The following is a 72089-nucleotide window of genomic DNA, read 5'->3' as shown; positions in this document are numbered from 1 at the left end:
TTCAGGCACTTCGTTTATATATTAGTACTTCATAGTGACTCTTTGGGATTTAAAACTCAGTTTAAGTGATGCCCCTCTCAGAATGCTCCCTCCTATCATTTTTGCCCTTCACTTTTGCTACATTATCTGCATTTTAAGTACTAAATTATAAGTAGGTTCATATTTATCTGTTATCTTAATCTAACTAGATGTGGTTATTTATCATTTGAAGTACTCTATTCAGGAAAGCACATTCAAGGTGTGGGAGGTTAGCATTTAAAACTCTATTCAGAAATCCACTTTCCAGAGGCTGCTACTACCAGCTATTTATCTCAGATGAATATCAGGGTTGGGGTTGTAAATTTGCTTAATGTAAATTTGCTTAATGGTCATATATGTCATCATTTTCAAGCAATTCTTTGCTCAAACAGACCTAGGTTAACTGAATCCCACGATTAGAATGTTGTTGAGTGATTCTTTCACATAAAGGTGCTTGTCAGAGAAACTGAAAGGATGGAGCACTGAGACTTCATAGAGCTTGTGGAATATCTGGATGACCTATTTTTTTGTGCCAGCTTTCTAATAAATGTTCAAATGTTTAATAGCATAAGGTCTCAGGCTTGCTGTCTTTTAAACACATCACTTGATAATAAGATTGTAGGCAAAAAAAACCTATAGCCTTCACCTACTCTGACTGTTGAAGGCTATAAACACTTACCAAAAAGAACTTCATAATTGTGAATAACTCGACAGATTTGGGTCAGTTTATAACTAAACCTTTCTTTGATTCAAATATGCCTTCTCTGTGCTCTCATATCTCCTGTACAAACACTTCTAACACTTCACTGTAATTATAGGTTAACTCATCTGTCTCTTCCCCTTGGCAGTGAGTCTCCTGCTTTAGCAAAATGATCTAGTTGATTTCCTATGTGCATATATTTTAGGTGCTTTTTGATAAATAAAAGTGGATACCTAAACTTCTGAAATGGGTGAGATTTAGCTATACCAGCTTTCTCCATCTTAACCCACAAAATTGTAATGGACAGATACTTATTAATTATACATCTATTGATAAATAAGCAGTCACAAAAACAGTTCATATAAACTGATCTAAAAACTCAATCAAATCCCATCTTTTTGTCTTTCAGGTGTTCTAACCTTCTCTTTACATGGGAAAGACTCAATTGAGGACACCCTGTTCATGAACAAAGGCAGAGTGCTATTCTTTCAGCAGGCATTTAGCAGATGGAACCCTCCAATTTTACAAAACCATTTAGAGATTATCTCTTGGCATCATCCCTCCAGGAAAAGACCACAGACTTCACTGTATTTCTAAGCCTTGTTCATGCAAGACTGGACAATAGCTCTAAATTCTTAGCCAATACTTAGAGTTCACCAATGCAAAACTGTTTCTAACATTCATCATGCCATCAAGATATTAGTTGCACAAGCAAAATAGAATTGCTGATATTCACCATGCTGATTTACAAATCTTTGGTGTTGGTTGAGATAAGAATAGCAGGTGTGCTTCTGGAGAACAGGCTACACTGCTAGCTAAGCAAACCAGGAGTAAGCATCTCTGAGTAGCACGTTATTTGCATCTGGGTTGTAGCTTACCCAACCAGCATTCAGAGAATATCACTCTTGCTATGCTAAAAATATTTTAAAGAAAGTTACACATACCTTGAACCTGGCTACAGGGACCTTGATTAATTGGACTTTGTAGCCCCAGGACTTTGTACAGTGGCACTTCGTGAGGGCCCATTTCCTATTTGTTAAATTAACTAATAAAAAACTGCACGAGTAAACAAATGAATCATAGTGACACCTTTTAATTCTCAACCCTGTGTGATATATCACCAGTTTATAGATTAGAAAAATGACACCTAGAGAGACTAAGCAAATTTCTCAAGACCTGTTCACTTAGAGACAGAGAACTGGTGTTCTGACCTAAATCAGACTGCTGCCAATTACAATCTAACCTGTTGGGAAGTTTATACATTTCCCCCAGCATAGGTTTATCTCACATGCGCACAGAGGTATGGAAATTCCTGGTATATTTGAGAAACATAAATTTGATTTGATATAATGGTAGACCATAATAATGATAAATAGAAGATAATGTGAAGATAGATGGAATTTATTTGAGAGTCACAGGCTTTTATAGGTAGTTGGTGATGCATCAAGGACTTTTAGTAGAATAATGTCCTAATTCCTGCTATGTTTTGATGGATCTAGGAACAGTTATTGAAATAATTTGAAGCGAAAAGAGGTAGAATGGAGTCCCAACAGAAAGCCAATGGCTAGGAGAATGCAAAAGGCATAGATTGGAGAAAAACAAACCTAAAAGAACAGAGTGCAGTGACTTGTAAAATGTGGGAAAATAGGGAGGGGGAAGAGAGAAAGATACTGCAAGTTGAATATCTGAGTTACTGCAAAAATTAAAAATATAGATAGTACACTACAGGAGCAGCCTGCTATCTTTTAGGGAAATGTTTCCCAAATTCCATGCCAAGATGACATTTTCTTTAGTTTATGTCATTCTGCTCAGACAAAGACATCTATCCTGTGTTGAGTGATCAAGGACCCAATTTTCACAGCTCTGTGTTGAGTAGTTTCTGTTGTAGACTCTCAAAAGTTTAATTTTCAAAATGTTGTTAAAAACCTCACACAATTATACTAACAGTAAGCATAAGCTAAACTTTTATTTTAGCTCATTAATGAGAACCAGCAGGATGATAAAACTAGTTCAAAGGTAGATAAGATGAAATGAATGTGAGCTCATATATTACTTCAAAAGAAAAAATAAATGTATGTCATTGAATGACAAAACACAAAATGATCAAGTAATATTTATAAGTTAAAGCAAAACCAATTAATGTTCCACAGTATAACAAAACATAGCCTCTGTGGTTATTTTCTTTAATAGACCAGAGTAATTTGCATTACTATCAGGAAAAAACTTTTTGCGTATCTATGAGATAGAAATAATTTACATCCATTTTCTTAAATGAATATATTACAGAATTGTAACTTTACCATCATATATATATGTCATATATATATGTCATATATATGTCATATATATATGTCATATATATGTCATATATATATGTCATATATATATGTTCTAATTAACAGTAATAGTAATCTACACTCCTCTGGAGAATCATGTCATCCTTAGGCAATCTTGATGCAACAGCATTACATCAAAGATCAAAATAAGCTTTTTGTTTTGCTTCCAAACTTTAGATAATTTTCTTCATGGGACATTCATTTTGCCTGCCTACCAGTCACAATTTTCTGGAAACTATATCTTTCCCTTGACTCCATCCATGTGCCTTCTGGACAGATCACTTTGTCAGTGAAATGTAGTCCTACCTCTAGGGTGGTCCTTATCCCAAGGCTGAGAAAATGGCTCAGAAGAGGGCTAGAGGATTGGGGGTTGCTGTTTTTCAACTTCTCTCACTTCACTCAGAATTTGCCAAATGGAGTGAAATCGTGTGAGGTGTGTTATATTCCAATTTCACAAATTATAATTTGTGAAATTGGAATTTTTGGTAGTTGATTGTAGTAAAAATAAATTACCTGAACAAATTGGATAGTCAAACTATTTTGCACTGTCAAATATGCACATAGGGATTGACAACTTTGTATCCAAAAAGGATTCTATATAATGCCATATCAGACAATAAATTTTTACGTTAAAATTTTTGTCTTCACTTTTTATTAACGTATCTTTTATATGCCAAGGTGTAACCAATAATATTTCTTTTTGAACGAGACTCTATGTTATTCCAAGATTATATCCTACCTTTTTATGTTAAAATGCTTTGTGTGTGCGTGTGTGTGTGTGTGTGTGCGTGCAGATGTGCAATGGTGATCAAGATGATAGATGTTTTTGTTGGTTTTATTTCATTCTTCATTCTTTCAAAATTCTTTTTGTTATTATTCTAATTACTTTTTGCTATCTTCTAACAGAAGGAAGGTTTTATTTCATTCTTAATGTTCTTACCAAGACAAATAAAAGTGGATAACCAAATGTCTGTTCCTTACTTTCTTATTTGTTTCTTTGCTTGGTTACAGGTAGCTTTCTCAAGAAAGACAAGTCTGAAAATTATTCTAGAAAATCGCAGAGAACCAAGACTTGTTAATGATTCCCATTGTTCGTAGTTCATCTCCAAATCTTGCAATTTTAGAAAGTTGAATTGTTTTTCATGTAGATTAGTTTATTAAGGGACCACTCACATTAACCAAGGTGAACATATAAAACCAAATTTAGGATGTAGAACAAAAATCCTGATTGATTAAATTAAATTTTAATTTAAACTGAGGAGGGGACAGTATAATTAAGTTCAATACTTCTTCCTGCTCCACCCCGCCCCACCCCAGCTGCGAAATAACAATCAGAATAGCTGGTTAGCACGTAATCAGAACACAAGGGACATTGGTTCTCAGATTTAAGGACTTGATTTGTTAATAGCTTAAGGCTTGCCACTGGGACTTAGAGTGCTGTGCCAGGGAATCTTCTCTCTTGGATGATGATTGGGTGGACATTGCAAACTTCTGTATCTGTGTGCCTTTTATTGGCTCTCAGGGTAAGGAAACCTCTTTTTCAATAACACATCTTTCTTTTCCCAGAGGTGTAATACTTTCCAGCAGGGGCTGATTTCTAGAAGCCATATATCCTGCTAAATGAAAGGGGCTTGATTACTAATGAAGAAGTAAGGAATGGATATTGGAAGAAAACCAGTGCTATTTGACACACTTAGACAATTATAATTGTAGTATTTATATTTAGAGACAGAGTCTCACTCTGTTGCTCAGGCTTCAGTGTAGTGGCATGAGTGATGATAGCTCACTGCAGCATGAACTCCTGGGCTCAAGCAATCATTGTGTCTCAGCCTCACAAGTAGCTTTGCCCACCTATAATTGTTAGAGTTCCACAGTTAATAGTATTGAATGCCTTTACTTATCAGGGATTCCACCAAATCTTCCATGTATTTTTTTCACAGTTATTCCTTCAGAAAATCTGTGAGTTAGGTATTATCATTATTGTGTTTTTGACAGATGAGAAAATTAGAGGCTAAAATGAATAAAATTAATTATACTATATTGCACAGCTATGAGATGGAGCTAGGATTTGAACTCAGATTGAGCTGCTTCATTATGTTCATGAAATTAATCACTTCTATATGCTTCCCCTACAGCGTGTTGTAAGGGATGATTTTTAGTAAGCTTTTTTCTGCCCATGGACCAAAATCCTAAACATAATAATCACATGAGGTCAACCACAGGGTTGCTATAGATTTCTGGAACAGTTAAATCTCATGTGACTATAATGGCTCCTCAGCGAATATGTGCATATCTATATCAAATCTACATACACAAAAAAATTATTCTTTTTTTCCTGATAAAAGGAAGTATAGAGCACAATTTTCAAATAATAACTATACAATATTGTCCATTCTACATGTTCAATTTATTCTTATAGGATGCTTTATTTGATATTTTGCCAAACTCTTGTATTAACAGCCAACCTACATTTGTAACTGACAAACAGTTATAGTTCTGACCTGAATGCTGGTTGATATCTTCATTTACGTTAACCAAAGGGATGGGAGTGAAGCAACAAGGATGATAGGAACTTCACTTATTTACCAATAATGTGAGAGACTTTTTGTTGAATTACATAACAGTTTTCAAACACTGGAAGAATATTTACTCAGTCTTTGTGTTATGAACAATCTAACAGCTACAAACATGACATACTTTTAAGTTTAGTCTGTATTATTAACATTTTCTTAAGTCTGAACAGAGGTTCAAAACCATGATCCTTTGGTCAAATCTGTCCTTCTTCCTACTTTTGTAAATAAAGTTTTATTGGAATGCAATCATGCCAATTCAGTTATATCAATGCCTGCTTTTGAATTACAGTGTCAGTATTAAGTAGTTATGACTGAGGACATAAGGTCAATAAAGCTGAAAATATAGTTATTGACTATATTGCTGTGTACAGAAAAAGTTCATCAACCTCTGGCCTAAAAAGACAGACATAGAGGAATAAATAAATGAAAGACTGGTCCATATTTGTAGTTATAGAAAACAAGAATTTCACAAAGATAAGGAATTGTTTAGAGAGAGAATATCTTAGAAGACTTTAGAATAACTGTGTAAGTAAAACACCTTGGGTTGGTCTATGCATGGATCCTGAAATTTCAGGCAATGTAAAAGACCATCTAGCCTGGCAGAAGATATTCATTGTACTCCCCCTTGCTGCTGATTAAAAAGAAATTATTAATGGAAACAGATATTGAAGAGGAACCAAGCCAGCCCTGGATAGGTATAAATGGTTTGTGTGCCTATAATTTCATTATATCAGCTTTTGAGTTTTATAGTATTCAAATAACTGGGCAACTGCTAGAAACAGCAGCATGAAACAATTGTCAGATAAATTCCCATCTAAAAAGTCACCTTCTCTCTTCTGCAGCACAAAGACCTTAGGTTTCAAGGATAGCTTCAAGTCTATTTCGATGTTCCCAGTTCTTTTTAGGTGTTTATAGTGTTCAGAAAAGAAGTAGATAAATAAAAGAAGATTGTAAGGGCAAATGAGGGCAAGTGTGAGTTGTAGAAATAATAGATGTCTTAAAAGATAAATGATATTATAAGCAAAAGTTGACAATATACTCAAAATGCAAGTTGTTTGTTACTTACTTCTTCTCTGGGTATACAGCAAAATTACTGCTGGAATCAGGAACAGAACGTTCTTCAAGGTATATTTAATACTTATCAAAAATTCACAAATACATGGAATATTTAATATTAGCATAGCAGTGTTTCCACTGCTAAAGAACTAGTAAGAGGTGGTACACTAAAGTGAAAAGGTCCTACCAAATCTTCTCCTACAGTGATCATTGTACACTTTGCTACAAGGCAGGTTCTTCTGAGGTCAGCATCATCTACTGCTATATGTCTTATGATATCTCAGCTCTCTGGTTTCCTCTTTTGGAAATGATGCCAAAATTTAATTTGTTTTGATGCCAGAGTAGGCCTGAATTAATAAACACAAATGGGAAAACTGACACTGATATTTTGTGAAAAAGTTTCATTATAAGAAGTCATATGCATAATATGGAAAATGTTTGTGAATTTTTGATAATTATTAGATAAAAACATAAAGTTAGAAAGTTCTTATCGAGAACTCTCCAAGCTCTAAAATTAGAGTTCTCTATAATCCTTATGTCTAAGGATTCTGAGGAATCCATTTGAAAAGATGGACAATTTTTTTTTCAAATGCATTTGACTTTAACACAGTATATTTGTAAAGAATGCACTGGAAAGAAAATTTGGGAAATATAGGATTAATGGAAGAGACAAATTCTGTAATAGACCAGCCAATGGGAGAAAACAACCTAGGTTTGTTTTCTCAAGGTACTGGGGAAAAATATCAAGTTGAACCATCACCTTCACACAGCTCAAAACATTTTTAAGTTTAAGAAATAAGAAATAGATCACTGCACTTTCAGAGTCTTGAGGGGACCAAAAGCTAAAGTGCCAACTATTGTAAAAGGAGCTCTTCTGGTGTTTTCTGACACGATTGGAAATTGACAGTTGCGAATGTTCTCAGGAGAGGGCCTCTTCTTAAGAAACCTTGAGACCAATTTTGCAGTCTTGGTAAGTGTGGATAAAGTCAAGTCCTTTTCAGATTCTTTAGGGGCTTTATCATGATTATATCTTTACACTTACGGAGCATCTTTTCTCAAAAGGTCATCCGGCATTCTGTCAACTATGGGAGGGTGGTGATGAGGAGTGGTGGGGTGGGGTGGGTTGGGGGGAGAGAGAGAGACAGAGAGAGAGAGAGAGAGAGAGAAATAATGAATGCATTAGCTTGCCCAGGCTGCCATACCAAAGTTCCATAGACTAGGTAGCTTAACCAAGAGGAATTTATTTTCTCACAGTTCTGGAGTCTGGAAGTCCAAGAAAAAGATGTCAACAGATTTGGTTTCTCCCGAGGCCTCTCTCCTTGGCTTGCAGAGGGTCATCTTCTCTCTGTGTCCTCACATGGCCTTTCTTTTCTTAGCGTGCTCTCCTGGTGTCTTTTTCTCTTCTTATAAGGATGTCAGTCCTATTGGGTTAGGCCCCCTCTTTTATGACCTCATTTACCTTAATTACTTCTTTAAAAGCCTTATTTCCAAATAGAGACATTGGAGATTAGTGCTCTGGTATGTGAATTTTGGAGGACGGGAGGCACAATTCAGTCTATAGTAATTCATAATCATTATAGAGCATTTTAACAGAATATCAAAGTATTTAAAAGAGAGTAAATTTAAAATATTATCTTTCTACCAGTTAGAATAACTTTAGCTTGAGTTGAATGTCATTACATTTCTCCATTTGGATGAGTCAGTAGCTTGAAAGAGAACAAGATGAATAGTTTTCAGTCTATAAAAAATTGAACCATAGTATATAATTTACTTTTTAATTAAATAATTTGACATTTTACTGATGTGCTATTTTACCTTAGTTTAGTTGTTTTTAAAACCAGTGCACAAAAGCATTATTTTTCTAAAGATTTAAAAACCATCCAGTTGATGTTTTTAAAACAGTAGAGTACACTTGTTTTCATGTATAAATGCTGTTCACTAATTGTTATGGACACTAGGGACCCTCTTAGCTAGAGCAAGGAAAAAAAAAACTTGTGTATGTCAAATCATTTAAACCATTCAATAAGTATAAAAGAAAGTGATCCTAGTTGCTTATAAGATCTGTTTAAAATATTCTTTTATAGGACAGTTTAGTGTTTTGATTATTGAACAAAATAAGACATATGACAGCACCTAGCATAGACCTTTAATAGCTGTTTATAGTATGTGTTCAACAAATATTTGTTGAGTTAGAATGTAAATCTTGCTTGATCAGAGATACAGGTATTCTGCTGCTTGAAAAATTATAGAAAAGAATGGCAAATTTGGCATTTTGTTTTGAAGTCCTGTTGAATAACTGTCACTCTCCTACCTGTAGGCATTGATCTAATGGAGGTGAATTTTACAAAGATATGTTCTATGGCAATGTATAAGTCAGATGATGTAATTCTATTGTACTTAATGTAGCAGAAAAAAACTTACATTGTAATAAAATGCATTTAAAACCTAGGATCAATGTTTTTTTATCCCCAATACATATTACTTCCTAAAAGATTTCTTAAACTTTATAGAAAAAGGTTATTAAAATAATTAAGATCTTGGAATTACTTTTATATTTTAATATTGTGAGTTTTTAGATTACTTGCTATAGGAGACAATAAAACTAGGCTTTATAAATTCCTTCTGGTTCCTCTTCTTGGCAGTTAATTTTTGTTATGCATATGGATGCACATGTGTATGTGTGTGTAAGAGTTACATTTGTACTCCATCCTGTAATCATAATTCCCACTGTTGGTTCATTTTAACATAAATTTAATGGTCACCAATGGTCTTTGTATTTTCATCTCTTGCATTTCTAAGTTTATTTAAAAAATCTCTTAGTTATCAGGAAAGTTGTACTGCAACTTGCTCTGGAGCAGCACAGAAAGAGTTTAATAACCAAGTACCTTTATGCCATAAAGAATCCATGAGTATGTATAGCTACAGCTCTCACATGTTTAAAAATGTCTATGATTTTTATGCTGGGATGACAACTGGATTGGGCATAGTGTTCGTGGATCACAATTTTTTCTCTCAGAATTTTATAGACTTTGCTCTTGAATTCTAGCCTTAAATGCCAATGAGGAAAAGCTTAAAGCCAGACTAGCATCTCCCCCTTTTGCTGTCTGAATGCTTGAAAAAAATTTTTTTTCAGTATATTTTAAAATCTTAGCTAGGATATGTCTGAGTGTCAATCACTCTGGATCTATTTTTTCTTCTAAAATAAATTGAGGTTTTTCCCAACTTGTAGATCAAGTTCTCCTCACTCTTCCAGGCATTTCTTTGAATGCCTGTTTCATTTATAATATTTCTTACCTTAGCAGAACACTCAGGAGTAGAATTTTCCAGATGTTGAATTAGTTTCTCCATTTTGCACAGTATTTCCATTCCAGATTGTTTTCATCATTCTGTCATTTTCCTTTCTTATTAACTCAAGACGTTTCTTATGTTGGTAATTTTATTGCCAACCATGTTTATTGTGTTTCCTGTTAGGTTTAATTAATTTATTCTGTCTATGATGGAATCATTTTTCTTCTCAATTTACTGGCTCTATTTTCCAGTCTCCACTTCTGTTTTATTTCATTGTTTTGTCATCTAGATTTTTGTTGAATTCATGTTCTTATTCTTCTAAAGCATAAGACATTAATGAAAAATATACTTCTGTTGTTTGGATTTATTTTTAGAATAGTTTCTCCATCCATTGATTTCTTCTAGGTTGGTTAACACATCCACATGCCAGCAGAGTGGTGCACCCTAATTGTTATGGACACTAGGGACCCTCTTAGCTAGACCAAGGGAAAAAAAAAAACTTGTGTATGTCAAATCATTTAAACCATTCAATAAGTATAAAAGAAAGTGATCCTAGTTGCTTATAAGATCTGTTTTAAAATATTCTTTTATAGGACAGTTTAGTGTTTTGATTATTGAACAAAATGAGACATATGACAGCAGAACAGAAGGTCTTGCACTCAGGACTCTTCTGGACTTGGCCCTATATACTTCTTCAACTGGCCATTCATTTGCATTTTTGTAATATATTTTATGATAAATCAGTAAACATAAAGTATTTCCCTGAGTTCTGTGAGCTATTATAGCAAAATATCTAAAACTGAGGAAGAGTTTTTGGGGAATTCCCAATATGTATTAAAGTCAGACAGAAGTGTGGGTAATCTGGGGACACACTATTTGCAACCATGTCCGAAGTGGGGAGCAGTCTTGTAACCATAAGTTCATTCCCCAATGCAGAGTGATTCAATATCCTGAGACACTAGGGTTTGCCACACAGAAAGAGTTTAATAATCACAGAGCAGCTGAAGGAAGAGACAAGAAGAAACCTCAAATGTGCCTCCCTGAGACATCTGGTGATGGATTTTTTAAGGGGTCTGGATGGGTGATGGGCTAAAGTGTGGGGATCGCTGATTGAAAAGTAAAGGGTGAAGTCATGAGACAGAGAGATGAAGAAACTGCATTCTTCTGCTGAATTGGTTCCTTGGTGGGGGTCCTCAGACCACTTGATGACAGCTGTTCCACTGAGATTCAGGATCTAAAAAACACTTTAAGCAATTCCTGGGTTAAAAGTTTCAGTGTTAGAGATTCTATCTATAGGAACAATAGGGGAGCAGGTGGTCAAAGTGCTATGTGACTCTTGGTTAGCTGGCAGCTGCAGGCAAGTGAGTTGAAGCACACCGGCATACCCTGGTCAGCTTACCCACTATAATTCTGCCTAAAGTCTGGCTTGTATTTCTCCTTAACCCTGTGAGGGCAGTTTCAGTCTTGTGAGACTTAGCCCTTAATCTATGGAGTCTGTGCTAACGTCAGATAGTGTCAGAACTGAAATGAAATTGTAGGACACCCACTTGGTTCCACAGGGAGTTGGAGAACTGGTTATTGGCAGAAAAAAATCACACACATTTCATTTTAGAAGTGTTATGAGTAAAGGAACAGTTTTCTTGCCAAAAACTTTTGGTATTTGTGATACTGGGTTGTGACTTCTTATTGATCACTTTTCGTTTTTTGTTTTTATTTTATTTATTTATTTATTTATTTATTTTTTATTATTATACTTTAGGTTTTAGGGTACATGTGCACAACGTGCAGGTTTGTTACATATGTATCCATGTGCCATGTTGTTTTGCTGCATGTTTTTTGTTTTTAAATTCATTTCATCTGATAAATTTTTGGGGAAGTGGGAATCTCTGATCTGACCTCAGTCTGACATAATTACTTACACATCCTCATCAATTAAGTTTTAATTCCTCCAGTGTGGCTCAGATTTGTCTTTGTCAGCTTCATCACATTTTTAGGGGTACTGGGTTTCACCAGGTAAAAACTATAAAAGCCAACTGTTTGTTGATATTTGTTGTTATAACACCAAACACAGAAATTTGGGACTCTAACATGATTTTATTTATTGCTATAATAACAAATATTATTAAGAATTTAAGTCTAAGTGTATCAAAAAGCTCCAAAAAGTGGTAAGTAGACATTGCCCTTTTTTTCCAAATAGGAAGAAGATAGGCAATTGCAATATTTTGCTCAAGATCAAATAGCTATAAGGGCCACATTTCAACTCCTGTCAGGACCTAGACTGTGTTCCTTGGACAAAAAATGAACTATAGCTTCACTTGCTTCCCGAATGTGCAGCTGAAGAATGCACTGAGTTGAAGAATGATGTGGTGAGGCATTGCAAAGGCCCTCTGCTGAGCCAGGCTGGACATTGCCAATATTCAGTAATTGTGTTCCATCAATGATCAAACACTAGTGTACACAGAGGTGTGGAGATTTTTTTTCTATTTCTCTAGGTTAATATGTCTCCTTCATTCATTGTGGAATTATAGTAGTTTAGAAACTGCCAACTTTGAATCTATTAAAAAATCCAGCACATCCTTTTGGTCATAAAAGAAGAAACCCAACTGATTCCTGCCCAAATGCATTTTAAGAGCAGACTGAAAATATCCAGAAAATAAGCTCTAAATGCTCAGCTTTATTACATGGAGATGAAGACAAGAGGGTATGTCAGAGGCTCTCTGAAGTGGGAGGAAGATAGAGGAATCTCTTCCCTTATTCATTCTAAGCTAAGAAAACCCATAATAGAATTAAACCTCTAGACCCCCTTCTGCTATACCATCTCCTCAAAATCATGACCCCAAACCAACTACCGATGATATTAAATACCACAAGAAAAAAATTTAATCACATGGATTGTTTTATTAATGATAATTTAGATAATCTTGGACCAGTATCCCTTTCCAAAACAGTAGGCACTTAAAAATAATATATTTTATGGAGTTTCCATCCTAGTCCCCAGGACCTGTGAATGTGTTAGCTACTGCGGCAAAAAGAGACCTTGCAGATGTTATTAAATTAAGGATCTTGAGATGAGAAGATTATCCTGGAGTATCGTGATGGGCCCAATGTAATCACAATAAAAGTTCTAAGGAGGGCAATAGGAGAGCCAGTAAGAGAAAAGACGTGATGACAGAAGCAGAGGTCAGAGAGAGAGTTTAAGATGCCACACTGCTGGCTTTAAAAACACAGGAAGAAGCCATGAACCAAGGCGTGCGGATGGCCCTGAGAAACTGAAAATAACAAAGAAATGAATTCTTTCCTAGAGCCTCTAGAAGGAATACAGCCCTGCTGAACCATTTTATAATTCTGACCTCCTGAAATGTAAGATAATAAATTTGTGTTATTTTAAGCCATTATGTTTGTGGTAATTTGTTACATACGACAACAATAAGAAACTAATACAAATGCCTACATTCATAGTTAACTAATTGGCATGCTGATTTCAGAGTAATAAAACATGGCTACTGCAGGAACTCTGACATAAATAGTATATTTGGTAAATATACTATAATATATTATAATAGTATATCTGGTAAAATACAAAAATCCAGGGTGCTTAGAAGTCCCAGGAAGGAAATCCTCACCTATTGTTAATTATAAAAGAAGAAACAAAAACTTATTTTACTTAAGCCGTTATTTTTCAGGAGCTGGTAGAAGACAATTTTGAGGGACACAGGAATTATTAATAACCATTTCCTGCTGGACTGTACTGAATGGACATGCTTCATCTTAAACCACTGCTGTTCCCATTTCTGCATGAGCAAGCGCCCACTGAGCTTTTAAAGCTTTTGACTGAAGCACGACCTCAACAGAATGCTTCTGTTTAGGCTTGTGTTTTTACCCTCTCCAAGGAAAATTTTTTTTTCAAGTGCAGAGTTACAATCCATAAGCTAGAGAAAGCATGATTTTATCAGGCCATAGAGAAATAAAGTTCTTTTGTTTACTCAAAGAGACCTTTAATGGTCTTTTTGAAGAATCCTAGGAAATTTCATTGCGTTAATTTTCCTCCTTCTCTTAAAAAAAGCAGCAAGATTCACAGTCGCTGCTTAGGTGTTGATGATTCTGATGTCAGCTTCTTCCTCCGGTTAAGTTTTCATGGCCCTGTCCTTCCAACTGGCCCATATCATTGCTCTCATTCTGCCACTTCCATCATCTGATGCTTCCAGTGGCTTCTCTTCCCTTCTGCATCAGACACCTCTGCCTGGCCTAGAAGATCCTTCATAAATGATTCCTTTTTGGCAACCTCATCTCCTATGACAGATAATTCCTTACTGAAGGAATTGTGGTTCAGCTAATAGGCAAATCAGATTGCATTTTCTCATAGAAAGAATATTTTACAGGGTTCTAAGATGCCAGAACCAGCCTTCAAGATGCCAACTAACCTACAATGTATTTGCAGTATTCATACTATTTTCACACATAATCCCCTGCCCCTGCCCTCACCATGAGTAAATGTCAGCAAGAGTGCTCACTTGGGTTACTAAATTAATTTTTTAATCACTAGGATTACTTCTTGGGGATGGGGATAAAATTAAAAGCAATGCTATGATTCAATTCAGAATCTTCTAACTAAAACGGAAATTGCAAATACATCCCTCCTGCCTCAATAGCACTATCTAGGTGGCCACCATGCTCCTCTAACCGTAAACTGTAGAGAGGGTTCGACTGGAGTTTAGTTTGGGTTAGGCAAGGGCCTCATTTAGGCAAGGGTAACTTATTATCACACAAAAACACTATTCTATAACTTTATGGTTGCATAGAAGAAGGTGTCACTTAATTCTAATAATTTACTGCATGATTAAGAAATAAACAACTGTTGATTTGAACTCCCTCCCACACTGCGTCAGTGAGTCTGTGTGGTTATTCTTACATAAAGGAGTTAGTAACAACTGGTACTTCTCTATGGGAACTGTCTTCCTCCCTCAGGCCTCTCTCCACAGATTCTATTCTTCTTTTCCCTTTGGTTAAAATTTGTTCCTCTTCTAGGTCACAGAGCATGTGATTTTGGAGTTGCCAGACAGTCCCTTTTTGGTATGTGTCCAAATTCCATGCCTCCTTCAAAGCCTGTCTCAGTCTTCCCCAAGGCATTCCCTCTCTTATCTAGCTGTGGTAGACAATTACTCTTTTATAAACCCAACACACTCCTCTTTTGATGGGAAAAGCACTCTCCTCCTTTTTGGGAACTTCTTTTCCAACTTTCTACCTTCTGTCACTATTATCAATGGGATCTAGTAGATTCCATCCTTATAACCACAGTGCATGATACCTGTTTCAGCTGGAAACCTGGAGCCTTCCTACTCACTTAGCACATTGATCAGACTACAGAACAATTTTTCTTATGCTAGCTAGGTCAAGTGTCACTCACAAACAATAGTTCTGACATCCTTCCACCCCTCTTCACAAAATTACTGGATTTTTAATTACCTACACCATCAGTTAGCATATGTCTCTGCCCCACCTTATTGTAGAGGAATGAGTCCTTTTGCATAGGCTTTGTTCTCTAATTGAATAGTGTCACTTGAGAGAAGGTAGCCCAGTCTGAATTTAGCAAAATGCTTATCATCATGAGAAAAACCTCAGGAAATACTTGGTTACTAATTAATGGAAGAACTTCCTGCACAGATGAATTATGAGTTTATCATACATTATCAGATATTGTCAGCTCACTTGAGTACATGTAAAAATAACACAAGAGTCAGTAAATTAAAGTCTTGTCTTTCTCTTTGTGGCATTTTTTAAATTACCTTTCTGACTTCCAGTTTATTTTTTATTTAATGTTCTATATAGGGAATAATAATGTATTATTCATGATACTTTGGGTTGCAAGACATAGAAATCCAATTTAGTTTAAGCAGAAAATTACTTTTTAGTTTTATTTAATTTAAAGAATAGAGCAGAATAGACTTTCAGGTAGTGTTGGATATGGGTAAGCAAATGACTTCAACCTCCCCAACCTGGCTTTAATTTTCCCCTGTGATGCCTTATTTTAAGGCAGGGGACTCCTACCTATCAACAAACATAGCCACCAAAAGCTTCAGGCTTTCATTTAATTTATTATACAACCCAAGTGGAAATCAATTTCCTTCTCTTCCAATAGTTCTGATATAAGTTTCATTAGATCAAGTTAGAGTGTGTGGATCAAGCTGATCTAACCACTGTAGTTGGTTAGAGGTAAGTGGATTTCTTTGATTGGCCAAGCCTGAGTTGCATCCCATCCTTTCACCAGTGGATGGGTCCCTCTGTTAGAACCACATACACTGTGAATAAGATACAGTGGTAGACTGATTAATGACTCTCCAGAATGCCCATATCCTGATCCCTGAAATCCAAAAATATTATGATATAAAGCAAAAGTGACTTTACAGTTGTGATTAAGGTAAGAATTTTGAGAGATGGAGATTTTACTATTATATTACTTAAGTGGATCCAATATATTCACAAGGGTCCTCATAAGAGGAAGGAAGGAAAACAGATAGAAGAAGGCAATATAATTATAGATACAGAGATCAGTGTGATGTGCTTTGTAGAAGAAGAAAATAAATTTTCTTTACTTTCTTATGTTCTGTATTTGAATTAAACTAACAAAAGACAGATTAACAGGAAAATAGATATGGGGGCTTTAAAGTATACTTTTAATTTTAAAGTACTTTAAATTTGAAATTATAAGTTTTATAATTTTAAAATTAAAATTTAATTTTAATTAATTTAAAGTTTAAACTTTAAAATACTTTTAATTTTAAAATTAAAAAGTACTTGAATAAAAAATACTTTCAATTTTACATGCACAGGGGCTTCACAGGAAAGAAGTGAAAAATCCAAAGAGGCAATTAGCCTCAGGGGCTTGTATACCATTTTAACAAAGGGTGATGATTATGGAGAAGTGACTAGACAAAAGAATAGGGTTTTGGGCTTCTAGGTCTTGCCAGTTCCAATTTACTGTGTGAATAACTGAAGGGCAGCAAGATGAAGATTCTTAGATAGTGGCACACAAGCAATTGGAGCTAGGGCAGGACAAGAATGACGGCGTGCCTGTTCCTTTCTTCCTCTGAAATGCCGCTATTCCTAACACTGTGATACATTTACCTCCAGAAACTTTGTGAAACTTTTTACTTCTCATCCAGATTTCTGGAACTCCAAAATGTCAAAAATTTCCCCCTCTTAGTTGCCTCTGGGAGCCAGAATCCAGCCAGTTCTCAGAGATTTCTACCTGGTTGAAGAACTCGCATAAGTCACCTTATACAATGGCTAACAAAAAAATTCTTCTGTTGATGTGAATTTGAAAAATTCTTACAAATATCTGTGATAAATAAAATGCTTCATTCGAAATTTTCAACATTAAGAAATCATGGCTAGTGCAATACCAAAAGCTATGAGGTTTTCCCAGGCCACTCCTTATCACATCCATCTTACTCTTACTTGTTATAATGGGCATACAAATGCACAATGACATTAATAGCACCATTGAAAATAATCCCGGCCATTAAGCACGCATCTGCCTTCTTAACCTTGCCCTTAACAATAGATATCAATATCACTGTCAGTAACAGTGCCTTCTCACACAAAGAACCACCACCACAAGCATTTATCTCTGTCATTTATGTTATGCATTTCAATTCTTCCATTAGTGTCTTTTGTCAGGCTAATTATAAAGATCCTTTTCCATATTTGCCCCAGATCTAGGATTGATCTCTGAATCTGCAGATAATTCTGTCTTACTAATTGTAACCTTCCCTGTTGGAGACATTGGCCAGATGACGCCTAAATCTGGCAGGGAGTGACTATTGCCGGCATGAGGAGACAGGAACTCTGTCCAAGTTTGCCCTGGCTCAGTACTTTGGTGACAGTCACATGTCCACAAACTTAAATGGACTCAGAGTAGGATACTAACTTTTCTCTGATGCAGTGTCTCTTGTCCCTGGTGGCATATTGTAATCACTTTGAAGTCTAAAACCAAACAAGCCAACAACCAACAATAACAATAATAACAACAAAATCTACCTAGGTGACACACGCATCATTTATGTCAGAGTCTTGGAGGCTGAATTCGAGACTGAAAACTACTGTTCTGGAGTTTTAATAGGTCACAATGCACAGGACTCACTGCATTTTTTAATGCCACATTATCTATTAAGACTAACAGGTAGATACAATCTATAAAATTCCAGCATGACATACTGAAGCAGTGGACTTCCACCAGGGATGACTATGTCCCAGACATTTGGGAATGTCTGAAGACATTTTTGTTGATCACAACAGGGAAAGGGGATGTTACTGGCATATAATGGGTAGAAGGCAGAGATGCTAAGCTCCCTACGCTACAAAAGTCAGCTTCTAGTAACAAAGAATTATCCAGCCCAAATTGTCAATTGTCCTGAGGTTGAGAAACCTTGCCTAAAGGAAGGTGACTTTTTCTGTTTGTCAATAACCTATCTGTAAGATCTACTGAACTGAATTGCAAAGCTCCCAAAAGGTAAAAGGAGGTTCAGTACAGTTTTCTGTAAAAAGATTAGTAAGGAACTAGCTGATCGTTAAAAATCATCTTTATATTCTCCTTTACTCTACAAAAAGATGTTCTTAGTGAAGATGTGGATAGTCCAGATTTTATTAAATCTATTCTTCAGTTGGCTGGTGGGAAACTGGTCACTTCTCCAAACACTGGTCAAAAATATCTGAGGGTGTTCACACTTGCAGCAGATTCCAGATCTGCTGCAAATTTACATTTCCCAGCAGTTTCAATGCCATCCTTCTTGACAGCCTTCCCCCAAATAAATATTTCCTATAAAAAAATGAAAAGGGAAATAAACCAAATGAACAAGATACTCAGTCATTCACATATATAAGTCACATAATTTTACACTTGATCCTAGCTAAAAGGCCAAGAAGTGATGGTCACATGACCTTAGAGTAAAAAAATCCCTAATTATCAAACTGTTGTTCAGAGGGGTTGATATTGTCCAAAGTTTTACAGATAATGGGAGTGTTAGGACTGATATTCTCATCTCTTGATTATTTATCCATTGCCTTTTCCACTGGTCGGTATGCTTTTCAAATATGAATATTATGGCTAAAAAGCCAGTTTGGTCATGTCAAATTTAGCCATTGGAAGCTAATGAGTTTTTGGAAATTTTGCCCAAATAGGGTTAAGAATATCATCTGTTTTTTCAAACAGCAGTTATATCTCAATTGTGGAACAGTACATGCACTGGACTCTGATAGCCTGATGGAGCAGGCGATATTTTCCAAAGATGACTGCTGCAAATATTCTCTCCTATATGTTCTTTTTACAACGTGACTGTGAAGCTACTTAAGAGCATGGTGAGGTCTATTTCACCTGCCCTTCAACCTGGGCAGACTCTGTCAATTTCCTTGTCCAGTACAGTACTGTGTAAGTGATGTGCGTGATTTCCAATGTTACTTCAAAAAACTGCCATGCATTTGCACCTTTTTACTACTCTTGGGTGTTCACTCTTAGAACCCAGCCACCATGCTAGGAGAAAGCCAAGCTACCTATAGGTGTCCAAGCCAAAAGCCCCAGCTGCTGTCACAATAGACAGCCAACATCAGCTGTCAGATATGCGAGTGAGTCAACCTTCAGATGATTCCAGCCCCCAGGCATCAAGTCACCTCTTGCATTCAGGCTGTTCCAGCTAATGACATGTGGAACACAGATACAAAGTCTCTGCTTAGTCCTTCCAGAATTGCAGACTTATGAGCAAAATAAATGATTGTTGGTGTTTTAAACTACTAAGCTTCAGGTGCTTCGTTACCTTATAGTAGATCACTGAAACACCTGGCATTATTAAGCTTTTGAATCCTACAACAAACCTAACTTCTTGTGACCATATTTGCTCACAATATATTTTTAATGATTATTTATGCAATAATTAGTTGAATCTATACTGTGCTCACAAAGAAGTTCTAGATTTGGTTTGTCAAATATTACAAACCCTGTAATGATTGTCCATTAATCAATTAGCATTCTGCATCATGCATCAGCTTTCATAAGTATGTTAAAAGTGGAGTCTGCTCCTCAGAGATAGATCTACCATCTATTGCCGAACATACTGAACTTCTAAGCCTAAGAGACCCAGAACCTGAAGGGTGGTAAATTCATCACTATAGGCCGGGCACGTTGGCTCATGCCTGTAATCCCAGCACTATGGAAGGCCGAAGCAGGCAGATCACTTGAGGTCAGGAGTTCAAGACCAGCCTGGCCAACATGGTGAAACCCTGTCTCTACTAAAAATAAAAAATATATAAAAAATAGCCAGGCATGGTGGTGTGTGTCTGTAATCCCAGCCTCTTGGGAGGCGGAGGAAGGAGAATCGCTTGAACCCATGAGGTGGAGGTTGCAGTGAGCCAAGATTGTGCCACTGTACTCCAGGCTGGGTGGCAGAGCAAGACCCCATCTCAAAAAAAGAAGAAAAAATTCATCACCATAGAGGAACCTATCCTTTCAGTACTTGGTGGACAAACAGTCTTTTCTCTGATACATGAACTTTATGGAAAAACTTAAATCTCAACTCCAATGATATCCTTTTCTTCACATCTGAGAATTTTATATTTGATGGATCACTCAGTACAGATGAAGTAAAAAACTAAATAATTTTGACATGCTCTTGGAGACCATGCTTAGATATAGAGTTACAAACACTATTTTCCAAACCCTAGTTACATCTGTAAATCAGCCAAATCTCTTCATAATCAGGCATATGTTTTTGTGAGAAGAAGTACCATTTTTTTATGTTGGCTGTCCTCGATGAAAGCAGAATATGTGTCATATCAGCTCACCAAGGAACTCCAGGCCAAGTGTTTTCGATTTATGGAGTCTTAGATGTGGTCTACAATGGGTTAATTACTCTTAGGAGCAGAACGCATCTCATAGATCAAAGCAATATTTGAGATTTATTTGTGCTAGTAAAATAACTCACAATAATATGAGATAATTTCTTCTAAGGCTATAGTCTCTTACACTTGAAAAATAATCCCTTTTGTTAATATTTTTGTTGGGAGCCAAGGATATAAATTGAGGATGGTTTTCTTGAGAAATAAAGTTTTTTAAAGTAAGAACTATTTTGAAGTATAAAACCAGGATGAAGATAGAAAGGGAGGGGAAAAGAATGTGAGAAGACAAGTCTAACCTGGGCCAAACACTTAATTTAAATTAAGACAGCTTGATAATGGTGCAAGGATTAAAAAATAGACCAAGGAAGCAGACAGCCCCCAATCAACTAATGCATTTAAGTAAACTTAACAGATGACAGAACTACTACTGTGAATCATTGGGAAAAGGATAAAATGTCAATTAAATATATTGGAACAATAGATTATCCAAAGCAAATAAAGAAATTGGGTTCCTATATCGTATGATTATTACTCAAAAATCAATTCCAAATGGTTTAACTACTTAAAAATAAAAGACAAACTTTAAACTTATAGACAAAAATGTAGGTCAGAAAGTTTATGACCTCAGGGCAGAGAAATATTTCTTGAAATAATGCAAAAAGCATAAAGCTTAAAGGAAAAGACTGATAAATTCAACTATCCTAAAATTAAGACATCTTAGGCAAAACACAAGTCACAAGATAGAAGAACATATTTGGAATAAAAGTGATTGACAAAGCTTGATTATTAAAAATATACAAAGAAGCCCTAAAATCAGTAAAAAAAAAAAAAATAAAATAAAATGGGAAAAACATAGAAACCAAATATTTCAAAGGAAAGGTAACACAACCAATAAAAATAAGAAAGCGCTCAACTTTATCTGTAATTAGAAAATGCAAAATTAAAATGAAAACTAAGATCCAAATTAAACCAGTAGCTTGTCAAAGAGTAAAGTCTGATTTTAACAAGTATTGACAAGACAGTGAGTCAATGGGCAAGATTGTACATCGATGTTGGGAATATAAATAAGGAAACTATTTTGGAAAACAATTTAGCATACTCTAATAAATTTGAACATATGCAGAGGCTATAAAACCAGCAATCCTCCCTGTAGAGAAATCCGTGCCACACTTTACAAGGAGATGTACAAACATGCATAAATGCATTGCTTATGATAAAAACCATGGAACCAACCTAAATCTCTATAGACTTTAGTATGAGTAAATATATTGTAGTTTATTCCACAATGGAATATTATAAAGCAGTGGAAATGAAGGCATTGTAGCTATACATATCAATATGAATATGTAGCAATGTATATCAGTACATAATGCCACACAAAAAAGTCATGGGAAAATAGTCACTGTGATTTAATACTTTTAAAAATGTATTATAAAACATGTAAGTATAAAAACATGTCAAATAAAATGAGATATTGTTTACAGGAACTTATATAAATAGAAAACTATGAAGAAAAACAAAAATGATTAATGATATTACAGATATTAATTACCTCCAGAAGGAGGTAGGAGGAAACAGTCAGGTACTGATACCCAGAGAGCTTTAAGACTATGTTTTGTTAAGCTAGGTGATTGGTTCACAATGTTCATTTTTATCAACAGTTTAAAATTTATACAAATGTGCTATATACACTCTTATCTAAATGATATATTTCAAAATTTTAAAAAAGAGAATAGATTTCATGCTATCTAATGACAGGTTTCACATCTAAACTTTCTGATATCATTGTAAGCTAGGAAACTGAACCAGGTTGATTAACTTTCATTTCCGAGTAGCATTCATAATTAACTGTTCTGTGTTAACACAAGATGAGCTTGGTTCCTGTTACCCAAGCTATAAATAGATAAGCAAAGGTTATTGTGAGGGGAAAACAATGCCCAAGACTGGGAATATTTATTTTAAAAGATGTTCTCTTGGCTTTTGCCTTTTCAGCCTAACCCTGTCCTAAATATCCCCAGAGGATAAGGTCCCCATCAAAGCTTTTCCCACATATATCTACGTGCTTGTCAATCTCGACCTTTTACTCTAGAGCGCATGATGAACCAACCTCCTGGTTTCTCATGGCTGACCTTTAGCTTATCCCTGTTGTTATTATTACTACGCTTAATTTATTTTCCTTCATTAGACATAAGCAAAATGGGAAGACGGCTTCACAAATTTTTTTTTCAATTGATAAAGATCTTCTGAAGCTAAATCCATAATTTTACTTTAAATACATTTAGAGGTCAAAAATTACACCAAATCTTTGCTCTTAGGAATCCCATTTGATGAGACTAGAGACATTCATAGTGTTCCACAGGGCAGCTGTTGACCACAATTGAAGCACTGGAGATCTAAAGACACCCACAGTGCATGAAATCCCACTTTAAGTGTATATTCTGCTTGAGGAATTCTAAAAGTATAAACAGCTTTTTCAGTTGCCTTTTTTTCACTCTTCTTAGGTTGTAGTTATTAAATCTGAGACCACAAATTTAGGTTTACAAAAAATATAAATTTATTTTTCTGTGACATTAATATTCTATAGTTGAAATTAATTTCTATTTGAGCTCACATTTCACCTAGTGGCAGAAGCTTAAGTTTAGCCAATTTAGTGTATTTACAGTTAAAATATTTTGTTCCACTCCCCTACACCTTTTTCACTTAGATTTGCATCTACTTTCCATAGGGTATAGGTGTGCACAGAACTGACATTTGTGAGACGTGCAAATCTGGTCTATGGTTTATCTATGCTGATGCTACTGAGATGGGTGTTTTCCACCTGGTCTCCAGCTATCAGCCGATGCAGCTCACGCTATATCTTCTTTATACTATCCATTAGATGCTTTCAGGACCTGAACCATGGAAAAATATTACTTTTTTCTCTTTTCTCTTCTGAGGCTGTCTCAGTATGTCTCAGTAGATCTGCCTCAAACCTATCTGAGATACATCAAGAACATATTTCTAATCTTCTACTTTCATGCTCTATGGGGATATAAGTGGATTGCTGGGATAGTGTTGTTTTCTAGTCTCTCCTCTGCTATTAAGTCCCTCTATTATATGGAAATATTATTCTTTCCTGGGAAAAATCTGAGAAGTGAATTGTTAGGGCTCATGGATTCTTGAGACTTGGAATCATTCTTCTCTGCTGATAAAGTCTGTACACTTGTCATGCAAAGCTCATTCTTCCCTTATTATAAATTCTAAGAAAAACTCATTGGTTAAAATGCCAAAGCTCATGCATTCAGACTTATGTTATACAGCCCTTCTTAGTTTGTCAGCTATACTAAGATACATCCAATTCCAGTGTTGAATTCCTCAAAATATTGCCAGGCAACCTGGTGATATTAATAAAGCAAAATTAAGTTTATTGGAGGTTATTACAGTTGGAGAGAACATCATCTTGAGAGTATCAGAAGCAGCTCAGAAGGGGAAGTCAGAAGTAGAGTATTATAGCACTTTGGGGTTTTGGGCTTAAGCAATCTAAGGTTGGTCTTTCAAAGTGGGTAGCTGACTAAACTGGGCAAAATCCATGCTATAATGGCCATATTAGTTGTCAGTGAAGCATGTGTTCTGAAGTATGTCTGCATAGATGCCTCTGTTTGCTAAGCAAGCGTTTGCCAAGGTGAGAAGGCTGTTGTCTTTCATAAACTGAGTTTTAGAAATTTCTTCAAGCAAACAGTGGAGTTATTTATATTATCTTTCTGGGCAAAGTTTTTCTGGAAGAAATCAGTAAGTCATGTTGACATAGGTGATCAAAAGTCTTATGTGAGTCATATTGACATAGAAGTTCTCCAATTTAACTTGTTTAGACTCAAACTTGTATTCACACTAAATTAAAAAGTTATTCTTTGCAAGCCAGACACTCAAAATACCTCAGGAATTCCAGAAAATATCTTTTATGAAACAGGGCATCGGAAAATGATTTTCAGAGATGATATCTTAAAGTGAGTCTTGAAAAATGAGAAGGGTGTAGAAAAATAGAAAAGAGTAAGAAGAAGAAACAGAAAAGAATAAGAAGACAATTAGGAGAAAGAGTACGAGTTGAAGCCCCAGTGATGGCATTTGTGAAGAACAATGAAGAGAATATTTTGACTGAGAAAACCATCTAACTTTGAGGGAATAAGTTTTTTTTTTTTTAAATTTTTTCTGAGTACATCAAAACCAGATTATGATGGGCCCTACATGCATAATTAAGGGATCACTATATCTCTATTTACATTTATAATTAGGGCTTCCCAAAGATCTTTACATTTTTTGAATCTCATGATGTGTTTGTTTTCAAACATACCCCAGATCACATTGTTTTAGGGGTGGTGGGGACGGGGGAGATGACTTTAGAGGTAGTAATAAATCACCTAACAGTATTCTGCACATAGCAGGCATTCAGTAAGTAGTAGTTGATATTATTATTATATTTTCTTAAGCATTAAGAAAAGATTTTAGTGGCATTGTAATCAGGCATGCAGAAATGGTTGAACCCTATGGACATGAAAAAATAGTGAAACAAGAATTACAATTTGATTAATAGCTGCACACATGCACTCAAGGCTATAGGTTTAAATGTACATTTGGATCATGAAGCTTAGGCCCACTCTTTGAAAAGAAAAATAATAGATGAGCAGTAAGAAAAATTAAGTTTATTTACTCACTTATGTACATGTTACCAGAGAAGAGAATTTGAGTTGGCAAGATTCCTAAGGGAAATCCCTATTGATATTTTTATCTTTTCCTCCCTGAAGGGAAAGAAACCAGGCAAAAGGAGCCTGGAGCCTGTGTTCCTGTGTTTTGTTGTTGTTGTTTGTTTAGAACACAGTGACTCTGCCTGCTGGCAACTATAATCTAATTTATGTCCTGAAACTCTGACCAGCCAGATTAACTACTCCCATGCTTTGGGACAGAGCAGCTAAGAAACAGGTAGACAGAGGTATGAAAAGAAGACAGGGTACTGCTAAGTTTCCTGACCCCTACGTTCTTCTGTTTTGGTCCTCTGTACAAATTCACTTGGGGCGAGGATGTGAATTTAGGATAGATTGATGATGATTTTCAAGAGACCTAGAAATTTCTCATTCTGCCCTGTGTATCACTTTCCTCTCCATGGGATTCCCAAAGGTGCTATATCCACAATGAATAAGACAAGAAAGGGGACCAGGCTTGCTTTATTAATAGCTGTGCAAGAATCTAATACTCACAGTGGAAAACTCCACATTAAAAGCTGAGCTGGCAGATTAGGATGAAGATCCCCGATCGTTTTCTAAATCTACATTTTGAGATTCTGCACTATTTGGATGGTCATACAGAGAAAGGAAATATGGGGAGAACAATATGGCCATGTCTACACTATATATCTGAATTAAAATTCCCTGGATGGCCATCAGCACCAGATGGGCAGAAAGGAGGAGTCTGCATTTGGTTTTCACGACCTATTAAAATATATTTTCCTTTCTCACTAGAAATCATGACCCATTAATATTCCAAGCTCTGAACATTTATGCTAGTAATACTTCTTCCATTAAGCAGAAAAAAAATGAACAGTGGAGCCAGAGAAGGGGTTGAAATCTCTTTCTCCCTACTAGAGTTTCAGGCATTTGCTTTAGAAAGGCAGGAGGAGATCTGTGAGGAAGAGAGTATTGAGAAGCATGCTTCTGATCTTACCATACATACATCATTTTTCCCTGCAGTCTCTTTAGCTGGTCAACTCTAGGCTACTGATTTCATTATACCATCTGGCCATCCAGTTAAAGCCTGGGTGGAAGGACGTTACTAGTGACAGAATTTAATCTCCATAGGAGCAGAATATATCTGTAGTTTTTAGTGTATGACATAGTGCTTGAAAAGTATTTGTTGAGCTGAATGCATGACTGCTAGTTTGCATGTATTGCCCATTCTTTGAGAACTGCTGAATCAGGGTTCACATATACCTGCCCTCATTTGCAGGTACATATGATCTGGGTTATTTTCTTGCCTGGTGGAAAGTGTGGCAGACTTTCTAGCAATTCTCTTTTTCTCATGCCCTTTCACTCAGATGCCATGAAAGCTAAAATCTCACCTTCCCAGGCTACTTTGCTATTTGGGGTAGCCACGAGGCTCACTTGTGGCCAATGAGGAGTAAGCAGAGGTCGGCTATCATGTCTCTGAAAAGTTTTTGCTCTATTAATAAAAAAGAAAGACATAAATGATGCTACCTTGCTCTCTTCTTTCTGCCTCAAAATGGAAATTTGTCTAATATTTGGGCAGCCATCTAATGCCCAAATCTGAAAGTGAGATTGAGAGCGTCATAAATGTCAGCACTGACACCTTTAAGCTGAACAATACAGGCAATTGCCTATATCTAACACTGTTGCCACGTGAGAAAAATAAACCCTTACTAATTTAAGCTAATAGAAGTTTTTCGTGTAGTCATTAACATTCTTGACTGTTGCAGAACTTATCTGGGAAGAAAACAGAAAAAAATCATAAAACTCAATCACCCAAATGGATCACATCTGAGTTGAAATATGAACATCGTTTTCCTTTTTGCAATATAAACATATTCAATCTGCATCTGTGTGATACTTTCCCCAGGTGCACAAGAGGGAAGATGGAAAGTGTGGCTTCTCTGGTTTTTTACTTTTGAGTTCAGGAACAAACATAGAAAAATCATTCTCCATAGAAAAGAAAAAACTGGGATTCAAATTTCAAGTGTCTGACTTTATTCTGTACCCAGGGCCCTGATCCTTGAAGCTTGACTTCCCACTCAGGTTTCACAGGCCTAGATGTCTGAATTTTGAAAAGGTGCTTTGTATTGCAACAATGTGGCTGCACACTGCATTTCTTTTATGTATTTACACTGTTATATATTTCTTCATCAAGAACAGAACAGATATACCAAAAAAGAAATACGTTGGCCAGGCGTGGTGGCTCACGCCTGTAATCCCAGCACTTTGGGAGGCTGAGGTGGGTGGATCACAAGGTCAGGAAATCGAGACCAGCTTGGCCAACATGGTAAAACCCCGTGTCTACTAAAAATACACAAATTAGTCATGCATGGTGGCACATGACTGTAGTCCCAGCTACTCAGGAAGCTGAGGAAGGAGAATCACTTGAACTCGGGTGGCGGAGGTTGTAGTGAGCTGAAATCACACCACTGCGCTCCAGCCTGGACGACAGAGGGAGACTCTGCCTTAGAAACAAACCAACCAAAAAAGCAAAAAAAAAAAAGAAGTTAATGAAATAATACATCTTAAGGAGTTATGGTTTATACTAAGACAGCTGGCTTTAGCATTTTAAAATACCATATTATTCTAGATTATTGTGCTTCCAGGCAATGGCTATACATTTCAGTCAGCTCACCAGCAAAAAACATAGGGAGTTAGACAAATTTGAAATTGGATTCTGGTTCCACCATTTATAGTGATATGAGTCACTTGCAGCTAGTATACTGGTTAGTTCTTAAGACTGTGACTTCAGACAAATAATTAAACCTATCTTAATCTCAGTTTTCACAGCTGCAAAGGAATTACTAAAACCAGTCATTAAAATTGTGGTAAAAAGGAAGGAAATATACTTGATATATACTATCAGCTATCATTGTTATTAATTAGAACTTGACAGACAAATATCCACTCTTTCTGCATTATGGTTTGTCAGAATGTCCACAGGTTCACTCTTTCTAGGATGAGACAGGGGAAGGATAACGACAAACCAAACCACTACTCCAGATCTTCAGTCTACACTCCTCCACATTCCCAGGCAGCTGCTTAAACCATTTCAAACAACAGCAATTTAGGAAACAGGTTAATCTGAGTGACGATGACCTTTGTTAAGCTATCTCCAGGATCCCAGAGGTTGTCAAGGCTGAAAGTCAGAGGTGAGAGGGAGGTCAGAATCAGTCCCTTTTGGAAGTCAAAGGTGCAGATCAGTTGGAGAAAGCGGGAGTTTCCCTGAAGAGGCCCTATACTTGATGACAGAAAGAGGAAAAGCAGATGTTTCCTCACCATCCACCTTCACTGCTACCTCCTCTGCTCCTCTGTAGATTAAAGGCTTAAACAGCTGTACTCTTTGTTAGTTTATTCATCTTGGATAAAGGAATTCTAGAAAAGTTCTTTATGTAGTACAGCTTGTCCAGGAGGTATAGATTGTGTCAAAAAAGTGTGCCTGCCAGATTGTTTTGCTGAATAAGCCAAGCTGATTTTCTGGAACTGACAATCATAGAGTAGCAGTTTCCAACGTTTGTAACCTATCCTATAGAATGTGAAAGGCAAATCAGGCAAATCCCAAAGATAGATTTACTTATTTATTTATTTACAGAATCGAGGAATTGAGATGGGGATTTGTCTGAGTCTGGGAACTTACCTTCAATGAACTCAGGTTCTCCCAAGACAAGGTGGGCTTAGAAGAGACCTCAATTATCATTTGAAATCTACTATTAAATAGCCATGGTTTCTTAGGGATCATACAACATTTGTGGATCTTCTGCTACTCCATCTATAACACGAGCTTGAGTGTTTTCAGTTATGAGCAAGGATACTACCAGATCTAATGCTATAAATCTTTGATTAAAAATGGAAGCATTGCAAATTTAGCTGATGAATGATGATATGTAAATAGATACAACACCTTTCCTTGTCTTCATCATTACAAGAATGGCATCATGCTATATGTTTCTGGACTGGAATATGCCTTTCAGTGTACCTAAAATTGCCCCTTTCAAGATACACAAGCAACTATGTGTCAAGATTTTCGGGTGATAAATTTCTACCACTGTCAGATTTATTTGCAAGCAGATAATAGATTATTAATCCCTGGGGCTTATACTTAGTACAGGGTAGGTTATTTCACTAGACCCTGTTATTTTGGGTTGAAGAAATACAGAGATGTATGTATTCTACTGCTATAAAAAAACACAGACGTCAAAGGACTGTAAACTAGCACAGGCCTGCAGCGCCACCTGTTGGCTGTTGTGTTAATATAATAATCACAGAGGTCTAAGCTTTCAGAAAAGAAATCTTCTTATCTCCAAAGTTAAAAAGAGGCAGGGTATGCGCAGGCCAAGTTTAAGTTAAACTCACTTTTATTTGAAAAGAAAAAAAAATGTGTCCCTAGAAAATGGGTGAGGCTACTTAATTCTGGATGGCAGTGAGATGACCACTGATTTTCATTTACTTTATTTTTAAATGAAGCACTAGAGGAAAATGGAAAGATGGGATAATAAAATTTCAAAACTGGATAAGTTTTTAAGTAATGATATAACCTCCTCACTGTGTAGATGAAAAAAACAGAATGGAATGTATCCCATAACAAGAAGCTGTGTATCCCAGAGCTACAGAGCTTGGTAGTGAGGCTGCCGGAATGAAAACTAACTTCAGATTTAGTTCACAGTTCCGTCTGGGTAGCTTTCTTTAAAAAGGTGCATTTTAAGAGATCTTCATGTTCTTTATTTTTACCAGAATTATAATGAGTATCGGGGCAGTTCTTGCAATATCCTTATTTAAATTTACAGAATTGTGGAAGTAATAATTAGTTATTAACCCTCCGTTCTATCTGCCTGTTAAAAACTTTCAACAACTGTTAACATGCTTATGGAATCTAAACTTGCCAAAAACAACTTTTTTTTTTTCCTCCTTCCTTATGTTTCTCAGCCATTCATTCCCTTCCTCCCACTAGGAGAGAAGGATTTTTTGCGGTATGCGGATGAGGGGCTGTGGTTCAATTGAGACATATGTGGTTCCAGTTCCTAGGTTGTGGTTCCCTGAAAATGCAAATTGCTCACTTGAGACAACCAAGAGCCAACAACAACAACAACAAAACTTCCAACTTGCTCTCCTATCCTAATCACATCTCCAGGCCTATCTGAAAGGGATGGAAACTCAATTGAGAAATGGGTCATAGCACATGCAAGATCTGACACAGGGTAAAAAGTTAGCAAATACCACCCTCAGTAATAAAAGACCAAAGGAGTCCAGTAGGGCTCAGAAGCACCATTTTGGACAGAAGTCAGAAACATCTACCAGGAATAATATTTAGAATTTGTAAGTTTTTCAAAATTAAAATTGCTTATGTTTTTATTTTATTTTACTTTAAGTTCTGGGATACATGTGCAGAACGTGCAGGTTTATTACATAGGTATACATGTGCCATGGTGGTTTGCTGCACCCATCAACCCTTCACCTATGTTTTAAGACTGCATGCATTAGTTATTTGTCCTAATGCTCTCCCTCCCTTTGTCCCCCACCCCCCAACAGGCCCCATTGTGTGATGTTCCCCTCCCTGTGTCCATGTGATCTCATTGTTCAACTCCCACTTATGAGTGAGAACCTGCGGCGTTTGGTTTTCTGTTCCTGTGTTAGTTTGCTGAGGATGATGGTTTCCAGCATCATCCATGTCCCTGCAAAGGACATGAACTCATGCTTTTTTATGGCTGCATAGTATTCCATGGTGTATATGTGCCACATTTTCTTTATCCAGTCTATCGTTGATGCACATTTGGGTTGGTTCCAAGTCTTTGCTATTGTAAATAGTGCTGCAATAAACATATGTGTGCATGTGTCTTTATAGTACAATGATTTATGATCCTTTGGGTACATACCCAGTAATAGGATTACTAGGTCAAATGGCATTTCTGGTTCTAGATCCTTGAGGAATTGCCAAACTGTCTTCCACAATGGTTGAAATAATTTACACTCTCACCAACAGTTTAAAAGCATTCTTATTTCTCCACAGCCTCGTCAGCATCTGTTGTTTCCTGACTTTTTAATCACCATTATAACTGGCATGAGATGGTATCTCACTGTGGTTTTGATCTGCATTTCTCTAATGAACAGTCATGATGAGCTTTTTTGCATATGTCTGTTGGCTGCAGGAATGTCTCCTTTTGAGAAGTGTCTGTTCATACTCAGAAGACTTTTATCTCATTATGCTGCTCTCAGCTTGCCTAGCAAAGCTTGAAAACAAGACTTAAATAGATCAAACTGTTTTTAAGTAACTTATCTACATCTTAGAACAAGATTTGGAATATGTGCAGGAATACAAAAATATCCATCCCCCAAAAAGGTAAAATGTATAATGTCTGGCATCCAGTCAAAATTTATCATTTTGTAAAGAAACAAGATAATACAGCTATAATGAAGACAAAAATCAATCAGTTAAAACTGATCTGGAATGACACAGAGGAGACAGATGATAGTTAATAAGAACACTAAACCAGTTATTGTAACTATAGTTCATATGCGCAAGAAGCTAGAGAAAAGATTTAAGATGTTAAGCAGAATTGTGAGGATATGTATTTTTTTTTAAAAAGACCCAAATCAAACTTCTAAAGATAAAAACTACATAAAGAGAAGAAAAGATTAGTTAACACAAAAACATAGCAATCAAAACTATTAAAAGGGAAACAAACAGGAAAAAAGAAAAACACTGAAAAAGAAGAGTATCAGTGAGCTGTGGGACAATTTTAATGGCCTAATATACATGCAATTGGAGTTTACAATGGGAGTAGGGAAAGAAAAAACTGTCTGGAGACATGAGACAAAAAACTTTCTACTGATAAAAATTAAAGGTCAATGTAACTGAGAAGCTCAATGAACTCAAATGACAAGATACATAAGGAAAATTGCAGCACCACATATTATAATTATTTCCTTAAAACAAGTGGTAAAGAGAAAATGTTTTAAGTAGTCATGGAACAAAGAAACATTTTATGTAGAGGAAAAAAGATAAGGATGAGAGCAGAAGTCTTGTTTGAAACCATGCAATATAAAAGACAATTTTATGTGTTAGTAACATTTTTAGAGTACTGAAAGAAAAAAGGGACAACCTTGAATTCTTGAACTAACAAAAATACCTTTAAAAATGAAAGTAAAAGAAAAGCTTTTTCAGGCATACCAATGCTGAAATAATTCATTTATAACAGTTCTGAACTATAAAAAATGCTAAAGGAAATTCTTCAAGCAAAAGGAAAGTAATACCAGATGGAATTCTGGATCTATACAAAAGAATAAAGAGCACCAAATAAGATAACTATGTGGGTTAATATAAATACATTTTGGTTGTTATTTAAGTCTCTGTAAAAGATAATCAACTGTTGAAAGCAAAACAATAAGAATATATTATAAGATTTATAAGATTTCTAAAAACAAGATGTCTGGAAACAATAGCAAAAAACCAGGAGAATAGAAATGGGTATTTCTATGTTTTGTGAGGTCTTAATACAAAAGGAGGTGCAATAGTACTTAAAGATATACACTGATAAGATTGAATATTATAAGCTCTAAAGCAAACACTAAAATAGCACTAACTAAAACTAATAAGCCACAGATAAGATAGAATCATATGAAATACTCAGTTAATTCAAAAGAAGACAGAAAAAATACCAAAAATATACAAGTCAGGAAAAAGAAGTAAATTTGTCTTTATTTTGCAAGATAGTGTAATCATCTGTGTAGAAAGTTTAATGTAATCTACAAATCACTATGAATATTAGCAAGTGAGTTCAGCAAGGTCAGTGTACAAGATTAACATAAAGAATCAATTGCATTTCTACATACTAGCAACACAATTGGACATTAAAATTTAAAAATGCCATTTACAATATCAAAATATGAAATATATAGAAATAAATCTGACAAAAATGTATAATGCTTGCATACTGAAAACTACAAAAAAATTGCTGAGAGAACTTAAGGAAGTCAAATAAATAGCGAGAGATGGCACCTTCATGATTAGAAGATGACTTATTTTTAAGATATCAATTCTCCAAATTAATCTATGGATCCAACACATTCTAAGTCAAAATCATAATAGGCATTTTTTGGGTAGAAGTTTACAAGCTGATTCTAGAAATCATGTGAGAATGTAAAGGCTCTAGAGTAGCAAAGTAATACTAATAAATAATAACCTTGAAAAATAAAAATAAATTTGAAGAACTTACACTACCTGACTCCAATAGTTATATATTTAGATAGATATAATAATCAAAACCATACTATATTGGTGTCAACATGGACAACTTAACAAATGAAGCATAAGATAGAGTCCATAAATAGAGTTCCTCATGTATGGTTAATTGATTTTCATTAAAATTACAAAGGCAATTCAGTGGAGAAAGGATAGTGTTTCAACAAAGGTTTCTGGAATGATTAGATATCCATTTGCAAAAAAACAAAACAAAAACAAAAAAAAATTATTGATACCTTGTACCATATACAGAAATTAACTTGAAATGGATATAAAAAAGATGTAAAACTTAAAACTACAAAACTTCCAGAAGAAAAATATAGAAGAGATTGTATGACCTTGGGTTAGGCAACTATTTCTTAGACCAACACCAAAGGCATGATCCGTTAAAAAACAAACAAATTGGACTTTATCAAAATTAAGAATTTCTGGCTAGGTGTGGTGGCTTATGCCTATAATCCCAGAACTTTCAAAGGCAAGGCAGGTGTATCACTTGAGGTCAGGAGTTCGAGACCAGCCTGGGCAAGATAGAGAAACCTCATCTTTACAAAAAATAGAGAAATTAGCCTTGTGTGGTGGGATATACCCGTGGTCCCAGCTATCGGGGAGGCTGAGGTGGGAGGATCATTTGAGCCTGGTTGTTGGAGGTTGCAGTGAGCCAGGATCATGCCACTGCACTCCAGCCTGGGCGACAAGCCAGAGACTTTCAGACCCGTTCTCAAAAAAAGAAGAAAAATTCTGCCCTTCAGAAGATACTATTATATGGAAATAAAAGAGAAGATGTATATTGAAAAAATATATTCACAAATCACAGCCAATAATGAACTTGATTCAAGAATATATAAATCACTCTCAAAAATAACCAATGAAAAAATACATAGGTTAAAAGAAAATTGGACAAATAACATGAACAGACAATTCACTAATATATAAACATACAGCACATAAATATAAAAAACATGTTCAACATAATTGGTTATTCAAAAAATGCAAATAAAACCGTATGTGACACTACCACCCATCTATTAGGATGTCTAAAATTTAAAAGAATAATCATGTCAAGTGTTATTGTGGGTGTAAAGAAACAAACTCCTATACTGCTGCTGGGAATGTAAAACGTCCCAATCAGTTTGGAAAACAGTTCGGAAGCTTCTTAAAAAGTTAAACATATGCCTACCATATAACACAGCTATTTCACTTCCAAGTATTTACACATGACAAGTGAAAGGCTACCTCCAAACTTTTACATGCATGTTCATAGCAGTTTTAGTTGTCAGAGATCTAAACTGGAAAATATCCATTTGCCTATCAACAGATGAATGGATAAATGATGATATACCTAAACAATAGATTAGTACTCCTCAAAAAAGGGAACGAACTACTGATACACAAAAACATGGCTAAATCTCTAATTATGCTGAATGAAAATGGCCAGACAGAAAAAGAATACCTACTGAAGGATCCCATTTGTATAAAATTCTAGTCAATGTCAACTAAACTGTAGTAACAGAAAGCAAATCAGTGGTTACCAGAGAATGGGGAAGGGGCAAGGAGGGTCAGAAAAGAAGGATTACAAAGGAGAATGAAGAAACTTGTACCTTGTCTTGATTTTGTTGATGGTTTCATTGGTGTGTACGTACGTCAAATAAGTGTAAAGTTGTACACTTAAATATGCGCTGCTTTTTATGTCAAGTAAATTTCCACAAAGCTGTTACATATTTTTTGAATGAGGTACAAAATAATTTATAAAAGTCATGAAGCAAAGAATTGTCCATTGAAACAATCATAATATTCAAGATTCTGCCTTATGCCAAAAATAAGGATTTGGTTATCATTCGTAACTATCATATGAACTCATAAAACCAACCACTTTGAGGAACCCAAAGATTTCCTTCTCTAGGGATGGTAATCACAAAGGCACTGGATTTCACTTTGCTGTTTCTCACCTTCTCAGATTATAAATAACAGGGTAGGGTAGAATATTTTAGTACACCATGCAAATGCCAGTATATGGTGGAATCAACAGCTAAGATGCATCTCCCATTCTGATGCTCCTTCATGCTTCCAGGACTTATGGCTCCCTCCACATGCATTACATATGCTAGTGTTTGGCTACCTCTCTGGCAAATGTTCATGTCTCTTCCATTTCAGGTTACGAATGCTAGACCTCATGACTTCTGTCTACTTTATTCTATTTTCCTTTTATCATGTTCCCTTTGCTTGGGGAGCAGTTTTGGATTCTTCTCTCTTCTCACTCTGTTTCCTTTAACCTTTTATCTTCGATTCATTGTGGGTCTTTCTTCTTTCCTACATTAATAGCACTTGTGTACCTCACTGGTCTCAACTTACCCACTTCTTTCATTAAAATCTTACTTCCTTCTTCCTGTCATAGTCAAGTGTTTTTTGTTATGCTCCTTTCTTTCTTCAAACTCATTTCAACAGTAGAAATAAAAGTAGTCCCATTATATATATAGAAATATATATTTTATATATTATATGTAGGAATATTATATATGTGTGTATACATATTGCTTTCCTACAATGTAAATATAAAACAAAAAAGAAAAACAAGGTTTTACACAAATATTAACAAATTAGTCTCTAAATTTGATGTAATCCAACAAAAATCCCTATGTGATTTATATCTGTGTAGCCATGCTACATATTATATAACAGTTATTTTTGTACATTTCTGGTGAAAGTGAAAGTTGGTAGAACAATCTTAGAAAAAGGATTTCCAGAATTTAGTGAACTTGATGGTCATGTACACATGGAACAGCATCCAGAATAGATATGATAATTGTGGTCTTTTTACACAACGGACTATACACAGCATTGTATTTCAGCTATGACTATGAACAAGCAGGGATCAATCTTACACAGAATGTTGAGCAAAAGAAGAAAAACACATAAAAGAATACAATGTGATTAAATTCATATAAAGTTCAAAAATAGACAAAATTAAGCTCTCCTCTTCTTGGATACGTGTTAAGTGGTAAATTATCCTGAAAAGCAAGTAAATAATTACTGTGAAATTCAAAATGATATTTTCCTCCAGGAGAAAGTGAGGGGTTGAGTTTGTGGGTGCTGTCATGCAGGTTATATTCTGTGGGGTGACAACACAGACATTCACTTTAGGAATTTTTGTTAAAGTCTTTTTTTTTTAAACTTTTTAGTGTGGGGTTTATATTTCACAAATATCAAAAAAGATCATACTACATATAATAATCTGCTTATTTTTTAGCTTGGCAATTAATAGTGATTATTTTCCCAGACAATTAAATAGGCTTTTAAAGATGAATCTGGCCAGGTGCAGTGGTTCATGCTAGCACTTTAGGAAACAGAGGCGGGAGGATTACTGGAACCCAGCAGTTTGAGGCAAGATAGTAAGACCCCGTCTATACAAAAAACAAAAACAAAAACAAAAACAAAACTAGCCGGGCATGGTGGCGTGTGCCTGTAGTTTCAGCTGCTTAGGAAGCTGAGATGGGAGGATCACTTGAGCCTGGTAGCTGGAGGCTACCGTGAGCCATGATAGGGCCACTGCACTCCAGCCTGGGTGACAGAGTGAGACACTGGCCCAAAAATAAAAATAAAAATAATAAAGACGGATCTTAGGGGGCACAAAGACGCAGTTCTCTCAGATGAATAAATCTAGAAATCTCAAGTACATTATGAGAACTACAGTTAATAATATTGAATTATATACTGGAAATTTGCTGAAAGAGATTTTAATTATTATTCCCCTCCCCCACTCCGCTTACCTCCCTGAAAAGAAGGAAAGTAACTCTGTGACATGATGGATATGCTAATTTACTTGATTGTAGTAATCACTTCACTACACATACATATATCAAAACATCATGTTGTACACCTTAAATGTATATGATAAAGAATAAATAAATACAAATGGATCTCAAAAGATGACCTTCAATCTATGGTACCATAATTGAGTTAAATGCTCACCCAATTTTCTATATTTTGACTTTGCTGTTCTTTTCTCTTATAAAATAGAGCACAATAGATCTACATATGTACAACTCTTTGCTTCATCTCCTATTGTTTCCTTAAGATAACATATTAGACGTGTAATAGTGGAGTCAAATAACATGCATTTAATAATCCATGAATATAAAGTCTATGAATATAAATACTCCTGCCGAGTTTTCCTCAAGAAATTTTCCATCAAGTGACACTTCTAACACCCTTTTATGAGAATGCTCATTTTCATTCACACTCACCAGCATGGCTATTAAAATGTCATTGCTAATTTGATAATTAACTAATTTAAGTTTCATGAGAGTAGAGACCTTTATATTTTTTACCAATATGACATCTTGCCCATACTAGGGTGCTCAATAAATATTTATTAACCAAAATAATTATATCTAACTTATTTTAATTGGCATGTATTGCTGAAAGTTCTCTTCGAGTTATTACTGTAAGTTGATATCTTCACAGATATTTTTCTTTCTTATATATTCTGGCAAATGACAATCATTATTACTTATTATTCAGGGGAATGCTTTTTTAAATATATAATTTAATTTCCATGGGTTTTTTTTATTTTTTATTTTATTATACTTTAAGTTCTAGGGTACGTGTGCACAACGTGCAGTTTTGTTACATATGTATACATGTTCCACGTTGGTGTGCTACACCCATTAACTCATCATTTACATTAGGTATTTTTCCTAATGCTATCACTCCTCCCTCCCCCCACCCCACGACAGGCCCCAGTGTGTGATGTTCCCCACCCTGTGTCCAATGGTTCTCACTGTTCACTTCCCACCTGTGAGTGAGAACATGTGGTGTTTGGTTTTTTGTCCTTGCGATAGTTTGCTGAGAATGATGGTTTCCAGCTTCATCCATGTCCCTAACAAAGGACATGAACTCATCCTTTTTTATGGCTGCATAGTATTCCATGGTGTATATGTGCCACATTTTCTTAATCCAGTCTATCATTGATGGACATTTGGATTGGTTCCAAGTCTTTGCTATTGTGAATAGTGCTGCCATAAATACACGTGTGCATGTGTCGTTATAGCAGCATGATTTATAATCCTTTGGGTATATACCCAGTAATGGGATGGCTGGGTCAAATGGTATTTCTAGTTCTAGATCCCTGAGGAATGGCCACACTGTCTTCCACAATGGTTGAACCAATTTACAGTCCCACCAACATTGTAAAAGTGTTCCTGTTTCTCCACATCCTCTCCAGCACCTGTTGTTTCCTGACTTTTTAATGATGGCCATTCTAACTGGTGTGAGATGGTATCTCATTGTGGTTTTGATTTGCATTTCTCTGATGGCCAGTGATGATGAGCATTTTTTCATGTGTCTGTTGGCTGCATAAATGTCTTCTTTTAAGAAGTGTCTGTTCTTATCCTTCACCCATTTTGTGATGGGGTTGTTTGTTTTTTTTCTTGTAAATTTGTTTGAGTTCTTTGTAGATTCTGGATATTAGCCCTTTGTCAGATAAGTAGATGGCAAAAATTTTCTCCCATTCTGTAGGTTGCCTGTTCACTCTGATGGTGGTTTCTTTTGCTGTGCAGAAGCTCTTTAGTTTAATTAGATCCCATTTGTCAATTTTGGCTTTTGTTGCCATTGCTTTTGGTGTTTTAGACATGAAGTCCTTGCCCACGCCTATGTCCTGAATGGTATTGCCTAGGTTTTCTTCTAGGGTTTTTATGGTTTTAGGTCTAACATGTAAGTCTTTAATCCATCTTGAATTAATTTTTGTATAAAGTGTAAGGATGGGATCCAGTTTCAGCTTTCTACGTATGGCTAGCAGTTTTCTCAGCACCATTTATTAAATGGGGGAATCCTTTCCCCATTTCTTGTTTTTGTCAGGTTTGTCAAAGATCAGATGGTTGTAGATGTGTGGTATTATTTCTGAGGGCTCTGTTCTGTTCCATTGTACTATATGTCTGTTTTGGTACCAGTACCATGCTGTTTGGGTTACTGTAGCCTTGTAGTATAGTTTGAAGTGAAGTAGGGTGATGCCTCCAGCTTTGTTCTTTTGGCTTAGGATTGACTTGGCAATGTGGGCTCTTTTTTGGTTCTATATGAACTTTAAAGTAGTTTTTTCCAATTCTATGAAGAAAGTCATTGGTAGCTTGATGGGGATGGCATTGAATCTATAAATTACCTTGGGCAGTATGGCCATTTTCACAATATTGATTATTCCTATCCATGAGCATGGAATGTTCTTCCATTTGTTTGTATCCTCTTTTATTTCATTGAGCAGTGGTTTGTAGTTCTCCTTGAAGAGGTCCTTCACATCCCTTGTAAGTTGGATTCCTAGGTATTTTATTCTCTTTGAAGCAATTGTGAATGGGAGTTCACTGGTGATTTGGCTCTCTGTTTGTCTGTTATTGGTGTATAAGAATGCTTTTTTGCACATTGATTTTGTATCCTGAGACTTTGCTGAAGTTGCTTATCAGCTTATGGAGATTTGGGGCTGAGTTGATGGGGTTTTCCACATAAACAATCATGTCATCTGCAAACAGGGATAATTTGACTTCCTCTTTTCCTAATTGAATACCCTTTATTTCTTCCTCTTGCCTGATTGCCCTGGCCAGAATTTCCAACACAATGTTGAATAGGAGTGGTGAGAGAGGGCATCCCTGTCTTGTGCCAGTTTTCAAAGGGAATGCTTCCAGTTTTTGCCCATTCAGTGTGATATTGGCTGTGGGTTTGTCATAGATAGCTCTTATTATTTTGAGGTACGTCCCATCAATACATAATTTATTGACAGTTTTTAGCATGAAGGGCTGTTGAATTTTGTCAAAGGCCTTTTCTGCATCTATTGAGATAATCATGTGGTTTTTGCCTTTGGTTCTGTTTATATGCTCGATTATGTTTATTGATTTGTGTATGTTGAACCAGCCTTGCATCCCAGAGATGAAGCCCACTTGATCATGGTGGATAAGCTTTTGGATGTGCTGCTGGATTTGGTTTGCCAGTATTTTACTGAGGATTTTTGCATCAATGTTCATCAGGGATATTGGTCTAAAATTCTCTTTTTTTGTTGTGTCTCTGCCAGCCTTTTGTATCAGGATGATGCTGGCCTTATAAAATGAGTTAGGGAGGATTTCCTCTTTTTCTGTTGATTGGAATAGTTTCAGAAGGAATGGTACCAGCTCCTCCTTGTACCAGTGGTAAAATTTGGCTGTGAATCCATCTGGTCCTGGACTTTGTTTGGTTGGTAGGCTATTAATTATTGCCTCAATTTCAGAGCCTGTTATTGGTCTATTCAGGGATTCAACTTCTTCCTGGTTTAGTCTTTGGGGGGTGTATGTGTCGAGGAATTTATCCATTTCTTCTAGATTTTCTAGTTTATTTGCATAGAGGTGTTTATAGTATTCTCTGGTGGTAGTTTGTATTTCTATGGGATTGGTGGTGATATCCCCTTTATCATTTTTATTGCGTCTATTTGATTTTCTCTCTTTTCTTCTGTATTAGTCTTGCTAGTGGTCTATCAATTTTGCTGATCTTTTCAAAAAGCCAGCTCCTGGATTCATTGATTTTTTGAAGGGTTTTTTGTGCCTCTATCTCCTTCAGTTCTGTCTGATCTTAGTTATTTCTTGCCTTCTGCTAGCTTTTGAATGTGTTTGCTCTTGCTTCTCTAGTTCTTTTAATTGTGATGTTAGGGTGTCAATTTTAGATCTTTCCTGCTTTCTCTTGTGGGCATTTAGTGCTATAAATTTCCCCCTACATACTGCTTTAAATGTGTCCTAGAGATTCTGGTATGTTGTGTCTTTGTTCTCATTGGTTTCAAAGAACATCTTTATTTCTGCCTTCATTTCATTATGTACCCAGTAGTCATTCAGGAGCAGGTTGTTCAGTTTCCATGTAGTTGAGCGGTTTTGAGTGAGTTTTTTAATCCTGAGTTCTAGTTTGATCGCACTGTGGTCTGAGAGACAGTTTGTTATAATTTCTGTTCTTAGGCTGTGCATGGTGGCTCACGCCTGTAATCCCAGGACTTTGGGAGGCTGAGGTGGGTGGATCACAAGGTCAGGAGATCGAGACCATCCTGGCTAACATGGTGAAACCCCGTCTCTACTAAAAATACAAAAAGCTAGCTGGGTGTGGTGGCAGGCGCCTGTGATCCCAGTTACTTGGGAGGCTGAGGCAGGAGAATGGTGTGAACCTGGAAGGCGGAGCTTGCAGTGAGCCATGATCGCGCCACTGCACTCCAGCCTGGGCGACAGAGTGAGACTCTGTCTCAAAAAAAAAGAAAAAAAAATTTCTGTTCTTTTACATTTGCTGAGCAGTGCTTTACTTCCAACTATGTGGCCAATTTTTGAATATGTGTGATGTGGTGCTGAGAAGAATGTATATTCTGTTGATTTGGGATGGAGAGTTCTGTAGATGTCTATTAGGTCCGCTTGGTGCAGATCTGAGTTCAATTCCTGGATATCCTTGTTAATTTTCTGTCTCGTTGATCTGTCTAATGTTGACGGTGGGTTGTTAAAGTCTCCCAATATTATTGTGTGGGAGTCTAAGTCTCTTTGTAGGTCTCTAAGGACTTGCTTTATGAATCTGGGTGCTCCTGTATTGGGTGCATATATATTTAGGATAGTTAGCTCTTCTTGTTGAATTGATCCCTTTACCATTATGTAATGGCCTTCTTTGTCTCTTTTGATCTCTGTTGGTTTAAAGTCTGTATTATCAGAGACTAGGATTGCAACCCCTGCCTTTTTTTGTTTTCCATTTGGTTGGTAGATCTTCCTCTATCCCTTTATTTTGAGCCTATGTATGTCTCTGCATGTGAGATGGGTCTCCTGAATACAGCACACTGATAGGTCTTGACTCTATCCAATTTGCCAGTCTGTGTCTTTTAATTGGAATATTTAGCCCATTTACATTTAAGGTTAATATTGTTATGTGTGAATTTGATCCTGTCATTATGATGTTAGCTGGTTATTTTGCTCATTAGTTGAGGCTGTTTCTTCCTAGCGTTGATGGTCTTTACAGTTTGGCATGTTTTTGCAGTGGCTGGTACTGGTTGTTCCTTTCCATGTTTAGTGCTTCCTTCAGGAGCTCTTTTAGGGCAGGCCCTGGTGGTGACAAAATCTCTCAGCATTTTCTTGTCTGTAAAGGATTTTATTTCTCCTTCACTTTTGAAGCTTAGTTTGGCTGGATATGAAATTCTGGGTTGAAATTTCTTTTCTTTAAGAATGTTGAATATTGGCCCCCACTCTCTTCTGGCTTGTAGAATTTCTGCTGAGAGATCAGCTGTTAGTCTGATGGGCTTCCCTTTGTGGGCAACCCGACCTTTCTCTCTGGCTGCCCTTAACATTTTTTTCTTCATTTCAACTTTGGTGAATCTGACAATTATATGTCTTGGAGTATTATATGTCTTGGAGTATCTTGGACAATTATATGTCTTGGATACTCTTCTGGAGGAGTATCTTTGTGGCGTTCTGTGTATTTCCTGAATTTGAATGTTGGCCTGCCTTGCTAGGTTGGGGAAGTTCTCCTGGATAATATCCTGCAGAGTGTTTTCCAACTTGGTTCCATTCTCCCCGTCACTTTCAGGTACATCAATCAGACGTAGATTTGGTCTTTTCACATAGTCCTATATTTCTTGGAGGCTTTGTTTGTTTCTTTTTACTCTTTTATCTCTAATCTTCTCTTCTTGCTTCATTTCATTCATTTGATCTTCAATCACTGATACATTTTCTTCCAGTTGATCAAATCGGCTATTTGAAGTTTGTGCACTCATCACATAGTTCTTGTGCCATGGTTTTCAGCTCCATCAGGTCATTTAAGGACTTCTCTACACTGGTTATTCTAGTTAGTCATTCATCTAATCTTTTTTCAAGGTTTTTAGCTTCTTTGTGATGGGTTCGAACTTCCTCCTTTAGCTTAGAGAAATTTGATCGTCTGAGGCCTTCTCTCAACTCGTCAAAGTCATTCTCCATCTAGCTTTGTTCTGTTGCTGGTGAGGAGCTGCGTTCCTTTGGACAGGGAGAGGCATTCTGATTTTTAGAATTTTCAGCTTTTCTGCTCTGTTTTTTCCCCATCTTTGTGGTTTTATCTACCTTTGGTCTTTGATGATGGTGACGCACAGATGGGGTTTTGGTGTGGATGTCCTTTGTTAGTTTTCCTTCTAACAATCAGGACCCTCAGCTGCAGGTCTGTTTGAGTTTGCTGGAGGTCCACTCTAGACGCTGTTTGCCTGGGTATCAGCAGTGGTGGCTGGAGAACAGCGAATATTGCTGAACAGCAGATGTTGCTGCCTGATTTTTCCTCTGGAAACTTCGTCTCGGGGGGTACCCAGCCATGTGAAGTGTCAGTCTGCCCCTACTGGGGGTTGCCTCCCAGTTAGGCTACTCAGGGGTCAGGGACCCACTTGAGGAGGCAGTCTGTCCATTCTCAGATCTCAAACTCCGTGCTAGGAGAACCACTACTCTCTTCAAAGCTGTCAGACAGGGACATTTAAGTCTGCAGAGTTTTCTGCTGCCTTTTGTTCAGCTATGCCCTGCCCCCAGAGGTGAAGTCTACAAAGGCAGGCAGGCCTCCTTGAGCTGCGGTGGGCTCCACCCAGTTTGAGCTTCCTGGCCACTTTGTTTACCTACCTAAGCCTCAGCAATGGTGGGCGCCCCTCCCCCAGCTTCATTGCTGCCTTGCAGTTCGATCTCAGACTGCTGTGCTAGCAATGAGCAAGGCTCGGTGGGCATGGGACCCTCTGAGCCAGGCATGGGATATTATCTGTTGGTGTGATGTTTGCTAAGATCATTGGAAAAGCACAGTATTGGGTGGGAGTGACTTGATTTTCCAGGTGCCATCTGTAACAGCTTCCCTTGGCTAGGAAGGGGAACTCCCTGACCCCTTGTACTTCCTGGGTGAGGCAATGCCTCACCTTGCTTTGGCTCACACTCAGTGGGCTGCACCCACGGTCCTGCACCCACTGTCCAACAAGCCTCAGTGAGATGAACCCAGTACCTCAGTTGGAAATGCAGAAATCACCCGTCTTCTGTGTCGCTCATGCTGGGAGCTGTAGACTGGAGCTGTTCCTATTCGGCCATCTTGGAACCCCCTCCATGGGTTTATTTTGTCTTGGTCAACTCTTGACTTAGTTTCTGTGTTACAGCATTAAGCATCCCACTAGTACTAGTCACTATAAGGTACTCCTGTATAATCAGATCATACTACAAATTGATGTTTGTAGCATGCACGTGTGTACACACCCATTTATATACTTGCATTCTTAATGAGGACAGTAGAGCATATTGATTATGATTAAGATCTATAAAGTTGTTTTACACATAACTACGTATACCTTGCCCTCACTAGTTTAGCAAACACTATTACATAATTCATCTACTTGAATGGAGAAGAGATAAAATGCTAGATATTATATATAAAGTGAAAATCACCTTTTCAGATTAACGATTGTTTCTTCCCAAACAGATGTTATCTTATGAATATTTGGGCAGTATCTATTTCATTGATTTGTTTAGATTATGAAAAACTGAGTTAGTTTAGCATGAATTTTCAATGTTGAGGTTGTAATTGCTTGAAGTTTGTCACTAGGAAGATAAAAAAGGATCAGATGGCATTGCCCAACGGATGGGACAGTGCTCTTAATCTAATTAATTGAAAAGTAAAAATGCAATAGTGTGATCTAGTTTCAGAATTGATGTAGTTTTAGCCATAAGCCAAGATTTATTTTTTACCTCATGCCTAACAACACAAACTCTATGAGCAAAGGATATTTTTTTCACTAATAGGATCTTAGAATATAAAACAATCTATCTTTTACCATCCCACTCCCATTTATTTAAACAAGGTTCATCAAAATTTTCTTACTTGCCAAATCTGATTTTTATTAAATACCTAATCAATATTCAATAAAGAATGGCTCACATTTAAAATCCTATTTGAACACTCCATTACCTTTAATGCTGTTGACAATTTCCTTGAACTACTGTGAGACCCTGACCTTCGATTTCATGATATACATTTTTTTCTGGATGTTTTTCAGTAACTCTGACCATTCTTTCTTGCTCTTTTTTGATTTGTTTTTTAAACATTGGCCTTTCCAGTTCATTTTTTTCTCTCTTTTTTCCTAAAGTCCTTTTCCCTTCCACCAGACACTCTCACGCATTCACTGCCATGGCTTTAACAACCACCTACAATCTTTTAATGCTTATTTTTTTCCAGTCCAGAGCCCCCTGGTGAACTCATCGTCAGCCCCTAACTGCTCTTCTTTCTGTTTTCCTTATCTTCATTGGCAGCACCATCATCCACCCAGTCATCTGAGTCAGAATTCTTGAAGTTATACTCCATTCTCATCTGTATCCCCTAAATCCAATTAATCTACAAATTCTTCCAATTCTAAGTACAAGTAATTCCTAAAATCTTCTCCATTTTTCTATCTGACTACTATTGTCTTTGAGCACTTCTCATCATTCTTGACAAAACTTGGAGTTTCCTTACCAGGCTCTTTGCCCGTAGTCTCACATCTTCCAAATCGCACCCAGAGTACTACATAAGTGTGATAATATATCTTTTTTATCTGAATATATTTAATGGGTCTTTATCTCTTACAAGATCATGTCCAAACCACCAAGTACGGCATACCAAGCCCTTCATAATCTACATCTGAATCTTCATCTTCAAACCCACTAAATACTCCTACGCTCTCTGCATCATACTCTATTGAATTATTTCTATGTCTTCAGCACCTCCCCAGGCTGTTTCATATTTTTATTTATCATTATTTTTATTTATTATCTTATTTTTGAGATTGGGTCTCTCTCTGTTGCCCAGGTTGGTGTACAGTGGTGGGATCTTGGCTTACTGCAACCTCTGCTTCCTGGGCTCAAATGATTCTCCTGCCTCAGCCTCCTGAGTAGCTGGACTACAGGCGCGTGACACCACACTCATCAAATTGCTTTTTTTGTAGTTTTAGTAGAGATGGGGTTTCACCATGTTGGCCAGGCTGATCTCAAACTCCTGACCTCAGGTAATCCAACCACCTCGGCCTCCCAAAGTGCTGGGATTAAAGGCGTGAGCCACCACGCCTGGCCTGTTTCATGTTTTTATACTTTGCATTCATATTCTTCTACTTAAAATGACCCTTTCTCACTCATACCTTTATGAAGTTTCTTTAAAGAACCTTTCTTCAACCATTAGATAAAGTTAATCACTTGCTCTGTGCAATAACAGTACCTGACATTTGCTGCATATAACCTGTCATATTGTGATTTATTTGCTACATATCTCATATATCTAATATAAATGTCCTTCAGGATAGGAACTATTTGTTAGTCATCTTCAGTGCTCAGCTCATGGATCTGCTTAAATATTTTTAACAAGTGGCTGAATGGACAAATTAATAAACACATTTATGAAGTATAGGTAAGGACAACAGTAAGTACATTGGTTTATTTATGTTATTTTGCCACAAATTACGTTCAAAATATTATTAGATCAGTGCTGTAAATAAGTTAGAAACATAAGGTGAGAATCAAACTGATTGTGCATGGTATACTGCTAGGTTAGAAGTCACTTGCCAGCTATATAACATTGAGCAAGTCACCTAACTTTAATACTTTGTACCCCAGTTTCTTCATCTGTAAACCAGGCATGGTAATACCCACCTATGCTAATTAGGATATAGGCTAAATTTCTATACAAAGATATTCTAAAGTATGACTTAAAGAAGATATATATATATACACACACACATGTGCATTGGAATATGTGCATTGTAAATGCAAAACCAACAATGATCTTTGAGGAAAATGATGCCAAGTTCACACATATCACTTTGGCTCTCATTTTTTTCGAGAGAACTTACTCACATGGCTGCCTATCCTTGCAGAGTATGTTAGGAAATATACCCTCTGTATGGGTGACCACAGGCCATTTAAAACTTTCTTACTGGGAGAGAAGGGAGGAGATATATTGAAAGGGCAGCTGCCCTACTATTTCATAATGCTGTTATGAGAATTTAGAAGAAACATGTAAAATCATTTAAAACGGTATCTGGCACATAGTGAGGACTCTATAAATATTATCTATTATTTTTCTTTATAGTCAAGTAAACTGAGATTCAGGGATTTTAACTAACTTGCCTTGCATACTCACACTGAGTAGGTGAAAGAGTAAGACTCTGAACTCTGGTTGGCCTGAGCATAAAGATTTCCAGACTTCCCGCTACCTAAAATGTACTGCACACTTAATGGAATCTGGAAAAGAAGAAATCAAGTCCTGTTTCTTGTTCTATAATGGCATTTATTTTAGTGAATGTACCCTCTGTGTTCTTCAAATGGCTTTTTCATGTCAATAAAGTTCATGGAGTCTCAAGGTTTCTACACTTCCAGTTATCCCTGGAAGTATTTGGATTCTTGTCTGGATTTTGGCAATATCTCAGAGATAACATCATCAAAGGAGTTGGGTAAAGGAGTATCTGCATTCATTAAGAGAAAGAAGTTTTCTGCCATATTTATGTTCAGATAACTTTTTCTATTATATGCAATGGAAGGGTTGGCAGGCTGGTTTAGGTTTTGAGAAATTACAATCCATTTTTAAGTTATTTGCCTGGTGTAGTGGTTGAATTGAATGGTGCCCCTAAAATATATGTCCACATCCTAACCTCTGTAACCTGCGAATCTGACATTAATTGGAAAAAATAACTTTGAAGATGTAATTAAGTCAAATACTTTGAGATAAGATTATCGTGGATTACTGACTGGGCCCTAAATCCAATGATAAGTGTTCTAATGAGAGCCAGAAGTGAAGACACAGAGGGAGAAAAGGCATGTGAAGACAGAAGCAGAGTTTAGGGTTTTGCAGCCACAAACCAAGGAACACCTGGGGCCACCAGAGGCAGGAAGATGTAAAGACTCTCCTCCAGAGTCTTTAGTAGAAATGTATCCATGTCAACACTTTGATTTTGTACTTCTAGCCTCCAGAATGGTAAGAAAATAAATTTATGTTGTTTTAAACTATTTAGTTTGTGATAATTTGTTATGGCTGCCCTAGTGAACTGATACAACTAGTATAGAAATTTTAGCTGATAATTTGTTAATCAAGATCTGAAAGTAATTAGTAAAAGTGAAGGCACTGAGGCTAACAACACTTTTTCTACTTCTAGATCCCAAAGAATAGGAAAGGGTGAAAGAATGTGATAGAAAATGCAAGGAAGAGAGTGAGAAAGACCGAGCAAAAGAGGGAGGCAGCCTCCTGAGCTGGTGGGGGGCAGGATCCTCAGGGACTGCTTGAGGACCCAGGCTCAGTGGGATGTGAGCAGACGCTGCAGGGGTCTCATCACTTAGCTTCAGGGCCAACTTTCAAAGACACTCCATCCCTCCTGTGAAGCTTTCTTCCCTGGGTGACCTATCTACACTCTGAGTCACACGTAGTATTTGTGTATCATTATGGATAATTCCTCCAGAAATATTTTTAACTTTCAACTTTTAAAATACAACAAAACATACATGGAAGGGCTAACTGAACTGTGGGTACCATCTAGATGAGTTATCCCTAGAGGGTATCCCTGGGGAAGTCATGGCAAAAATGTCATGGCTACGGGTGGCCCTGGTGAAAGAGGAGATTGTCTGCTTGTTTTCTGCCAAGCAAGAATTCATTTTTGTTAATAATTATTAAAAGTGTTAGTTTCCATAGCATTTCTATAGTATGGTGTTAGTATAACTGTGCTTTCACACAAACCATCTCATTCATTCTTTACATTAGCCCTGTGTGGTGGATAAGGATAGACATTATGATACTTTTATTTAAAAATCCTCATTTATTAAGTGAAGAATCAGGGCACTTAGTGACTTCCTCCAGGTCATAAAGAAAATAATGAATGGAACTGGAATTAAAAGGGAAGATTACTGATTCCTTTTATCCAGTCTTAATTCTATGTTGTTCTTTCATCAACTATTCAACCAGCAATTATTGAGCTTCTAATATATTCAATGCTAGGCATTAGACAGAAAGAGGCATAAAAGATGGAAGAGTTCCTGATTTCAGAAACATTGTGGTCTTCGCAGAAAGACAAGCATACAAATGTCTATCTAACTTTTAAAGCAAAATGAAATATAAGGAGCAAAGCCCTGTGATAATTTCTTATAATAACAAGACTTTGATATGCTGTAATGGTGATTGGCATCTTTTTTCCAATTAGCACCTATTGTTATACAAGGCTGTGGGCAAAAGTGGACATAGGGGGGTAGGGAAAGTTAAGAAGAGAAAGGATTTGACAAGTATGAAAGTGCAAGGTGTCCCTAAATCACAATATTCTTCCAGATGAGAAACTGAAACCACTAAATGGAGAATTTGTGGTTTTGCTGTCACTATCCTGGATGTGTCAGCCAGCTGCAAAACCCAGACTTGTCCTTATTGAAATTTAAGCCAGAGCAGACAACCATCATTCAGTGGTATGCAGGACCAGGATGCATTCGGGTCCTGCATTCAGATTCTTGTTTCAATTCTGCGCAAACCAGTGCAAATTCTGGCCTTCATATGACTTTAAAAAATCATTATGTGTTCCAAATAAGATAATTGACAAATGAAAGAAAATGAAATTTAAATGTGAATAAAATCTGCTGGATGGTTTGAATTCCCTTTATTAAAATGTTTTAACATTGTTTTCCAGTTAATAAATTTTCTATTTAAAATAATTCAAAAGTGTTTTTCTTAAATTATTCATTATAAAATTTGATTTTAAGCCAGGTTTTCTTGCTTCTGCATTCCAGAGGCAGATGTTTCTCACAGAGACGGTGGAACACAACTGCTTTCTTCTGTAGTAGAATTTGTATCTAGACATCAGAAAGCCAAAGTAGATCCCATTAATAAGACACGTTAGAGACAATTTCCACTATGGGCATCCTTCAAGGATATTGTGGGTTTGGTTTTCAGACTACTGCAATAAAGCAAGTATTGCAATGAAACCACTCACGCAATTTTTTTTGTTTCCCTGTGCAGTAATAGTTATGTTTACACTATTCTCTAGTCCAGTAAGTGTGCAAAGCATTGTTTTAAAAATGTACAGACCTTAATTAAAAAATACTTTATTCCTAAAAAATGCTAACAATCATCTGAGCCTTCAGGGAATTATAATCTTTTTGCTTGTGGTGGGTCTTGCCTGGATATTGAAGGCTGCTGGCTAGCGTTGCTGAGGGGTGGGTGGCTGTGACAATTTCTTACAATAAGATAACAATAAAGTTTGCCACATTAATTCACTCTTCCTTTCACAAAAGAGTTCTCTGGAGCATGTGATGCTGTTTGATGGGATTTTACCCATAGAACTTCTTTCAAAATTGCAGTCAGTCCTCTCAAACCCTGCTTCTGCTTTATCAACTAAGTTTCTGTAATATTCAAAATTCTTTGTTGTCATTTAAACGACGTTCACAGCATTTTTACCAGGAGTTGATTTTACCTTAAAAACTACTTTCCATGCTCATCCATTAAAGGCAACTCCTCATGCATTCAAATTATGTCATGAGATCACAGCAATTCAGTCACATCTTCAGACTCTCCTTCTAATTCTAATTCTCCTGCTGTTTTCACCATGTCTGTAGTGATTCCCTTCTCTGAAGCCATGAACCCTTCAAAGTCATCTATGAGAGCTGGAACCAACTTTTACAAAATTGTTGGTAATATTGTCATTTTGACCTCCTTTCATCAATCACACATGTTTTTAATGACATTCAGAATCGTGAATCCTGTCCAGAAGGCTATTAATTTACTTTGCCCAGATCTATCAGAGAAATCACTATCTATGCCAGCTAAAGCCTTACAAAATGTATTTCTTAAGTAATGATACTTGAAAGTTGAAATTACTCCTTGATCTATGGGCTGCAGAATAAATGTTGTGTTAGCAGGCACAAAAACAACATTAATCTTCTTGCACATTTCCATCAGCCCTCCTGGGTAACCAGGTCCATTGTCAATGAGCAGTAGTATTTTGAAAGGAATCATTTTTTTATAGCAGTAGGTCCCAACAGTGGGCTTAAAGTACTCAGCAAACCATGATATAAAGGGATAAGCTGTCATCCAGGCTTTGTTGTTCCATTTATAGAGTGCAGGCAGAGTAGATTTAGCATAATTTTAAGCGCCGTAGGATTTCCAAAATGGTAAATGAACTTTGGCTTCGCCTTAAAGTCACCAGCTGCATTAGCCCCTAACAAAAAAGCCTGTCATTTGAAGCTTTGAAGCTTGGTTTTGACTTCTCCTTTCTAGCTATAAAAGTCCTAGATGGCATCTTTTTTCAATGTAAGGCTGTTTTATCTACATTGAAACTCTGTTGCTGGGATGGCATCTTCATCATTCATCTTAGCCAAGTCTTCTGCAGCCTTTTCACCTGACACTTGCTGCTTCACCTGACACTTTTATGTTATGAAAATGACTTCCTTAAACCTCATGAACCAGCCTTTACTAGCTTCATACTTTTCTTCTTCAACTTCCTTACCTTCCTTAGCCTTCATCGAATTGAAGAGACTTAGGGTCTTGCTCTGGATTAGGCTTTGGCTTAAGGGAATGTTGTGGCTGGTTTGATCTTCTAATCAGATCTCTGAAACTTTCTTCTGATCAGCCATAAGACTTTGTTATCATTCACGCATTCACTGGAGTAGCACAGTTAATTTCCCTCAAGAACTTTTCCTTTGCATTCATTACTAGGCTAACTGTTTGGTGCAAGAGGCCTAGGCTTTTGACATACCTTCCTCACTAAACTTAACCATTTCTAACTTTTGATTTGATGGGAGAGATGTGTGACTCTCCATTTCATGTGAACACTCAGAGGCCATTGTAAGGTTATTAATTGGTCTAGCTTCAATATTTTTGTGTCTCAGGAAACAGGGAGGCTTGAGGAGAGGGAGAGAGGTGAGGGAATGGCTGGTTGGTGGAGAAGTCAGAGTACACAGCATTTATTCAGTTTGCCATATTCTATGAATGTGTTTTGTGATGCCCCCAAAACAGTTGCAATAATAAATCCAAGATCACTGATCACATGTCACCATAGCAGATGTAATAATGATTAAAAAGGGTGAAATATAGTGGGAATTACCCAAATGTCACACAGAGACACAAAGTGAACACATGCTGTTGGAAAAAATGGTGCTGATAGACACAGGCTTGCCACAAACCTTCAATTTGTAAAAAACTCAATATCTATGAAACAAAACAAAAGTGAAGTGCAATTAAACAAGTTATACCTGTATTTCATTTACTGTAAAATTAGTAACACTATCCTTATATTCTCTTAACAAGTTGTACCTGTGTCCATTTATACTCTTTTACTCTTTTGTAATTATTGTAAGTGTACATAAGCATTTTCATTTATCAGCAGAGGAAATGGATCCTCAGAGATGGTATGTGGCAAGTGCAGCATCACATAATTATCAATGGGTGATTGGTTTATTTCGGACTGCATGTTCTCACATGCTCACTCTGTTTTATCAGAGCACTTTTTCTTGACTCAACTAAAATGCCAAGTGCAGCCAGACAGTCAAATAGAAATATTTGATTATTTGACTGTCAATATTTTCTTTCATGGCCTAAGTGTTAATGACACCACAGATGAAACTGGAAAACCATTTGCCTGGGTTTGGATGGTATTCAGTATTCTCAGCCCTGTAATGATGAAGGTAATGTGGGAAGGTTGAGGTGTAAGTGCAGTCCTGCTAACTAGATGCAGTCTGGATATTGGAATGTGCTTGAGTACCCGTTGAAACACACATCACATCACTGATACTGTACTTGCCATCTCCTTTTCTTTCAGCTCTTAGATATGTCTTGGCAAATTATCAGTGCTGAAAAGCATTTAAAAGCCAAAGGGAAGCTCAAGTCTAACAATAAGGATTTAAGGAATCTAAAATGGCAACCACAAAGAAATTCTTCTAACAGTTTTTGAAGCTTGTTATTTCTTTAGCAACATGTCATTCTTGTAGCCTTTGTGAGACCAAAAGAAGTATTAAAATCAAAGAGGCTTCCTTGATGTTTGATAGGGACTTATCACATAAAATGTGTTTTAGAATGGCAATGACGGACTTTTCCAGTTACTCAGAGATAAAAAAGATGTTCCAATGTCAAATGGAAAGCTGGAAAGAGAATTCGGGGCAAGCAGAAAACTTCACTCTCTGCCTTCTATATAAGCCTGCCTAGTGCAAAGCTAGAAGGCAGAAAAGTGATGGAAGACACACCAGTGTGTCGTCCCCTGAGCCCCAGATCATAGTTTGGTTGTCTTATATTTGCAGGATATTCCAAGAGATGGTTAGATCCCAGGCTGACTATCTGAAGTGAGTACATTATAGCATGATTGTGAACAATGTGAATTTTAGACCAGCTTAGTTGCTTATGAGCTCTGTGACCTGGGGCAAGTTTTTTATCCTCTCTATTCTTCCCACATATAAAATGGCTGTCACCTACTTAATTGCCATTCCTATCCCCCATCTTAGTTGGGAGAGCCTTGCTCCCACTCAACAGATTGACAGTGCTATTATTCACTTTACCAGCTTCCTTTGCACTGAGCACCTGAGCATGATTCAGTCCAGTGAAATCTAGTGAGATCTCAGGGAAAGGCGCTTAGAGACATCTAGGATGTAAAAGAGGAAACTCTCCTTTTCTTTGTCAGTCATTGTAATTCCATGGTAGTGTAGCCACCTGGTAACTATGATAGATAATGGTGAGAAAGAAGCAAATATAAAAACAATGACTTATTGGAGAGTTGTAAAGACCCTAGATTCTTTTGTTTTTCTTCTATTTGTTTTATTTTATTTTCTCCCCACTCCCCTAAATTCTTAATGGCATTCATAAATTACTGCACCAGCTCTGGCATATTCCCCCCTCCTGTCATCTTCTTCTTCTTATAAGAGACAATAATGGTCCTTAATGTTACACCAATTTTAGCTAGGTCTTCTGTAACTATAGCTGAAAAGATTATAAAAGATAACAGTAATTATTACTTACCAAGTTGTTGTGAGGGTTAAAGAATATAATGCATCTGAAATACAATACATTTAAATACAAGTCTTGACATATGTACATATAGCTCTAGATAAATAATGGATGATCTTTATAATAAAAAAATCTATTTCTCAAGTCTGATCATTGCCCACCTCCACTAATATTGGCTTTGTTTTGTTTCTCACTCTATTGCAACTTGTCAGGATCACGTCTATCATAAGATTTCATGGGGTTGACATTACTAGATTTTGTTTTTCTTTATATGCACCAGTGTTTCTTCAGCCACAATTGCCCAGTGCACAGCTAGAGTAACCTAAACTTTATTTAGTTTCACTTCCGTCCCACATACTGGTAAAAGTGACAACAATTTTCCAGTGATCTTGAGACATCTTCCAGAGTGTGTCATGTGTGCTTCCCGAAAAGCCCTGGCCCTTCTCAATGTCGACTGCCAAGACCTCAGCTGCTGATAAGCAGCCGGGAAATAATTGCCTATGTTACCCACTATGGTCACCTCCCTCTTGGCAATGCCACCTCTGCGGGTGGCCATGCCTGTATCAAACACCTCTGCTGAAATGCTCAATATGTCAAAGTGGTACATGGTAGGTTACTCAGGATGCTAAAGCCATGACTATTTTGTGCACAAATGTGGGCTTCATGTTTCTCCCTATTTTGTGTCACATTTAGACATATGAATCTCAAAATAGTTTTGTTAAGAGTCCAACATCTTAAGGAATTTTAATTAAAATAAACGTTAAGACCTTTATTTTTTGGCTTGTCTCTACCTGCTAGCCCTTTCACTTTTCTAGACTTAAGTCCCTTTTCTAGACTTAATTCTCAGCCTAGGAACAGGAGAGGCAATCATTATATCTCATATTGAGTTTTCTCTTCATGTCTATTAACTGAGGTTTGGCTGGTGGACCAAATTTGTCCGCTTGCTCCCTCTCTTTCCTCTAATTTCCCACAGGCAAATATAATTTGGGCCACCTTTACAATCAAACTTCTAGTTATTTTCAGAGTCATGTGAAACCCAACCACGCACAAATCTTGGGTTTAATTTCATTCTGCTTTCACCAACTACCTAAAACCCTCAAGCAGGAAGACCTATCATATATTTTTTTCCCACCTTTTGCCATTGAGGACATATTTTATCAATTCAGACTAAAGAGAATATTACTTTGCCCCCAAACTTCAGAGTGTTTTACTCCAAATGATAATAAACTCTAGAGACATGCTTAATTCAGTGCTTAAAAACCTAAGTGTCCTAAAATGATCCAAGGGTGGGCCTAAATCCGTCACACTGCAGCACAAAAGGAAATTCTTCTCATTTGATCTTTTGTGAAAACAGCGCGGCTGATCTACCATTCCTCTCTAACTTAGCAACACTCTTTGAGCAAATGAAAAGTTATCTGTCAAACTTCTGTTTTTCTTCAGAGTTTAAAATTCTAGAGACTGGAACCATTTTCTATCTTCATCATTTTAACTTTCCAAGAAGTCTGTTTAGTGACTTTTCTTTGAAATGTCTTCATGCCCTTACATGCCTCCTGATCAGATAAAGGGACTCCACTTGCTTTGATCTTTCTTTGTAAGTCCTACTTTCTTCTGCTTTCATAGTCATCATTGTCCTCCTCCTGCACCTTCTCTAGTATTTCTGTTCTGAGTATAACTGATTGCAAAAATCTTATGTTTATCTTCCTTATGAAGGGTTAGCCAATGCCAATAAAAGCAAAAATTATCTTCATGAGGAAATGACTAAGCAATAACTTAGTAGCTTCTCATATCTTTCGACCAGAGAACATTTCAATTCTCAGAAAAGAACATGGTGGGGATATGCATGCAGGAACCATTCTTAAAAAAAAAAAAAAAAAAACCTATTGTGTAACAAAATTAGCTCTGGACTCATATAGGTTCAAAGCCCTAAGAAAAAAATTAAGGCAAAAAGTCTCTAGCGCATTTTTAAAATCACTCACAGAGCAAACTCTCCTTAGAATAGTTGTCTTTATGGCCGGGATTGGGTCTATAATCCCAGTACTGTGGGAGGCCGAGGCAGGCAGATAGGTTGAGCCTAGGAGTTTGAGACCAGCCAGGCAACATAGGAAGACCCCATCACTACCGAAAATACAAAAAAAAAAAAAAAAAAAAAAAAATTAGCTGAGCATGGTGGTGTGTGCCTGTATAGTACCAGTAACTCAGGAGGCTGAGATGGGAGAATCGCTTGAGCCCGGGAGGCAGAGGTCGCAGTGAGTTGAGATCACACCACTGTACTCTGGTCTGGGAAACAGTGAGACCCAGTCTCAGATAAATAAATAAATAAATAAATAGTTGACTTTTTATAACATATTTCTTTTGCTGTACAGTTGGCTTTCTCTTATTGCCACAGAGTAATTTGATTGTGACAATTAAGTTACATATTCTACAGAACTGGTTTGTAGAAATGAACAGAAGCAGTAAAAGAAAGAAATAGTAACAATGGAAGAGCCAAGAAAGTTATACATGTAAAGATGAGTTGGGTGTTGGTCAAGCAACCATGTGAAGTCCAGACATTTGGAGATTAGTCAATAGGATAAAATTTTCATATCAAAGCACTTTTCATTAAATTTCAGAGCTTTTCTGCTAAACTGAAGATCCAATAGGAAGGGATACCCACTACTTAATTTTTTTTCCTTCTTTCTATGATCTCAAGTTTAACTGAAGTGGAAACATTAAGAAGCAACAAACTTATAAACAAAACAGGCAATGACCTCTAGAAATAGTGAAGGACCTTAAATATGCAAATTCCATGAGCTGTTCCCACAGGAAAGCCACTTTGCATCAAAATAAAGACAATTTATGATGAATATAGGATGCTGTAAATTTGGGATGGATAACTGGTTTCAATAGAATTAAATTATTAATAGCAAGATTACCTATTCAAATTATAAAATCATTTATTCAAGTCTATTTATGGGGGTATTATGAAATATGGAATTAAATATATTTCTATGTAAAATAAAAACAGAAGCCTACCTATCATCAAATGGTATCTCACTGTCATATTATTGGAACGTAGGTTCTAGCAGCTATTTTTTTGTATTTATATATTAAATAATTCATAAATCTTTGTGTTTTTTTTTGTTTTTTTGTTTTTTTGTTTTTTGAGATGGAGTCTTGCTCCGTCGCCCAGACTAGAGTGCAATGGCGTGATCTCAGCTCATTGCAACCTCCGCCTCCCAGGTTCAAGCAATTCTCCTGCTTCTGCCTCCTGAGTAGCTGGGACTACAGGCACCCACCACCATGCCCGGCTAATTTTTGTATTTTCAGTGGAGACAGGGTTTCATCATATTGGCCAGGCTGGTCTCGAACACATGACCTTGTGATCCGCCCACCTTGGCCTCCCAAAATGCTGGGATTGCAGGCATGATCCACTGTGCCTGGCCTAATAATTCATAAATCTTATAAAATGTTTTAGATCAACAATTCATTCCTTGAATAATTTCTACGAATAAGAGGAAGGACTAGCATTGTTAACCATGTTTAAAACTGGAAACACCAAACCTCAGAGAGACTATGCAATTGTCCAGTGTTACTATATCTTAAGTCAGCTAAGGGAACTGAAGCTAATTCCAGATGTACCAACTATTCAGTTAAAAAACAAAAACAAAAACATGAACCTAGCCCCATTAAAATGTAAGTTTTATCATTTAGTAAAAATTCACATTTTCAATAAAAGACTTACGCTCATAGATCTTTTGATATATCATTTTTGTTTAGACCAACAGTGCTGCACTCACACAAACACCTTCCCCTTTCAACTTACTCATCTGGGAAGAATATCTCAACCAAAAGCCAGCCAAATTTGAAAAGGCAGAGAGAAAAGGCATAATCAAGGGAGAATTTTATATCTTGTCAATATTTTTTAACCACTAAGGAATAGCTTTAGTTGCTGAAATAATAGACAATAATAAATGATCACAGAGACTAAACAAGAACAGGTGATTCCTTTACTGTTTAAAGAGATCAGAAAGCAAATGGTTTCTTTGACTCAAGCAAGTCCATCTCTCATGTATGAAGTTCTTAACTGCGACTACAGAGAAACATAATAAGCAAATCATCCAAGTAACAATAATCTAATCATATTCCCTTCTCCAAAATTCTACATGCCTGTCTACACACACGGAGCCCAGCTGTCTTTGAGGAGGATAAATAATACTTGAAGGTCAAGTGAAATTTTTCTATCTAGCAATGTCAGACAGAAAATAAAAGATCACTGCTCAGATGTTCCTTTATAAATGTCCCTGCTTCTCTTCATGATGCTAACAATGACCCAAATCTTTATTTCACATAGCTGTGGACATGCCAACATTGTTGTACTCTATTCTATGAGTGATTTCTTTCTTCACTTAGCTAAAGAACAAAAAAAGAGAGAAAAACATAAATCAACTAAATAATCAACCATTTAATGGACATTGACGAAGTGCCTCCAATGTGCCAGGCACTGTGCTAGCATCTGGGAACAAGAGGAATAAAACCAAACCTAGATGTTCCAATGACTCAAAGTGTAGCTGAATATCCTATCAATGAAATAAACTGTGCAGCACTGTGATAAGAGTCACAGTGATATCATGAACAAGACATAGACATGAGTGAAAAACAATCTTCCTTTGCAAAGTGAACAAAAGATTTTCACCAAAAACTCTTTAACTCAGAGATTCAGGTTTTTTCTTTTTCTTTTTTTAGGTAGATAAGGAGATGGCACATTCCAGGCAAAGGGAAGAGCTGGGCACATGGATAAATGATAACATGGGGTTTTGGGGACCTATGAGCAGTTTGGGTTGACTGGATTTGGAGAACAAACGAAACAATGCGAAAGGCCAGAGTACAAAGGGAAGGAAATGCTCCAGTAATGAAGAATCTTTAACTGCAGTCTATGGAAGACCGTGGAAAATTAGAGCAGGGTGCTGGAAAAATCAGAAAATATAACACAGAGGGCCTGGGGCCCACGTGGAGGGTGGCAGACTATGACACTTGGACTGAGGCTGTGGTAACAGGGATTTGAGTTACTAAGGATCTGGTAACTGGGTTAGAGGAGCAGGTGTTGTGGGCAACTCAACAGAACTGTTTTAATTCTTGAAAACAGTCACTCTTGCCCAGGCCATCCTTTCATTTCTGGTTTAATTCCCTCTTGTTTTTGGTTCTGAAGTATCTTACATTTTGTGGCTGGGAGAAATTTATTTGACTTAGGAAACTGAGCTATTGAGCAAGTTGAGCAAACATTACATGAGCCACCAGAGAAATGAAATGTCCAGAACTGGCCAAAAGAGGAGCCCTGGGGCCCTCTCTTTAAAGGATTGCTGCAGGAATTAGTGATCAGCTGAGGCTGAAAGTGAAAGTTGGATAGAGCAGACGTTTACCAATTTGCTTTGGGAAACCAAAGCCCTAGAGAAGGGTTTGGAAAAAGCCATCAGGGACTACTAAACTGTGACAATGGTCAATTGCCTTGATAACCATCTTTCCTCTCCACAGATGTTTCCAATGATAGGAAATGCAGGAAAATAAAGGCCATTTGACTAATCAAGCCCATACTTAGCTAAGCTGGGAACAATGCACAGAGCTTTTTAAAAGCCTCTATTGTGATTCTTTGCTTCCAAAGGGTGCAGGAATTCTGGTTATTGGGTTTGATTTTAAAACCCCTCCACTGAATACCACCAGCCTTGTATTCTTGTTGAAATCTTGCACCAGGAAAACCCATCAGACCAACTTGATTAAAAGAGGGTGCTATCAACATTCATGTTATTTGGACTAGTGGTGCAGCATTTTGCTTTCAAGCTTCTTAGAGATATTTGCTCTTCTGTTCCTGACACAATGCTTGTAATCTGGCCAGCCAGCCAGAAAACACCATTTCAAAAATTTGTGATGTAAACTTGTGGTTTAGTCCATTTGCACACTGCTATAAGGACATAACCGAGCCTGAGTAATTTATAACGGAAAGAGATTTAATTAACTTACCATTCTGCAAGGCTGCGGAGGCCTCAGGAAACACAATCAAGGTGGAAGGGGAAGCAAATATGTCCTTCATCACATGGTGGCAGGAGAGAGAAGAATGAGCAAGAGGGGAAAAGCCCCATATAAAACCATCAGACCTTCTGAGAACTCACTCATCATCACAAGAACAGCATAAGGGTAAAGCCCTGTTGATTAAATTACCCACCACTGGGTCCCTCCCATGACGCATGGATTATGGGAACCACAATTCAAGATGAGATTTGGATGGGGACACAACCAAACCATATCAACTTGTATCAGCTTTTACAAATACTATGTGTAACTTAGTACTAGGTGGGAGAAAGAAAAAAACAAAAAGAAACATTCTGAAAGATGAGGCCATAAATTGTAAGACTTACACTCTTACCACTACTACTTAGTATCATCCATGGACCAGCAGATCAGTTTCACCTGGGAGCTTAGCAATGCTAATTAGTGTCTATCACTCCAGACCTGCTGACTCAAACTAGGCATTTTAACAAGATTTTCCAGGTGATTCCTGTGCAAGTCCATTTGAGCGGCACATGGAGGGCTTCATATGGCAGGCATTTGGGGCAAAAACCCAAGTGGTCTTTTTCTTTTAGACCTTTTTTTTAATCATATGTTTTTGGTTTTTGTCTCCTAAACTCGAAGCTCTTAGTATTATCATCATCATTATTATATTTTACATATGATAAAGGCAATCAGTTAGATACAGTAACAAAATGGTAAGTAAGAAAAGGAAATGTGAGATATAGTTGTATATGTGCTTTTTTATTCAGGCATTGAATGACAATCTCTAGAAGCAAGGCTAATGCTCCTATAATTCTGAAGTAATGATAGGTGTCAACTACATTTGGAAATGCCTGCAACAACTATAATGTTATATAAAAATATCTGTGACAAAGTCATATTCTGTCAATACTACTGTGCCTTGTTGCTGCATTCATAATTAAAAGGTATACTAAATACAAGTTTGAGATTAGTAAAAATTAGATGTCATTTTCTTTCCAACCAAGTTAAACACTGCTGAATTCAATCCAAGGGCCCCAGGTTGAGAATGTTTGTGCTAAGTAGCTAATGTAGGAAATTATGGGATGTGTTTTAACTTGGTCTTGCCGGAAGGTGGGTGAGGGCTACTTGAGCTGGCTCCATAAAATCCTTCCTCAAGTACATGATGAAGGAAGGTGCAAGGAGGCTGATGTTCTTCCACTCCTAGTAGCCTATTAAGTACCCAAGCCCCACTCCCAACCCCTTTGGGGGTTTCTTTGTTCTGAACCATTAAAAGGTTGGGCTGAGGCAGATGGATAATGTGTAAATCCTTCATTTTCTTCATCACATCTGTTTTCCAAACATTGCCTGATGTTACAGGAATATTTACAGAAAGGGTGTGTTTGTAGTAATTTATGTTTCACATTTATTTACTAAGAATTTTTAAAATCTCATTTTCATTTTGATTTTGTATTCCAAATCAATTAATGGCCTTGGTTGAACAACACAAACAGAATAAAATTAAAATTGTCATAAACAAGCAGTACAATAACGGCCTCATGAAAAAGGTAAAGCAAGTTGATGGTGGGACAAACATTTCACCTTCTCAGTTGATTAATTTTAGATAAATAAGGCAACATAAACAAACAAATATAGAGCTTGGCATGTGGTATGCATGCAATAAATATTTGATGAATGAATCAAGGTACCAGAAAGAAAAATATTTGAAAGGACTTTCTCTAACAGCCAGTATTCATTTTAGCTACACATAATTGACTGGAAATATTCCTATTTTAGGAAGGAATTCATTAGAGTAAGTGCATGGAATTTAACATTTCTTCATGTTTCTTTAAGTTGTAAGATTTGATAATTTTAGTATAAACGGGTGAACCCTGGGGTCAGGAATGATCTGATGTGATGTTCAGGAAGTAGCTTTGGCACTGTCAAGCAGAAGATAATTTAAAACCACCAAAGTATTCTCATTGTTAATATTTAAAGAGTTCTGGGAAATGTGTTCATTTATTTCACAATTTAAAATAAATAAGTCTTAATAGCAACCTTTGAATATCTCTTAAGAAAATTATCACCAAGCACCATTAGAAATAGCTGTTTATTGTTTGTGAATCTATGAACTCACTCCATAATACTAATGCTTCAATCAGTTGTGACTGAGAGTTATATTCATGACAGATGCCAGAAATGGATGAAAAGCAGATAGAAGAAGCAAGCTGCTACCACCTTGTCCTCATAACATGTGTTCAAATAAAATTTTAAAAGTTCAAGGCTATATAATGTTTATTTCATTGAAGATATTATAAAAGTAGACTGTTCTGAAGTAATTTTTACTTTTTTCATTCCAGCTTATCTGAAGCATGCAACCAGGATTCACGGAATTCTTTTCTGAAATTAATAAGGTTTTTGTTTACTAAGAAGCTTGATTCTAAAAGATCCTTTCTCAAATCCATTTTTAAAAACATCCAGTGTTTTTTTTTAAACATTTTAAAAAACATCCAGTTTTTTTTTTAAACATTTTTAAAAACATCCACTACACACAGTTTCTAAGCCTACATCTTGGTAGTGGGCAGAGTAGATATACTCTTGCTGTAGACCATGATATTATTTGTTATCTGTAAATTTTAGGATTCTTTATTCATATAGTATATATATATATATATATATATACACATATATATACACACACATATAATAATATATATTTAATATGGTATATATGCTATGTATTTGTACATATATATTTAAACTATGTAAATAAACTATATGTAAACGATAAAAGTGTTTAAACTATCAGAAAGAAGTATAAAATAAATATGTCCAAAATGCAAAAAGAGATTAAAAGAAGGTATGTAAAAATAAAGAAATGATTGAACAATAAGAAAAATGAATAGGTTATTTGAGAAATAAAAGAATCTAATAGAGTTTTTAGAAGTAAATAAGGTCATTAAAATATTTAAGAAAATCAATGGATGAATTAAATAGGAGATTAGATTATAAAAAGTATATTATAAAAACTTCGAAGTATATTATAAGAAGTATATTATAAAAACTGAAGTATATTATGAAAACTTTAATGACAAGCAATAGTTTGGTCAAGATATTTGCAACATATAATACAACTTTGGTATCTGAAATGTACAAAAAATCCCTATAAACCAGTAAGAGTCCAAGAAAAGCAGGCAGAGGATATAAATAAGCAATCTCAGAGTTATTTGCTAATCATAAGAAAAATGTTCAATTTCACTAGAAATTAGCACTATATAATTTTTTAAAAATTGTAATACATTTAACTCTTATTATACTAGTAAAAATCAAAATATCTGACAATTCCAAATATTGGCAAGGATGTGGAGAAATGAGAACTTTCAAACAACTCTAGTAGAAGTGTAAAATATAACAACTACACTGGAAGATAAGGGGGATATTATCCAGTAATTTTAAAGATACATCTAATTATTATACGAGAAATTTCTCTGCTCCAAAGAGTAGACTAAGACTCCAAAGGACTAAGAACATAAACTCAGGAGAAATGATGTCTCGGTTTGAGTCTTGAGTCTGTCACCTAATAGATCTGTCTCCTAGGCAAATTAGCCTCTCTGAGACTCAGTCTTAGCCTCTTTTCTCCAGAATACTCTCTGTGATGAGTATTAAAAGAGTACACAAAGGACTTGTATAATGCTTGGAATAAAATAAGCTCAGTATAAATGTTAATGATAGTCATATGCTGTTAATGATACCTAATAAAATTTAGCCATTAGCATGTGTACACATTTTAGAAATTCTGGCAGATGCACACAGGAGACAGGAAACGATGGTCATTGCAGCATTGTTTCTGCTAATGTTAAGTTGGAGCCAACTTAAATTTCTCCCACTGCGAGAATGAATAAATAAACTGTGCTATATTTATACAGTGGAATACTACACAGCAGTTAAGTGAATAACCTAGGTTAGGATTGTATGTAACATGGCCTATTTTTGTTAATAAAACTTTATTGGAATATAGCTATGCCCATTCATTTAACATATTACCTATGGCTGCTTTTGCACTGCAGTGGGGGGGTTGAATAGTTGAAGTAGAGAATATATAGCAGGAAAAGTTTAAAATACTTCCAGTCTGGCCCTAAAATTTCCATTGAAATTTTTATTTTAATATTATATTTTCATTTTCATTATAATCAAAAAATTTTTTATAAAATTATAATTTGAATAATATGACTGACCACCTTGAACTGAATATAGATACTTGATTTTAGTGCCCACATTTGATTTTATGCTTTTAATAGCATAGGAGCCAGAAGATACTACCTTAATATTCCTTAGCTGAGAACTAAAGAACAAAGGCAATGATGAGTTTGGGCCAAATAAAGGCCAAATGAAGACAAAAGAGCTTTATAGGGTTTAAGAACAAAGATGTCGTAGAATAGAATCCCTATCCTGATTAGATATTAGAGTCACCAGGGAGCTTTTACAACATACCAGTGCCACACAGTCCCACCCATGGCCATCCCTGGAAGAAGGACCCAAGTATGAATACATTTTAAAACTCCCCAAATGACTCTCATGTACAGTAAGGATTGAGAGCCACTGTTTCCGAGCAGTTAACATAGACAATTAGACGGAAGAACTGGACTTTTCAAGATACAGTGTGCATGCAACATAATGTGGGCATGCTCATATAAAAACCTGCACTTTATAAGATGGTATTCTGTCCATGCAGTAAGAGGAGCAATTTAGCTCAACAACACAGCAGCAACTATTACATGAACAATGCTAATGTAATACTAATTTATATTACTTATGCATTTGTTTTTTTCTTTAAAATTTTTTATTTTTAATTTTTGTGAGTACATAGTACATAATTATGGGGTACATGAGATATTTTGGTACAGGCATGCAGTGAGTAATAACCACATATCACAGAAAATTGGGCAGTGATTTCCTTAAGCATTAATCCTTTGGGTTACAATCAATCCAATTATACCTTTTTAGTTATTTTAAAATATATAATTAAATCCTTTTTGATTATAGTCCCGCTGTTGTGCTATCAAATAAGAGGTTTTATTCATTCTTTCTAACTATTTTTTTTTACCCATTAACCATCCCCATCTCCACCCCTTCCCAGTCCCTGGTAACCATTCTTCTATGCTCTATGTCCATAAATTCAATTGTTTTAATTTTTCGATCCCACAAATAAGTGGGAACACGCAATGTTTGTCTTTCTCTGTCTGGTTGATTTCACGTAACATAATGACCTCCAGTTCCATCTATGTTATTGCATGTGACAGAATTTCATTCTTTTTATGGCTGGATAGTACTCCATTATGTGCATGTATCACATATTCTTTATCCATTCATCTGCTGATGAATGGTTGCTTCAAAATCTTGGCTATTGTGAACAGTGCTACAATAAACATGAGAGTGCTGATATTTCTTGGATATACTGATTACTTTTCTTTTGGGTATATACCTAGCAGTGGGATTACTAGATCATATGGTGACTGTACTCTTAGTTTTTTGAGAAACCTACAAACTCTTCTCCAAAGTGGTTGTACTAATTTACATTCCCACCAACAGTGGACAAGGTTCCCTTTTCTCTACCTCCTCACCAGTATTTGTTATCACCTGTCTTCTGAAAACAAGCCATTTTTAACCGGAATGAGTTGATATTTTATTGTAGTTTTCATTTGCATTTCTCTCATGGTCAATGATGTTGGGCACCATTTCATATACCTGTTTGCCATTTGTACGCCTTCTTTTGAAAAATATCTACTCATATATTTTGCCTATTTCTTAACTGAATTATTAGATTTTTTTCCTATAGTTTTTTGAGCATCTTACATATTCAGATTATTAATCTCTTGTCAGATGGGTAGTTTGAAAACATTTTCTCCCATTCTGTGGGTTATTTCTTCACTTTGTTGATTGTTTCCTTTGCTGTACAGAGGCTTTTAATTTGATGTGATCCTATTTTTCTATTTTTGCTCTGTTTGCCTGTGCTTGTGAGATATTACTCAAGAAATGTTTGCCCACTCCAGTGTCCTGGGAATTTTGTCCAGTGTTTTCTTTTAGTAGTTTCATAATTTGAGGTCCTAAATTTAAATCCTTAATTCATTTTGATTTGATTTTTGTATACGGTGAGAGATAGGGGTCTAGTTTTATTCTTCTGCATATGAATATTCAGTTTTCCCAGCACCAATTATTGAAGAAAATGTCTTTTCCTTAGTGTACGTTCTTGGTGTCTTTGTTAAAAATGAGTTCACTGTAGGTGTGTGGATTTGCTTCTGGGTTCTCTATTTTGCTTCATTGGTCTATGGTTCTGTTTTTATGCAAGTATCATGCTGTTTGGCTTATTATAGCTCTCTAGTAAAATTTGAACTCAGGTAATGTAATTCCTCCAGTTTTTTTTTTTTTTTTAACTTAAGATAGCTTTGGCTATTCTGTGCTTTAGTGGTTCCATATAAATTTTAGGATTTCTTTTTCTTTTTCTTTTTCTTTTTTGAGACGGAGTCTCGCTCTGTCACCCAGGCTGGAGTGCAGTGGCGCAATCTCGGCTCACTGCAAGCTCCGCCTCCCGGGTTCACGCCATTCTCCTGCCTCAGCCTCTCCGAGTAGCTGGGACTACAGGCGCCCGCCACCACGCCCGGCTAATTTTTTGTATTTTTAGTAGAGACGGGGTTTCGCCGTGGTCTCGATCTCCTGACCTCGTGATCCACCCGCCTCGGCCTCCCAAAGTGCTGGGATTACAAGCGTGAGCCACCGCACCCGGCCAGGTTTCTATTAATTACTTCTTTTCCTGTGTACGGGCCATGGTTTCATGTTTCTTTGCATGTCTTGTGATTTTTTGTTGTTGTTGAATAATGGACATTTTAAGTAGTGTAATGTGGCAACTCTAAAAAGAAGATGTTCCCCTCCCCAGGGTTTGTTGTTTTTTATTGTTGTAGTCATTGATATTTGTTTAATATTCCTTCTCTGGACTAATGCTGTGATGTCTGTATTTTTTGTAGTGTGTGGTCACTGAAGTAACTGCTCAGTTAGCTTTTTAGTTGGCTGATTAATAATTGGACCAACATTTAGTTAAATGCTTTGAACAAATGTCTCCTAACCTTTGTCAAGTGATTTGAGGATATGTACTGGGGAATGCTTCAATGCTCAGGAAGGCAGTTTACAACTTTACTTAGGCCTTTATTTTATGCTTGTTCAGAGCCTCAAGTTCAGCCAAAGTGAGAGATTTGAATCTTCTCATGTCTTTCAATTATACAGCCCCGTTTATGGACATGGCCTTTTAGATTCCCAGAAATGCGTCAGAGCTTTTCAAAGGTCATTATGGAGGGTTCATTTCTAATTTTTTCTTCTTTTCTTTTTTTTCCCTCATTCATTTGTTAGCTTTAACATATTCCTGAGACTATGCCTCCTCAGGCAGCTTTGATATTGAACAAATTGTCATTGATTATTTTTGGCAAATGCCTCATGGATAGTACTGTTTGCATAGAGCAAGTTCTGAGTCAAGTCAAATAAAGACAAACCCTGAGAACTGGGATTTTTCAATGAGCTGCTAGGCAGATGAAATAGTGACAGTTCTCTAGCAATGAAACTTTTTGAGGCACTCCAAACTTGTCTATCCAGTGGATGATAAGTGATTGGTTTTCACAGCTACCATAGTTTTGAGGATGCTTTTTAAAAGTCCACCAGGGAGCTGTGGAAAGAGTGATGAGATCAGGGCAAGGTAAAATACCACAAACTCACAGTTTATTCAGGAAAATGACATTCCAAGGGAAAAATCCCTTGGAATATTTGCAAGTTTTTAGTTAATTTTCAGTTTCTCATTTCTTTTATAAAGAAGCTGATTTTCAGAGGTTCTTACTCCACCATTTGAAAACTGAGAACTACATATTTTTGAATCATACAGTTTCTGATGTGTGAACATTATTTATTTATAAAAAACAATTTCATATGGTTCAAAGTAGTATATTTGATTTTGCATTAACCTGAGCCCAACTGCAGGCAATCATTTGGGAATCCAGTAATGTTGAGTGTGATATGGTCTACTTACTCTTTGCTAATTACAGTAAAAGTAAAGGCAGAGTCTCTCTTCTGATTCAACACAGCACCTTTCTTCATGTGTTGCTTTTAAAATGTATCCTGCATTATTTTCATCTAATTCTACCTGGTCTAGAATTCATAGATCTTGGTTTAAAGATCATTTTTGAATTTATGAGCAACCTTATGGATTGCATTTGCACCTACTAAAAGTTTACTTTAAATGCATACTTTTTATTTATCAATGGTCTTGTGTTGAGAGTTGCCTCTCCAATTCCCTTTGCAAAAGGCATGTGATGCTCTTTAAACGTTTGCCCTTATTTCAAGCGCCATCTGCTTAGTACTTGTGCATCTTACTTGCTAAGTTGAGTTACCTGCCTTGTGTCTCCATTATCTGCAGTAAAGAGCACTTTCTGCCAAGCAGTAGCGGTTGGAAGGTTTATGTATGCTCCCTGACAGAGAAAGTCACTTCCCAACAAGAAAATACATTTTCTCCTGCATAGCATTTCCTATATAATGTGATTAGCTAGTCCTTCAACTGACACACAGGAAGGAGATTTGCCATTTATTCGCTTTGTACCCTATAGTGTGCAGGCTTTAGTTACCTACCTTGAAAGGAAATCCTTCTCTAGCTCTTTACTATATCCTGAATAGAGTCCAGATACTTTAGCATGGGATTTGTCCATTACTATTTATCCAGTGCCTGGAACATAGTAGGTGTTCAGTAAAATATTTATTGACTGAATTAATTCAAGGACTTTTATTAACTTTCCAACCACATTATTTCTTTAATAATCAGTCCACGCTCTGAGTTCAGTGGAGCTTTCTTCCATTTCCTGAACTCTCCATGTGCTTTTCACATTCTCTTTTTAAATTCATTTATTTTGCCTTGAATGCCTTGCCCATGAGTCCCTTTTACCTATGGAAATTATGTGCCTCCTTCAAAACACTTTCTTTATTCCCTGGCAGTGCTAATTGATCCCACAAGACATTATGTATGCCTCAATTTTACATATCACTATATACTACCTTGTAGTCAAATCAATCGTAAAAATTATTACATTCATGCTGCGAATCAGGCATCTCTTATGAGGCATTTCAGATCCTCTCAGCCTCACTTGTCCCTTGATTCAGTCATCACTGTTGTGTAAACTAAGTATGTGTGGACTCAGACACACCCCAGCAAGTATAAACTGCCAGCACTCTACTTGATGCCCATGTCAGCCCCTTTCTCCTCCTGCGCTGGATCTTCCCTCTGGATAGTGAGGCACTAAAGACTGCAAAAATTCATTTGCTCCCATACATGTACAATATAGAAGTATGAGCCACTTCAGGCGATATGGGGCAAAACTCACCAATAGAAGACAGAAATTTGTAAATAAACTTTTCTATCCTTTTCCTCAAGAATAGACTGCCCTAAAAAGTGTTGGCTAGATGTTCTTTAAAGAGACTGTCTTGTGAGATTAAACAGTCATTCACATTTAGTAGCTGACAGTAGTGCAATCCATAGCAAATTCTTTTTTCCTTTTCTATATCCAGCTATCCCTTCTCCTCCTGTTCCCAGAAATTTTACTCACTAATAAAAATGCACACAAGCTTTTACCATAGGCTTTGCTTTCTGGGAAATCCAGACTATGACATAATACCTACCTACTCTCAATTCTAGAATTTAAAAAAATGAAGAAAATATAATTCTCACCCTGAAGGTTAAAATTGGGGGAAAGAAACATAAATTATTAGCCATAATTAAAGGTACCCTCTGAAATAATCTAACTATGAACACAGTACTAAGGAAACAGAAATGAAATGACATTAAATTCTGCTAGTTGACACAGATTTGATAGACTCAATACAAAAGATAACATTGAGTTAGCCTTCAAAGAATGAGAAGAATTATGCCAGATGGGTAAGAGAGATGAAAAAGGGCAACAAAGACCAACAGAGTAGCATGAGTGAAAGGAAGAGAGGTGGAATACTGTTGTATGGACACTAGCTATTTAGTCATTTGTATTCCATATTTGATTATAAATTCTTTGAAGAGAAGAAACAAATAATAGGAACTTGGTAGAATTGATCCTTTATTTCATTCACTGAGTAATAACTTGCCAAATTCCTGCTCTGTAGATGAGTGTTGATTAGGTCTGTGTTCTTAGGTTACCTTTTACAAACTAAAGCTCCATGTGAATGTCCAAGTGTTATTTGCTATGCAATAGTAAATCAAAATCCATTTCTTTGTTATTTCGACAGCATTTTGTATTTGAGGGTGAAAACCAATGTTGTGTACATATCGCATCTGTGCAAGCCAGCCTCACAATGACTGCTGTAAACATTTATGTGAACAAGCATTTATGTGCAATCCTCATGTGCAGATTCCCAGGGTTAGAGGAAATGATTGGAAGGATATGGAAGATTTCAGGAATAGAGAAAAATGTCAAGACACAGAAATGTTTTTGTGCTCACATCTTATCACATTAGATGTCTTGTAAATTTGTGGCTATATTTTTCTTACCATTCTAGGAAAATAAGACCTTGACATAGTTTGGATGTTTGTCTCCGTTCAAATCTCATGTTGAATTGTAATCTCCAATGCTAGAGATGAGGCCTGATGGGAGGTGTTTCGATCATGGGGGTGAATTCCTCATGGCTTGGTGCTGTCTTAATGATAGTGAATGATTTTTCATAAGATCTGGTCATTTAAAAGTGTGTGGCACCTCCCCCTCCACTCTCTCTCACTCCTGCTTTCACCAGGTGAGATACCTGCTCCCCCTTTGCCTTCTGCCATGAGTAAAAGCTTCCTGAAGACTCCCCAGAAGCAAATGCTAATATGCTTCCTGTAAAGCCTACAAAATTGTGAGCCAATTAAACCTCTTTTCTTATAAATTACCCAGTCTCAGGTATTTCTTTATAGCAGTGCAAGAATGTCCTATTACAGACCTATTGTCTGTATTATCTGTATTGTCTGTGTTGATTTATAAAAATCATTTTAAAATTCATTAAAAACATTTGCTAGCACTGTGGTAAATGATAGGGCAGAAAAGGCAAGTCCATTTATTCTCCGTTGCCAACATAGTAGATTAGTGGTGGCTGCTTTGAGCACAAGAATGAGTGTGTTCAAGCCAAATCTAGGATCAGAATAAAAGCATTCTGTGATCAATAAGAAATGCCTGCTTCTGATGAGGGAGGGGTGTTGGCAAGCACTTGCCTTGCATTTGTTCTATCCTTGCTGTAGGAGTGCAGGATCAATGAAGACACTTGCCCTCTCAGAGCACATAAGTTAGTGATGAACTTACA

Source organism: Nomascus leucogenys, chromosome 4 (genome assembly GCF_006542625.1).
Source record: "Nomascus leucogenys isolate Asia chromosome 4, Asia_NLE_v1, whole genome shotgun sequence".
Classification (NCBI taxonomy): domain Eukaryota; kingdom Metazoa; phylum Chordata; class Mammalia; order Primates; family Hylobatidae; genus Nomascus; species Nomascus leucogenys.
This window is presented reverse-complemented; position numbering follows the sequence as displayed.